Source organism: Melopsittacus undulatus, chromosome 3 (assembly GCF_012275295.1).
Source record: "Melopsittacus undulatus isolate bMelUnd1 chromosome 3, bMelUnd1.mat.Z, whole genome shotgun sequence".
Taxonomy (NCBI): Eukaryota; Metazoa; Chordata; class Aves; order Psittaciformes; family Psittaculidae; genus Melopsittacus; species Melopsittacus undulatus.
In genome coordinates, this window is record NC_047529.1 from 3,183,802 (window position 1) to 3,255,890 (window position 72,089).

The window sequence follows — 72,089 nt, forward strand, 5'->3', positions numbered from 1 at the left end:
GTACTTCTTTGTGCATCCAAAGGTAGTTGATTTATTCACACATGTAATTAGTTATGACTTGTTTGAAATCAGTTTATAAAGCTTTGGTGCTTGATTTTCTACAAATCAATTTATGCAAAGCTTGAGTTGGTTTTTAGGTTTCCTTCACTTGATTTGAGCTGCTCTCGAGTGACTTCCTATGGGCAGAGAAAGTCATTTTGTCTATCTAACACTGATGGAACAGTGGCCATGGAGAGTGCAGAGGCTTTCTTCCAATGGTAAGTTTGTATCTTACTATTTGGTGCATATTATTGAAAGATTCGTACTGGATTTGAGTATGTCTTTTGATTTGTAAATTAAGTGCCTATCGGTAAAAGCCATTGAGTTAAATATATATACTTTTAATGAAGAAAACAAATGCAAGAAAAAGGTAATTTAATGCTAAGGAGAAAAGGGGTTCTGTATTTCCATAGCCAACTAGGGGTTGTAGTTTGGTTTTCAGCACTATGACAAGTTATGTGTGTGTGTTTTAGCATTTGGACTGGGAAGTGCTGCAGTCCCCAGAACAGGAAACCTGAGGCATGGTGGCATGCAAGCACTGCAGTTGTGTGTCCAGATTGAGTCTCAGTAAACCAAACCCTTTCCCAGACTCATCTCTCTTCATTTTTGTGTAAGTTGCTAAGGGGGCTTTTCAGCTGAGGCAATGCCATGTGTGATAGAGAGCCTGTAAGGTTGGGGAAAGAATCCTGGATTCCTGCTTTAAAGACTATAGCTGATTGAATGTATGAAAGAGGGTAAATCTTTGCAGTGTGTGTGTGGAGAAGAAGGGAGGAGGCTCATTGGCTCCTAGTCCTGACTTGATGTGAGTTTTGAAACTGAGGGCAGATCAGTGCTTTCTTTTTCACTCTTATGACATGAATCATGGAAGATTTAGTACAGAGGTGAAAATCATGGAGCTTCTTAGCAAGGCATGTTGGAAGCAGAAAGTGTCTTGGTCAAATTAAGTGTATGCGTTTAGTTTAGAAGGAAGTAGTTTGTGAGAAGAGCTTGTATAGCCTTAAAATACAGCAGGTTATGAGATTGTCCTTGTTCTCCATATTCACGGTGTTGAACTAGGAATATGCTCCTGAGAGCAATGGTCTAACTCTGCAATTAGAGGTGTTAAATAACAGGGTAGAGAAAGGCCTCTTTAAAGCCCATGCGAGCACACCTGAACCTGCCTCAGAGGCCAGGGATGGACTCTGACCTCTTGGGATCCTTTCCAGTTTTATGTTTCTGTGACTTGTGCAAATGGCTTCATCTCTTGTAGCAGAGAACAGAAGTTGGAATGGGGACTGCTTTCAGCAGGAATTGGTTTAGGTGTTCACCCAGTCTTTAATCATTGGATTTACTGAAAGAAAATACAAACCTAGCAGGCACTTTTAAGGCAAGATGTTCCATGTGTATGGGTTAACATTGCCAGACTTCCTGGGTTGACTGAGTGCAGGGATAGAGGGGGTTCCTGGGAGAAAGAGAGCCTTTTGTTCTTAGTATCAGTTACTAGATAACACTTGTGGATGACTGTGGATGGAAGCAGAGACGCAGTTCAAGGTACCAGTTTTTGGACCCAATTCTTGAAACTCTGAATGGCAGAGTCTGAGGCATGCAATCCTATAAATTGCTTGTATGTCTCTGTTTTCCCCTCCTGTTTGAGATGTTTGGTAAGTTGCTATTCTCCATGTAATGAAAATCTGGATGCCTCTGTTCATGGTTGCATATCCTACTTGTAGATCTTATAAGCCTAATGGGAAGCTGACTTTAACATGTCTCATACTCTTATGTCTGAACAGAGTGCCATGTTACAAAGGTATGTTGCTCGGATGAGCTTTCATAAAGTGAAAAAGATGATTAAAACTGAGGAAAATTGGGGCTGTGCATGTTCTGGATAGGTTTTTCTTTTTATGTGTGCTTATCTTTTCCCCCCTTTGTGCCCATAACATCAGTTCTGGAAGCTTTGTTTAAAATGCAGGTGCAGAATATGTCTACAACTGGGTAGTGAATGCACTAAAGTCATGGTCCAGTCTGCTTTTGAAAATCACTTTGTGAAGACTGTTTATGGTCGCTTGTTTTGTCATTCTATCTGTACAAATAGAGTTTAGGCTTCAGGCTGAATGGATTGAGGACTTGTGTATCATACCTTGGTCACTGTTACTTGTAAATCAGTTCAGCATTTAAGATTCAGAAGCTAATTAATGTTAAGTCTAAAGGATGAGGAGGTGGCTTGGTTCTGCTAGCTTGAATGTGTGTCTAAATATTAGAAACCGAGGAGGAGGAGTGGTAAGAAACTTAATTCACTGCACAAAATCATGCTTTTCAAAACTCAATCCTTTGAAGGAAGGGAATAATCACCCTTCCCCCCTTAAAACCCACAAAACTTCATTATATGGAGAAGGGGTTTTTGTTGGTTGCTTGGTTTTTTCTCCTTCTATACTTGAAGAAGAAAGGAACAAGCTGCCTTCCATAGCCTGGGGAAGGACAAGATGGATTTGGCTTGCAGCAAGTTACTCATACCAAGGGCTCAAGGTATCTCTAATGCCAATGATATAATAAATGTACTTAATTTTGCTTTGATATTTGAAAAACAAGCATCAAGACTTCATGTGTTTTGTGGCTTTATTAGGTTTTTATTCCAGGACTAAAATCTTGCTCTCAATGCACTGCTTCAATACAAGAGGAAAAAAAACCTCACAAATATTTTATTTATAAATATAAATCAAAGGATTTGTATTCAAATTGCTGGACTTTGTTTTCTCAATGACAGATTTGTCTGAGGCGCTTCTATTTTCACAAAGATAAATTATAAGGTACAAATCTTATCAGAAAACATCACTGATGTTGGGAAGAGTTTCATCCAAAGTTCTCTGACCATTACTAATGACATAACTGCAGTCTCTTGTGTTTGCTCTTGTTTGTGGAGAAATTCTGCCATGTTTTGACCTCATTCCCATCTTTCAGCCAAAACACTTGGCAAAAGGCACCTAATGCTTTTGGAACTGCACTATGAAGCAGGATCAGCATCTTGATAGGCCGTTCTCCACCAGTACAATATGAATATGCTTTTAAATAGTCAATTTTATGATTATTTCTGTCTGTAACCCAACTGTGACATAATTAAAACGAAGACAATACATGTTGCAATGATTTAGACTTCCAGTTTTTCTTCATCATTGGACCATTCTTCTTTCTTGCCTGTCACTTCATTGTGATCTGGAAAGCTCTTGTGAGGATCAGTCAGGAGAGGTTTGAGAGATGCTGTATAGAACCAGGAAAGCTAATTGCTGTGGTGATTTAATGGTTCCTGTACCAGCATGTTCTTGTGGCTGGGAGTCACAGAACATGTGTATGTTATGTGGGGTAGTAAATGCAGCCCTGCTGCAGATAGCCAGAGGTTCGGAGAAGAAATGCATTTGTATCATGGAATCATGTGCAAGAATCCGAGAGCTGAGAAGCATCCAACATAGAATCCTAGAATGGTTTGGGTTGAAAGGGACCATCCAGTTCCAATCCCATAGGCAGGGACCCCTTCCACTGGAGCAGCTGCTCCAAGCCCCTGTGTCCAACCTGGCCTTGAGCACTGCCAGGGATGGGGCAGCCACAGCTTCTCTGGGCACCCTGTGCCAGCGCCTCTGCACCCTCACAGGGAACAGCTTCTGCCTGAAACCTGATCTAAATTACCCTGTTTGTAAAAGCAGCCCACACTGTCCTAATGTGGAGGTGGGATTGAACCACTCGTGGGTTACATGGGGCTCATGTATTATAGGTTGCTTGGTCCTATAGAAAAGAATGAAGTCATCCAAGTTGTTCACAGTCAAGTAATTAATGTGTGACCCATATCATTGGTTTACCTAACTGATTTTTCTCCCCTGTACTCATAACCATACTTCTCCCAAGCTTTCCCTGTCCATCAGTACATCAGGGGGTATGTGCAGGTGCTGCCTGACCTTTATGAAGATCAGGTTGGATCAATCAGCCCTGCAGCATTTCTCTCTAGTTTAATATTGCCATCTGGAGAATTCTTTTTCCATACCTATATCATCTCATCTGTTGTACAGCAAATCATTCCCCCCTCACAGTTGTTGTTTCTCCCTTATACTTATGCATGTTTAGCTGTGATAGGGAGCACTATTACATTTGTACATGTTAATCTGTCTGTGCTGAGCCATGCCCCTGGGTGGCCTTGTCATAGACAATGAATGTCAGCCTTCCTTGTGGTTAGTGTTTGGGTTGAAATAATTGTGTTTTCCTTTTGGGATACACTTCCTTTCAGCAGACCATGGAATGTCAAGTGGACATTATCATTAGTTTGGCCCTAGTCCTGCAGCAAGTGAAATGTTTGACTGTTTATTGAACAATCCCTTTCCTTTAGGTGAGGAGATAAATTAGATTCTTTTACTATCAGAATATGTTGCAAGATGCTTCTTGCATATTGCAGTGGTGGTGGCTGGGAAAATAAAGCACTTTACTGGTTCATGTTTACAATATATGAATTTAGTTTGGGTATAAATTACCCAGCCTTCTTTGCTTGGGAGGCAATTGAAAATCTCCATGGAGTTCTTATAGCCCCACATTTCAGGGAGGAGGGATATAAAAGAGAACAGTTGTTCTCATAATGTTGGTTATATCCAGGCTTTGTCTGGGTTGAGAGATGAAAAAGGTAAATGAAAGGTGAGGCACTCGTTAGAAAACATAGACTGTCCATGAACCAGGGGCTATGAATTTGGCTTAAGCAACAGGTGAGGGTTCAGGTAATTCTCATTTTATCAATACAGGTTTCCACATCTTTCCCTATTTTATATGTTCAAGACATGTAGTTTCTGCTGTGCCTTGCAGATTCTGGGGATGCTCATAGCAAACACTCCCTACATTTGAGGAGGAGAGTCTATTCTTTTACAAGCAAAAGTATTTAGAGATAAAATGAGGGTTTGGGTTTTTTCTAAGTGTTTCTTATATTTTCCATAGTGAAGTTTCTCATAGCCTCAGGAATGCTGTATATGCAGTTGTTTGCCCTAGAAACCATCCTGGCTACTAAATATATGGATTAAAAGGAAAAAAAAAATCAAGGTTGTGCTGAAATGAATGTAGTTAAAATTCAGAAAGAGATTCCTTAATTAACTTAATAAAATTACTAATGGAAGCATTTTAACTGCTAAATTTAATTTACTTGTCAAGATATCAAGCTACAAAGAGGAGGGAAGAGTGGGAACTCTGCTTTCCATTATGATGTGCTTTATTATAGAATAAATTTGCTTAAAATGAAATATATCACAAAAAGCCATCAATGACATCTTAATTTGGAACAGCCAGTTGAAAAGTAATTAGGCTGTGAAGCAATCAGTTCTAGTAAATCAGTGTTTCCCTTTACATAAACATACGTTTTTACTATTTATAAATAGGAAAGACTTCTAGGTCCTCAAGTAGCAAGGACTTTGATTGTATTTCTGCTGTGTGTGTTTTCTATTTTACATCACAAAACTGTCACAACAAAAGAATTGGGGCTCCATTTGGATGTGATCCAGCAAAATGCTTAAGCAGAGGTTTCAGTTTAACTGTTCTCTTTAAGAACATGTCTCTATGGGGCCTTCCTTGTCCCCTGACAAAGGGTCAGTTACTGTGGCTGAAACTGAGCTCAGAAAATGGAGAAGGAATGAGATGTTTGGTGTGGGTATTTGGTGCAGTGCCTTCATCACTTGATTACATGGAAGCCAGTCCTCTGTTGCGGTCCTCAGACAGCTCAGTGTGGTGGGTTAACCCCAGCCAACAATTCAGCCCTGCACATCCCAGTGGGATGGGGGAGAGAGTTGGAAAAGTGATGAAATTGCAGTGTTGAGATAAAGACAGTTTAATAAGCAAAGTAAAAGTCGTGCATGCAGCAAAGCAAAACAAGGAATTCATTCAGCACTTCCCATCAGCAGGTGGGATATTGGCCATCTCCAGGAAAGCAGGGCTCCATTGTGCATAACAGCGACTTGGGAAAACGAGCATTTCCTTCCTTTCCTGCTTCTGTCAGCTTGATATGCTGGGTCTGATGTCCTGTGGTCTGGAATATCCCTTGGGTCAGTCAGGGTAAGCTGTCCTGACTGTGTTACCTCTCAGTTCCTGGTGCCCCCAACCTCCTCACTGGTGGTGAGGAGCAAAAAAGGCCTTGGCTCTTCTGTAAGTGCTGCTCAACATTAACTTAAACGTCCCTGTAATATCCACACTGCTTTCAGTACAAATCCAAACCAGAGCCCTATGCTAGCTGCTACTTGCTATAGCATCAGTTAAAATTGCCACATGGGTGTTACTATGCCTCCCGTTGTGCTCCAGGCCATGTCTGTGCACTATGGAGCAATGCTGCTCTCTTTAATGGGTTCTACTATTTACATTTCTTCTAAGTTATCTGAAGTACTTTAAACTGTTTTGTATTAATTTCTAATAATAAGTAATATTGCAGTAACTATATGTTTTCATATGGAAAGGGCAGGTCAGCACACCTCCTGTGTTGGTAGTTTAAGCACCTGTATCATAGGATCTGGTAAATATGAGGAACTTCACTCCCCAGATGAGCTGTGTGGATGTAAGCACAGAGCACTACCTCTTATTGTTATCTTTCTGAAAGGTGATGCTGTCTGTGGCAGGGGAGGAAGGAGGAACTCTGCCTCTGCTTCACTACCATAGAACTGTTGGAGAAGGGGTGGCATACTTAGATGCTGTAAGTTTTACCAAGTTATTTAATTTGACATTTTAAAACCATCCCAGAACAATAGAAGCATTAAGTGAAACTTAAAATGGAACAAAAGAAGTCACGTCTCCCATAACGGAGTCATGATACAGATCAGATCCTCATTGCTTTGAACTATTGTTGTGTTTCACTTAGTCAACTCTTCTTACAAGCTTCACAGCCATGCTGTGGTCAAGGTGCCAACAAGAGCTCCATGTCGAGGTGGGAGAACAGCTGCTTCCATTTGGATTTGCTGTTGGGGCAGAGGTCTGTAAATGTTAGAAGTACTCACTTCAGCCAAAACTGTGGGATGCCCTTGCCAAGTGAATTATAATCGGCATTACTTGATATTAGTGAATGGGCTCAGGAGGAATACCCAAAGAAGTCGAGTGAAGCTGGCAGCTTGTTGAAAAGGGAGACCTGTAGTGAAAACTTAATCAAAGTCCTTCTTGCTATTAGCTTCTCTCTCTCTCTGTCAGGGAGTACATGAATTGAAAGGTTTAGTTTGGGTTTGTTCATATGTTAAATGCACAATGTAAATGCAATTTACCTTAGAAATCATGCTGTTGTGTGTTATGGAGGCAGATCTCTGGGCTTTCCCATTCACACAAAGTACAGCCTGTAGTCACACACAGATCTGTTTGTATTTGCAACTGAAGTTACTGAATGTGAACTCTGCTGTCCCTGTCCTTCATGGAGAGAGTATCTGCACAAGACATGCTAGTAGCATAGATTGCAACGCTGTTTAGCAAACAGTCCAGGATTAGAAGTGTGCACAGATCTGTGTGATGTGACTGCATAGATCTTGGGTGCAACAATGTGGAAGCTCTTTAAGCCCAAACTTATTATTCAGAGTATACAATTATAAAGAAAAGTGTTATAGCTGGAGCACAAGGCTCTTGGGAACGTGCTTTTAGTAAATATGCTGTTCATAAAGCAGTGGTTTTGTGAGCAACAAGTTTATTATTAATTCTAATTTCATCTCTTTAAATGAATGCATTTACTGTTAATTTCAAGATGTTCTTAGCTAGAGAGATGAGAAAGTTAAAGGATAGCACAATCTGTTAGTTGTGGTTGTAGGCATTCTTTTGAGAACATCTATCATTTAATGTGCTTTGGCTTTTGTCACTGGAAAAAATCTCTGTGCATCACTGTACCTATGATAGAGCTGCTATAGCTGATCCTGTAATGCTGCCCTACACCTGGTGGTAGTGCAGTGTTCTCCCTTTTACATGTTTTGATCATACAACCATTCATTTTGGAATCACAGGTCACCTAAATGAAGTACACTTAGCTCAAGAAGAGTGATCTGTTTCTGTATTAGTTGCCAGGTGAGATGCGTGGTGGCATCTGCAGCAAGTTTTGACTGTTTGGGACAAAAGTGATGAGTTGCTCCAGCTCATACAGCAGGAAATGATTTAGTAAGTGTAAAGGAGAGGATGTGGAGGCAGGCATGCCATACCTTATTACTGCCTGCTGAAGGGCCTTACTCTATAGAGAAAAAGCCTGCTGAAGGACCTTACTCTATCATGAGAAAAAGCTCCGTTTTCAAACATGAACATAGTGATTGTTTAATACAGAATCTGCTGTTTCTGGATTATGCTCTTTTGAGTTCTCACCTTCTCCTTTACTAAACTTACACCATATGGTTATTTTTTTTGCCTTCCTGGTGCTGTTAAGAGGGCAACAGGCAGCTGAAAGTGTTGTTCTTACTGTGAATGCCTGTCATCTTGCTTCTCTTAGAATCATAGAATCACAGAATAGTTAGGGTTGGAAAGGACCTTAAGATCATCTCATTCCAACCCCTGTGCCTCTTCTTCCCCCACCAGCTTTCATTGTCGCATGAAGTATTAAACAGGGACGAAGAATAAAGAGAAGCAAACTAGGTTATGTTTCGGTGTGAACACTGTGCATCATGACCATGCCTTGTGTGTAAGACTGCTTCAGTTTCCTGTTGACTTGGTGGCATGATATTTAGCAATCTCTCTTATAAGTTTGTTGTTTACAGCAGTTTTATAGTTCTGCTTAGCCTAATGATTACAAGGGAGTCCACCGTGGGGAGTTCAGCCTCTGCTCTTTGGAGGTCTCATTTGAACATGTTTGCAACTATAAGGAATGGCTTGAGGCTGTGCTATTTAACACAGAAGAGAAGAGGAAAAACACCACCACTAACAAAAGAAACCCTCTTCTCATTTGTGTTTGTCCTAATTCTGGATTCTTAATGGCTCTTAAAAGAATGTCCAATAGAGGCGCATATATAGTAAGTAAAGGATGGTGTTTGAGGCACTTACTAGTGGAAGGGGATGAGGCATACTTTCTCTTAAGGGTACTGTATATTTAACACAACCCTTTGCCTTTGCTACTGCTCCTGTTCTTGCCTCCTGTTCATTCTTTGCTCTTTATTGCATTTTTAAGCTCCTGTTGGCTTATACACATCAACTCTTCTTGGAATTATAGTATAGTTTGAGTTGGAAAGGACCTTAAGATCATCCAGTTCCAACCCCCCTGCCATGGGCAGGGATGCCTCACACTAAACCATGGCACCCAAGGCTCTGGCCAATCTGGCCTTGAACACTGCCAGGGATGGAGCATTAACAGCTTCCTTGGGCAACCCATTCCAGTACCTCACCACCCTCACAGTAAAGAACTTCTTCCTTATATCCAATCTAAGCTTCCCCTGTTTAAGTTTTAACCCATTACCCCTTGTCCTGTCACTATAGTCCCTTCACAGAATCCTTGTAACCCCTTCAGACACTGGAAGGCTGCTCTGAGGTCTCCACGCAGCCTTCTCTACTCCAGGATGAGCAGCCCCAACTTTCTCAGCCTGTCTGCATACAGGAGGTGCTCCAGTCCCCTGATCATCCTCGTGGCCTCCTCTGGACTTGCTCCAACAGATCCATGTCCTTTTATGTTTCCTATTTATCTTTCCCTCCATTTTTTTCTTATCCCCTCCTGAAGGAGAGAGATAACGTGCAGCAGAAACACCTTTTGCTACCCACCTTAGGTGATTTGGCTCAAGTGTTTCCATTCCATGATGTACTATATCTTTCTGGATCCTTTGGTTCCGTCATATGGTCTGTTACACAAAAAGAAAAATCCACACATTAGGAGTGGACTTGAATTCAACTCATGGGGTAGCAATCCAGTTTATGTGTAATTTACTGATGTTGGTTCTGTGTGTTGGGTGCTGAATGACCTGCACCCATCTGTGTAGAGCAACCGCTCTATTTCAAGCCAAGCGAGTGTTTGCATGACTCTTGTCTTACATGAGATGTGCTTTGGTCTGAACCTAGTTTCACAACAGAAGTGTACCTGCTTCAGGTGGGTTTTGTAGTAGGTTTACTCATACTTCCTGTTACTTATTGCATGCATGTTTCCCAGCGATGTTACAGAGTCAGCAGTTGAATGGGTGACAATGCAAACTGAACTGTGCTTCTGGGACTTGCCAATCCATTTTGCTTGGGCTGATGCTCGCTTACGGACTGGTACCATGGCCTGCTCTGCTGTTACCTGTGTCATGCTTGGCTCTTGTTTGCTCTGGGGACAGTTATCTTCCTGGCTATGGGTTTGAAAGCCCTCACCATCATTAGATTAAAGCAGGAATTTACACTGCTGCTTCTTGTGCATATACTTCTCTTCTGTAAATTGGAGTATTTTAAACCTATATTAAAGAAGGATACTTTGTCCTTCAGTTTACAGTATCTAAAGCGAAGATATCCTTTACTTTATATCTACAGGGTCTATTTTCTCAAGTTTCACATTAATCTCTGATTTATAGCCTGATAGCTATGTATCTCTTGACTTATTTACACTTTTATCTTTGCTTTGCAGTATCACTGCAGGTTTAACAGAGACAATCTTAATTGGAGCCCTCTGTAGTTTGCATACTGTGAGCTGCCATTCTGATCCCTTGCTGAGGTGCTTATTTAAGTCAAAAGTATGAAAACTACATTAGGTTTTAACACACAATATCATGGATGCATTAATAAAGCCAGATTGTTCTCAGACATATGATAAGAGTTCAGAGTTTTTTGCCATTTAGTGTTGGCTTTGTTGTTACTGTAATTTCCTTCCCACTTCTTCCCATTCTTTCCTTTTCCTTAGCATAGGAAAGCACAGGTTATAGACATTATTAATTTGGATATAATGGAAGAACAGGCCAAGGGTAAGCAGCTGCAAGCCAACTTTTAAATGTAAATTATAGCATGGTACATGATCTTCATGGTATAAATCTCATAGCACTTAATAGGTTTGGGACACTAAAATATCGTGCAGAACACAATCTGTGTTGGGTAGTTTCATTTCCCATTGATCTGGATGTAAATATCTTCCCTTTTGGAGTTGATTCCCCAGAACCTTAGGTTAATGAGGAAAAAATTACCAGGGAACCACAGTCCTTGGTGCTGTTGTTTCCTTTCAACAGAGCGCATTGCCCTCTGTGGTAGGGTACAAGGTCCAAACCAGACATGTATCTGTCGCAGGGTTATAACTAACAGGTTTCTTAGGAATCCCTTTAGGAAGGGAATAAACCTTAAGGGTTTCTCTCCTTATGTACAGAATCACATCCTTACCTTTTGGGCACAATTGAAGACCTCTTTTTTTCCTCAACCAGTATGAATACTTAATACTTTGTAATTTATCCACAGAAGGAGTTATATAAATAGATTTGGACACACAATTCATGTTGAAACTTTCTAACTAAATATAGTTATTGTCATATGTGGTACACTTTCCAGCACGTTTCTAACCAGCTCATTACATCATTGGCTCATGACCTTACCTTTGCTGTAGAAAGGGAAAATGAAATTAAAAAGGGAAATGAGGTTCCACAGGAAGCAAAGCTAGGGGAAAAAAGTAGACTTATTAAAGTGCACATATGCAACATCTCAATTTCAGCTGGCTCACGGTGTGGCGGGTCCCAGTGCTGTTACACAATGGGTCCCATTGACAACCTGTTGGAGCTGCTACTTGGGGGACAAGGCACTACCCGGCCGGAGTGAGTGTGGCAGAAAGATCAGACCCTAACAAAGCAAGCTGTAAGGCAAGCAGATGCTTGTCAACCACCTTTATTTTTTAAGCACTTAGTTGGAAAAGCATCAAATCCTTTCCATTTGCTTAGGAACACTGTTTTGTGTGTTGTTCTTAAGGTATTAAGTAGCTCTTAGAACAGCCGGCTTCATGTCTTCGTGGTACCCAGGACAACACTGATGATAATGACAATAATACTTATGACTTAAATGACATTTTACAAATTCAAAGTGTTGTGCAACAAACATTAATTAGTTCTCACAAGAGCCTTGCTGTGAAGTAGGTAAGTGGTGTTATTCTCCGGTTACACATGGGGAGTCTAAAGCAAAGAGGTAAATCATTCAGGGAGTCAGTAGCACTCAGGCAGGAATGGAAAGTGGGGAGTTTCTGCTTCCCAACTTGTTTTGTGGAGTGCACTGCTTGTATCATAGCTTACAAATGGGCTCCTGGAGTCATAAGAAGTAATTTAGTGCATCACTTGTATTGTGATCTCTGTGCAAAGTTTCCTGAAGGAGACTGGATTGTTTTGTTTGTCGCAGCTTAAGGTATAAGCAGTTGAGAGTTCAAAGGCTTGTGACTACACCTGATAACAAACAAGCTACTGTAATCATACAGGATGGTTTTGATACCTCCTGACTAAAGAAACTAGGGGAGGTTTAGATTGGGCAGTAGGAAAGATGCCTTCCCCAGAAGGGTTGTCAAGCACTGGAACAGGCTGTCTGGGAAAGTAGTGGAGTCACCATCCCTGGAGGTATTTAGAAGATGTGTAGATGTGGCACTTAAGGATGTGGTTTAGTGGTGCCCTTGGCAGTGCTGGCTTAGTGGCTGGACTTGATCTTCAAGGTCTTTTCCAACCTAAGTGATTCTGTGATTCAGGTGGAGCTCACAGGGCTGTGTTTCCCAGGGATTCACAGAAAGGCTACTTGTGTGCTGTAGTCACAATCCCCAGAGTTTTACTTGCAAACCATGCTTTGGTACCTTCTACTGTGCCTGTGCCCAGGGGTATGGTGGGCAGAAGCATCATAGAATGGTTTGGGTTGGAAAGGACCTTCAGATCATTCAGTTCCAACCCCCTGCCATGGGCAGGGATGTGTCACACTAGACCATGCAGAGAAAGCTGATGTGTAGGTGTGAGGAAGTCATCTGCTCATAGGTATGCACAGGTTAAAATGGACTATTTTTTGTAGAGATGCATTATACCAGAACTTCAGAGCAATATACCAGCAATGTCTGCAGATAGCATTGGAAAGGGAAGCAAAATGCAGGGATATCCTACCTGTCCATCAAGATTTCATGGAGACACATCTAAAGACCTGTTTTGATCACCCTATATACCCTGATTGCTACATGTGTATCAAATGGGATACTGGAATATACTACCACTCAAATCCCTCACCTTCCTACCTTCTTAGCTTGTTAACTTCTCTGAGAAGTCATTATGGCTAATGATGGTGGTCTGTGCCCCTGAGTCCTGTGCTCTGGTAACAGCTAAAAACCTGGGAGAGCCTGGGCTCCAGTGTGTGATAGTGTCTGTCTCCATTTATATAATGAGTTTCCCACCATGGAAATTTTGCAGTCTTTAATGTAATCATGTTTAATAAGCCATTTCTAACTGTCTTTCATTGCTGTTGTATCTTAAAATAGGTTTTATTGATCAGCAGAGCGCCCTGATGTAGTATCTCTGAATCTTCTTGGGTGCAGTAAACTGTCTTTCAGTGACCCTGTGGATCAGATATTAACAGCTCAAGTTCTGTGTTTTTCTGGAAGAAAAATGGATTTCTGAGCAGGATATTTTGCACATCTGAAATCCAGAGGCAGAGAAATGAAGTTGAGATCACGCAGAAAAACACCTTTGTCTAACCTGGCAGAGCAGGCTCCTAACCTCGTGGTCACCTGCATGAGCTGTGCAGTGCTAAATGCAAATGTCTTTACAATTAATACTGAAAGATGCTGCCTTCAATTTAGGGAAGAGGAGGAAAAACATCCCTGATCTATGCTGCTTTCAATGTCCCTCTAGCAGTTTTCCCCCCAGGTTTTGTGCAATGGGTATTGGCAGATACTTTAACCATTACTTTCATGTCTTCTGTCATTTGCAGGTGCTTTTAAACTTTGATACCTTGAAAATATATAGTAAATGATTTATGTTTGAATTCCATACTTTGTTTCATTTTCCATCCATTCTCATTAACTCTTTCTGCAAAGCCAGAACAGGAAGCTCAGAACTTCAGGCAGCTCTCTTGAATATAATTGTTATTTTAAACTATTTTAGGGATAATGGATTAAATTAGTGTATGTGTCTATACATATATACATGTGTATATATATGTGTGTGTTATATACATAGACAGTGTATGTGTTTGTATATAAAACCAATACGAGTTTTCCAACTGGGCAAAGGTGTTCTTAAGTTAAGATGTATTTTATGCATTGACAGCTTCTCCTTTTCATTGCTTACTGTGATACAATGATTTTAGGATACTCCCAACCTCCAGGTCAGTTGCAGACGTGTTGTACTTGAATGAGTAGCCAAAAGATAATCAGCAGATGTTATTAAGTTCAAAAATCTCTGAAGAAGTCATTTGTGTGTGTGCATGAGGTAGTTGCAACATGGATTGGTTTGCAATTGTTGGACTCATGGCATTGGAATTACGAAGGTACCTGTGCAGTCTACATCCTTGTTATGAGGTTAAGGAGAGGGGAGAGCTCAACACAAGCAAGGTATCTTAAAAGCAAAAGAAAGCCCCCAGACCCTAAATAGAATCTGTGTGCTTTGCCTAGATACTGCAACACACACATGACAAAGTCACATAATGTTCAGAGACCTCTACAACCCACACTGTTAATCACAATTTATTTGCTTTTCTTCTTGTAAATCAAATCTTTATTGTTTGAATATATTTATAGCATTTAATTTCCTTTTCTTTTAGTGGAGCTATAGGAAAGAAGTGAACAATTTCAGTGCTTTCCGTTCACCTTTCTCTCCGTTATAGCGTGTGCTGTAGCACATGCAAACATGAAGGTGTGTAAAGAAAATCATGTCATTGAATTCTTGATCTTTCATTCACTCAACTTTTGCTTTTCCTTTTCCAGTTACATCCACACACATTCATCCTCTTCTCCTGTCCTCTCTTCCTGTGTCCCTTTATTCTCTTCACTTAAATCTCTGCTGCTTTTTCTTTTTACCTCCTTTTTATCCCCCCTTCCTCTTTCCCAGTCCTGTATTCCTGGAGGTGACAGACTGGCACACTAAGCCAATGTGCCATTTCATTCCTTGGTTTTTATGAATCTCTTAATTTTGTGCTCTGAGTGCAGGTGCTGTTTTCTGATGAGGTGAAGAATTGGTATGAGAGAATTACAGTTAGCAGTGATTAATATCCAGTGAAAAATAAAACGAGAGGGAGTTGAAAAATGCAAATAAAGAACAGGATCACAAAATCAGGGAATGAACTGGGCCATTGATTTTAGTGTATTGCCCTTTTGTTTTCAGAAATTCAGGTCTTAAATCCAAGTTCAGGTTGCAGGTAAAAGTGGATTTGATCTCACCCTGGTCCATTTAGTCCCTATACTATGACCGTGGCACAAGCAGGAGTGGGTATGGGTTTTGGACACAGAAGGTCAAGAAACAGAGTAACATGGCAGTTAGAGGATGGGATGTATAGATAGATCCTCTGCTTGCTGAATGGCATGGGGATTTTTGCTCTGCTCTGTCTTATGACTTTAGTTCACAGCTTCTGTGGGCCCTGCATTTCCTTCTTAACATTTTACGATATTAAAGTAAAATCAGTTCTATTTTGCTCTTGTATGAAGCAGAATTTTATCGACTAAAATAGAGGATGCACAGCGATAAGAATTACTAGGAAGTCAATAGAATGTTCATCTGCAATGGATGAGAGACAGCCACCATTTCACTTAATATTAGTAATTGTTAACATTTCTGGACAGAGTTTCAACACGGAAGCAAATGAGATCAATCTAGCACCTGAATTTCTTCAGTCATTTCAAAATAGGAACAAACCAGTCAATAAGTGAAGAAAACATAGTAACAGTAACCCATCCTTAACCCAAACCCTTGCCCTGGCATCTGGGTCATCTCAGATAGAATTTAAACTGACTTTTGAAGAGGTGGTGTAAGGCTACAACTCCTCATGAAAGAAGAACAGTGTTTCCAAAGACAAAAAGCGGCAGATAACTGCACTGCTTGCTTTTTGTTGCATGGGGGAATTTCAGACAATTCCCTTTCCTTGGCTCCGCAATGTCACACTTGAAAATATTCCGGTTGGTTTTGTTGTTCATCCCATAAAAAATTAATGCTCTTGAAAGTATTATCATGTTTATTGTAAAGAAACCATTTCCTACATTTTAATTAAAAGTTATAATTCACCATCTTTTGACCAAGTTATCTTAAATCTTGATCTTATTGGTAATGGGTCCAGGGCCGGATTCAGAGAGAAATACAATCCTTACTTAATGCAAACAGTAAAAATATCAGCATTTCTAGAGATATGGTTCAGTTCAATTCCTGTGCTGTGCTAAGTCTGCCTTTTAATTAGAAATATTCTCCTACTTATGCAAGAATACTGGGGAAAAAGGGCATTGTCTTCCTCATTATGTATTCCACAGGAATCACAAATGGACAAACCCAGGCACAATATGATGACTGTTTTGTTATTAAAGCACTTTAATAAGGTTAATGCGTCCATATGAATAGTTATCAAAATAAGTTTCTGTAGTTTGGAAGGTAAGCTCTGGTCTAGTAGAGTAATAAAGAATTTCCCTGTGGGGAAATAGGCAACCTTTTAATTTTGGCCTGCAGAGTTCTCCTTTATTTTCCATTTATAAAAAGCCAACCAAATGTACAGTTCAGGATGCTGTCTGAAAGTAATTCTCCTTACGTCCTGGTTAAAAGCTGTCTTATTGTGCTGTATCTGAGGAAAACCAGAAGAACTACTGACTCTATATGCAAAACAATGAGTAAAAAATGAAATACGGACCATAAAGGACAATTTATGCTTTGTTAAAATGTAGACCCAAGCAGTTTTTCCCTGCTACGACTTTTCATAAAGGAGCTGTGAAGCTGCACTGCAAGTCATAAGGTGTCTCGAAGAAAGGGAATCTTCCTGCCCGCATGCAAAGCTGCAGCAAGCAGGGCCTTATCTATATGCATTACTTTGATTTCAAATTATTTTTAGCATGGCTTTTATTGTACTCATTGTTACGTACATAAATCTTTAAAGTAATACGTTTTGTAAGAAATGGTCATAAAAATTTACAGCCAGTAACTTTTCCCCTGTCCCTTACAATGATATTCTACTAAAACCATTAAATGGTTCTCATTAATGCCCTTTAAATGATTGTGTAATGACCCACAATCGCTTGTAAGTGAACAACCATTAAAGAATTACCAGTTCTTAGCATGCTTTTAAGTACAGTTTAAATACATGGGAGGTAACGTATAATATATTAGGAAAAGTATTAAATTTGAAACTGGAAAAACATGATTGCTACAAAAGAAGGAGTAGGTGGGAAGCTTCCCTTGCCCTGACCACAGTCCTTGGAGAACAAGGAGTAATAAGAGCATTCCTTATTGCACACAGCATATTTTGCAGGAATGCATGTGTATTTATTTAGTTTTAGGATCACTTGGGTTTATGAGCCTGATATTGAAATGATCTGTAGGAGTAAAATGACAACAAAGGGATGATTTCCATACAAATATGCTGAAATCCAATTCCTGGGCATACCTGCTAATGGCTATTATTGGGAAGTGTGGCCCACTTTCAAAGGACAGCTTTGCTAGAATCCCAAAGACAAAAATAGAGGAAGTCATTTCAGTGTTCTTGAAATATGAGAAAGGGCCATCTATATACAGAGCTGACCTTGGAAAATCTTGGGAATGTCCATGTCTCCATACAAAGAAATGAGAGTGATTGAAAAGACATCTTTTGATGAAGAGCATTAATTTAATGGGGAATCATAGGTGATTTGCAAGGTCTTGGTGTTGCAATCCCAGTTAGATCCATTGCTGGGATCCTGAGTGTGGTGCTTCAGGATGCTAGGATGGAGGAACTACACTGGCAGCTCTATGGAAAGAGTGGAAGAGGGCATTTTGGAAATGCGCCGTTCTCTATACACAGTGTAGGCCATATGCTAAATTGCCTTTCATGTTTTGTAAATGGCCATTTGGGTTTGTAGAAGTATGTGCAGTCCACATCCAACGTACGTTCTCATTTCAAGGTCTGGCCTTGCTGTTTGGATGGACAGCAATACTTGGCAATGTTCACCAGCTGCCCCATCCACCAAGTTTCCCTTCTGAACTCCAGTTCTTGTGCTGCAGAGGCAGGACATGTACAAATGCACCTAATAGTACTAATACATTTTCTCTTTGGTGATTTCATTCTATTATGCCTACAATAACGATACTCTTTGTTCAGCCTCGTAACCTTAAAATTGTATCTGAAGAAAATGAATTTCTGCTTCTCCAAAGCAAGATTATTAGGATGTGAAACCCTCATTACCCAATGTTTCAGTAGTTTTAGATCCTTTGTAAACCAGCCTTTGTCTGAATCACTCTTACAGGCACCTTTTGCAACCCAAGTGCTTTGCTCCTGGGCAAATGGGCAGGTTTTACTGGAATTCTCAAGGTTTCAGGGTTGCAATGAAGATTTGTACAACATTGAACAGTAATGTCTCCTATTCACTTATTTATGCTATATCTGGAAGTTAAATCTGACTTTGTTAGCAGCCTACCTAGCCTGTTGTTGGCTTTAACTGCTGCTGGTTCAATTCCAGATCAGTTGGTCCAACAGGGGTTTCAATCTGGAGTTCTGACATCCTCATGTCCAAACCACCAGGATACAGGTGTTTGGTTCTGTAAGGATTTTTTGGTTGGTTGTTTTTATCTTCTCCTTCTTTCAGTCCTTGAAAGAAACTCACTGAAACCAGGGTGTGAAATATTTCAGCACTGTGAAATTTCATCTAATCAAAATGTTCTAGCTGGTTATGCCCACTGCTGAGATTATCTGACCACTAGTTTCCAAGGCAGCAGGCAGCCTAAGATCACATTAGACTTCACAGAATGCTTGGATACACAAATTTCAGTAGCAGCAACAAATGCTTTCTGTCATATTATGTTTACTGAGAACTGGATCCTTCCTTCTCCTTACCACTGCAATCTACATATGTCATCTCCTTGTGTGCATAACTGTACCGCATATAGTTGCCATACCAGAAAGATACAAATTAAAAAGATGCCTTCTTAGCATATGAGACCAATAGATTTTTGTAATGCTGGGTTTATGGATGCTTTTTCTTGTGCTGCTTTATTTCCTTTTTAAACTTTGCAAACTGAATTCCACTGGCTGATCCTTATCCGCATCCTCATCCGAACAGATTGCAATCCAGGTATAGTGCAGCCATACATTTAACCCATCTGTCAGTACAGCTGACTTGGATATTTTTAGAACATCAATCACCATGGTAGCTAGGGCTAATATCTTATCCATGCATCTTGCATCGGAGCAGCTAGTTTGTATACATCCAAATAGGTCCTGGGTAAGATGCCAAGATGAAGAGATCTCCAGAAGTTTTCAGAGCAATAATTCTGTGTCACAAACTTCCCTTCAGAGCCCAGGCTGGACCACAGACCAGTCTAGAGTGAGGAATATGCCAGTAAACCTGTAAATTCCTGTGCTTGCATGGGCCAGGATACAGGGGCATGAGTAGGTATCCAGGTCTTCTAACCTTGGGTACTGAGCAACTCACCCATTGCTCTCTCCTGCATGGGGAGGGAATGTTTAAAATAGCCAAGAGAGAATAAAATACGCTTAAAATATGCCATGGGAAAGAAGATGTGTGGAGGGTAATGCAAGAGACAGTTGGATGCTGTTTCTGCAGTGGGAGAAGAGAGTTTTGGTAGGGAATAGATACAGAGCAATATGTATTACCAGGAAGCTGACAGTACTGTTGTTGGAATACCTCACCTGGCGAGTCATGCATGCTGGCACAGGAACACAAAATGATTAGTGTACAGAGAAGCCGTTCTCGTGGAGTGGTGTTGTCTGGCTCTCTCATTTCCCCTTTGCAGCAGGGGGAATGACAAGAGGTGCTGGGCAATGGAGATGTTTATATCCGAGCCAAGACAGCGAGAGGGAGTTCTCAGGCTGTTGGTTTGGGGCACCCTGTGTTTGCCCTCCCAGCCTTTCCCAGGTAATGAATTAATCAGGAGTGCTGCATTGATGGTTTAATCTTTAAATAGACGTGTTTCTCAGCATCATGTATACAGGGCTGCAAAAATGGGCAGTCCGTTTTAGGCCTGTTCTTCTGAGGTATTTGGCTGCCTGAAGGTAACCATCCTGGAGTAGTTTTCTGGACCTTATGTATATAGTAGGTATAAGTGTATAGATGCATGTGAAACATTGGTCACTCTAAGGTGCATGATGCTTTTGTAAATCTAAAACACTTATTATGTCTAAATAGCATGATGCATTTCTGTGCAGAGATATCAGTACTTGTTCTGAATGAATTAGCCTTGCTATGAGAAGCAGCACTTGGGCTAAGACATGTGGTACTAAGGCTAAATTATACTTGGCACTCAAGGCAGCTTGTTCAGAGCTAGCTCTCAAATATCCCTGCATGGCACTACACACTATTGTGTCATTGGACCACCGTGGCTGCTTTAAAGTAATAGTGCTCAGTGTTTCAGATGCAAGCTATGATATTGCAAAGAAGAAAAGGGATGGTTAAGAAAAAAGCTTTGCTTTTAGTCTGGATATGTGGATTTGGTGGGAATATTGATGCTTTGAAATATATATATATTTTATTAGGCCATAGTGAATTGGTACCCGAAGGAAGGAAATGTTATTTGTTTAAGTGTGTCTGTGATGAACACAGTTCTAGTCGTTCAAAAGTCTATGTACTGCATACTGAAAATAGGCTTTTTGCCAAATGGGAATTGAAACGCATATACGTATTACATTATTTGCCTTCGAAGAAATTAATTTTCAGCCAGAAGCAGATAGGATTATTTAATATTTATCTTTAGCTGCAGGAAGATGAATCTATTATATTATTTTGTTATTTTATATGGGGTGTTCTTCCAGCTTTTCCTATAGGAGGTGCTGCTGTACTCTTGTCTACACTACACCAAGGTTAAAGAGCTAGTGCTGCCTGATGATCATCAGCAGAGACCACGATTTTCCTCATGATCACAAGAACGCTGAGGTTTACCTCATCACAAGAGTGTGCACGTGCATGTACCCCAGAAGTGCAGAGGGGTTTGGGTTGCTTTCAAAGTTAATAATAATGGGAAGTTGAAATATCTACAGCATTAAAGTTAAGCAAAGCGAATGGGACGACGTTGTACGTCCAAGTTGACTGATTTAGTGCCGCTGAGAGAATGGGCCAGAGAGTATAAAGTTACAATATCACAAAGCACCACGTAGATGAGAACTGTTAAATATCAATGGAGCATTACCCTGCGCTGTCAGCGAACTTTGGTGTGACCATAGTGAGAGATGCTAAAATGTCATTTCATGGACCACATTATGTGCTGCTTACGAGGAGTATTTCGTCCATGGTTTGTTACATTGCTGATAAATTGTAACTTCCTAGACAAAACTTTGGCTAGCTGATCTCTAATGGCATGTAAAGAGCTTTAAAGAACTGATTTTTGCCCCGTAGAATCATGAGGCCTGTAGCCATGTGGTACCAATTTAAATTACTGTAGCGATGGCGAGTCTCCTTCCTGGAATTAATAAATGCAATTTATAAGGAATGTTAAGTAACGAGTAACAACTGAATATTTTGTGAATTTTAGCCAAACTGATTAAATAATTGGAGTAAATTTGTAAATTACTTGAGAAATGAAGTTTATAGAGGTAGGGAAGAAGCTTCACCAAAGGAAGGGAGCAGCACTTTAGGAGTGTATGTTTGTTCAGGCACGTTGTATGGATAAATTAGAATGAATGGTTTAGCTGTGCTAAAGTTAGTTCTAAACTAGCCTTGTCCCACTAATACAGAAGGTATTTTGAAGGTTAGGTTATTTAAACCAGAATAAAACAGCTTCATGGATAAGTCAGTAGTACCAGGAGTGCAGTGTTGTTGAACTGGAGGATGTGGTAGTAAAGGGGCTTGAGACCCTATGCTCTGGTCTGTGTATGAAGTCCAGCCAATGTGTTTTCTAGGGGGACTGAATTGCTAGAAAGCATGATGGGACCTTGTGAAGAGTTTATGCTACAGATGGATTCTGTATTGCCAGGAGGAAGATGTGAGAGAGTGTCTTGAGTCTAGCACAGTGATGCTCACCTGGAGTGGAGGAAGGTGTAAGGTTTTATGTATGGCATAACCTGGCTCTGCACATCACGATGGGGCGGTGGGGAATGGGGCAAGGGAGGGACTTGCGTGTTCTATACAGCATGAACAGCAAGATAATGGGCAGCACTGACTGAAGCTTTAAATATGATGTGGGGTGGGGTTTTTGTGGAGATTTTGCAGATCCTCTGTTCAGAAAACTATATTCTATTATGAATATTACCTTCATTTCCTGCTGGATTCCTTGGGGCAGAGTCCTGCGCATTGGGGAATTCTGGTTTTCAGTTGTCTGAGCCGGAGCCTGAAAGTTATCTCAAGTCACCACTGTTTTTCCAAGGGAAAACAGGATGCTGTTTCCTGTTAGCCTGTGCCTGCTCCAAGGCAAGTTGCAAAATGAATTGCTTCTCCAGTTGGTCTGGGATATTTCTGAGCACTTGGATGCAAAACCCAATGGCTGAGCTACAGAGCTGGCTGGTGCTTTTGCTGCTCAGCGTGTTCATTTGAGCACATGGAGTTGTTCATTTGGGCAAGTGGTGTTGTGTAAGAAGTGCCAAGCTGCCAGTGTTATGTTGGTATTAGTAACGTGCAGCACATCTTAATGTCCTCAACAAACATGGGTCGTGCTTTCTGGGCCACATCGAGAAGGTAATAAAGGAAGTGAGAAGGAAAAGCGGAAAAATCTGGAGTCAGGGGTTTGTTCCATCTGATTTCTTTCCAGTTCTACAAATGGAATAAAGGAGAGTCAGAAATACCAATGACAAAACATCAAATATTTAAGGTTGCAGGATTTAATAATAGGAATCTTCAGCATGACTCACAGGGCCACATGGTGTGTGCTGCTACCCATTCATAGTCAAACTAATAGTCATGGCTCTGGTAGTGCTTTGAAATACTCCGTTCTTTAACAATTCACCCATTTTGCTATTACTGAAGTGTTTAAAGGTTTTTAGAACCAACTAGAACTAAATATTGAATTTGGATGTCTTTCCAAAACCCTTTCCTGCAAGTAAATGATTTATTATGGGACTTCCATAGACCAATATTATGTTATCAATAAAGAGGAAGTACATTTCGTGCTACAGACTTAAAAACCCCACAGCCCTTGACTTTATGGTAAAACTGAATGGCCCAAATAGAAGTAATCATCAAATATTGGCTATTTCATATTTATATTTGAAAGGCATTTGACTGGAAATTCATTGACATTTACTAAAAACATAGAAATTCAGGTAAAAATTTTACCAAGTGGCAAACCCATGCAGGATCATTTCTCCTAACTTGAATATTGATAAATGAGGGTGGGATTAGTACAGTTATCTGGATTTTTGGAGATGTTTCAAGAGGGTCTCTCTAGTCTTTGATTTTTAACATAAACAGCATAGCAGATAGAGTGAAGGAAAGAAAGTCTTAACAGGATGTGGCTACTCATCTCTCAGCCTGGCTGATTCATATATGTGATTTCACAGCTATTTGGCTATTTCAGACTTGAAATAATCTTCCTGTCACTGTATAACTGACACTGATCAGGGCCTTAAAAATGGTTAAGTAGAGTTGCTATTCGATGTTGTCATTCTAGTGAAACAAACCCTGGAAGAGAGCAAGAGGAATGTCATTTGAACACACATCTGAGGAAAGGAACGGTTCTTTCCTTAGGATAATAAAAATAGGATAATGAATAATAGGATAATGAAAAATTCTTTAAAATTAAAAATAAGGAAAAGAAAGAGGAAGGAAAAGGAACTGTTTGACATCTTGCAGCAACATCAGAGTCGATGTATTTTGCATATGGTTGTAGAGTTAATTTTTGGGGTGCTAGCCAAATGAATGACTTCTGTGACTGACGTACAGCATTTCTCCTTTTTAATAGTGCACTGGAAAGGCAACAAAAATAAATGTTTAGAATAGCTGAAATGTTTTGTTCTACCCAAAAAAATAAGATGGGTTTAATTCTCAGTGTGTTCCTTTTCTTATGGCTTAAGTCGAACATGCTCAGAAATGAAGTTGAAATAACTATAATCAACACATAAAAATAAAATATTTAGACATTTTTCAATTAAAACACCCCAAATAAAACCTGAACCAAGAGTTCAGAATAATTGTGAATGTGTGAAAATATAACCTGAGTCGCTCCAAATTTCATATTATTTTTTATACCTTTGATAGACTTACTGTAAAATCACTGCATTCGATGTGTTTGCATGATGTTAATGATTTCCAGAGAAACAACTGGAAAATCCTTTTGGTCTGACAATTATATCAATTCTAAACAATGATTGAAGCTTTGCTTTCTTAAGGTAGGTGAGAAGAGCTCAACTGAGCTTAACAGAAGGTGCTAAATGTGGAATATAGGGTTCAATATTAGATTCCCACTGAAACATGGTGACTGTTTGGTGAAGGAGGGGAAAACCCTATGGGCACAGCTTGGCAGGATTCAACTTGTCTGTGTTGTGTACCTTGAGATTCATCATTACTGTGTCCCTGGCAAGCTTCTGCTTACAGAAGTCCTCAGAGAGCTGTACTGGCATCTTCTACCTGATGTGTTTCACTGAGGTTCTTAAGTGAAGCAGCCCTCCACATTAACTACTGGTGCTGGCAAAACTGTGTGTGTGTTTGTACCTTCCCAAAGAAGAGCTGCAGTCAAGAAGTGGCCCTGCACTTGAAAACAGTCAGTACTATACTGCATGTGTTTATAATGGTGTTTGTAATAGAAAGAAAATTGGTTTTATGTGAATGTAAGAACAAAGCAAATAACCTGCATGGAGTCATTATATCCAGTAGTTCCAGCTCATTTCTCTGTTTACCAGGCCACCTTTTTGGTGGTTCATCCAGCACACCTCACAGTTACGTCTGTGATCTTCTCCTTTGGCTGCTTCCGTACAATTTCACTATCAGCTCTGAATCTGGGATGGTAATCCACTGCAAGATGTCAGCCTGTACAGTTCACATGTACAACAGCTCTGTGTCACAGCCATACAAATAGTTACATGGCTGTAATAATGACAAAAGCATCCCACCCAAAAGTACTTTAAATCCTTGTGTTCACTCTTGTATATAGAGGTTGACCAGAGCATGGCTTGGAGAGCAGCAAACTAAAATGCTTCTTGTGGGGTTACCTCCACTTCAGCTTTAGGCACATTCACGCATGTAACGTCTCATATGCCTAAGTGAGTGTTTGTGATTAACAGAGATTTAAAACTGCAGTGACAAGCATCAAGATCTGTGGCCAGTAAGTGATAGTGTAGACTTTTCCAAGCTTAAGCACTTTACAGCATTGAGAAAATGATTCTTGCAGTCGCTGCAGTATGGTGCCGAAGGAATTCCCGCACGTGGGAATGCTCCCTGCTGTCCAAGTAGTCTGTCTTCGCTTTCTGCTCAGCTCAGGGTATGCTGCTCAAATCAACTGCCATTCCCAACCAGATTGTAGCTCATTATCTTCACCTCCCCTGATACTAAACTTTGCAATGAGGTGGTAATAAATCTGACCTTAAAAGCTCCATGATTTATTTTTTCTTAGCTTCCCTCAGGATGTGTTTTTCTGGAATCTCTGGATTGTTATAGCACAGGCAGGTCGGGATCTAGAACTAAAAGAAAGGCTGAGCTCAATAAAAGCCTAAGTTAAACATCGGTTATGAGGAATTAGCATGCTCCCAAACATGTACTTTCCTCTGAAAATAGCTTCTTCCAGTTTATATTACACTCTGCTTACTGCTCTTCTGCATGATGGACCTTATTTTTCATCACTGTATCCATCCTGTGAGGAGTTCAGATACCTGTATTGCAATGCAGTGAAAATACAATGCAAACAGGAGTGTGTAAAAGATGTAGTTCTGATTTTTTTGACCACAAGAGATATAGAATAATAAATAACTTTGTGAATCTTAGTTTATAATACCAGTGTAAGTGTATTGTTGCTAGATGGCTGAGTTGTATCCTCAGAAAGCTTTGTTTCCATATGAACATGCTATCAGTGGCAATCGTAATAGATGTTGATTAGTAAGTGTCACTAATGAAGTTTCATTGCTGTATTTATTCAAGTCTGTACTAAAATAGTGCACAATGAGTTTCATGATCAAGATATCCATGGACGAAGTGTTCTGCCAACACCAATATTGGCTTTACTTTATTTGGGAAGCCTTGAAGTCTTAATTCCTTGTTGGGTTTCCCTACCCCAGTGCTCAGACTCTTTTAAAGGGGGATGAAATACAGGATTTTGCTTTTATTCACCATTCCTCAAGGCATGCAATCTATGAATATGTTCAAAAAGGTGTGGTTTTCCTGCTCCCTTCTCTGTTCATCCAGTGTTATGGGCAAAGGGACCTGGGAGGAGAAATGAAGGGAATTTGGGCAGGGAGGGTAACAGGCAACAGAACTGATGCCTAAGATTACATTGAAGATACTTTAAATATGCAGAATAACCACTCTTCTTGCTTTCCCCCCTCAAAATTAAGGAGCTTGAAATGCATCCTTGTGCAGGCTGTGAGCTGTGTGACAGCATGCCATGGAGTCACTCTATAGTGATTCCACAATTAATGTCTGTTAACAAAGGATGGCTGCAATAAAACATAATCCATGGTATCCCCCTTTGTTAACACTGGAATGATGTTCTTCTTTTCTTGTGGGAAATGGAGAATTTCAACTTTTGCACTTCACATATTGCCCCCTCTGTATGATTTGGTGTTTGAGTTATGGCCTTGCAAGAAGGAAAATGCCTCTGTCTTGACCAATATGTGTTAAATTAGGGTATGAATATGGAGACTTGATTTGGTTACTTAATTGATCTGCAGGACTGTCAGATGCCAGATGAGAGCTTGAGGTATAGATAGTGACAAGAAGGATTTTCTTCAAGGTAATAGAATAAAAATGAAGATGCCTCAAAGCCACTGGTGTTCAATGCTTTGTACTGCTCCTGCTGAGGGCTCCCCAGGGCTCACCGGCATCCCTGTGTTCTCTGTTAGGCAGGCCCAGGTCTAAATATCTGGGTTTTGCCTTGGATAACTGTAAAGCAGCAACATTTATTTCATCTAATCTGAACTAAGGTCCGGCAAAGCAGGTTTACCTTTCTTTAGTGTTGTGTTTAACTTGGAACCCTTATTCTGCTCAAGTATTAGTAGCTGTATTTTTGTCCTCAGTAATCATATAACCATGGAATGGTTTGTGTTGGAAGGGACCTTAAAGCTCATCCAGCTCCAACCCCTGCCACAGGCAGGGACCCCTTCCACTGGAGCAGCTGCTCCAAGCCCCTGTGTCCAACCTGGCCTTGAGCACTGCCAGGGATGGGGCAGCCACAGCTTCTCTGGGCACCCTGTGCCAGCGCCTCAGCACCCTCCCAGGGAAGAGCTTCTGCCTAAGAGCTCAGCTCAGTCTCCCCTGTTCTGGCAGGTTCAAGCCATTCCCCTTGGCCTGTCCCTACATCCCTTGTCACAAGCCCCTCTCCAGCTTTCCTGCAGTCCCTTTAGGCACTGGAGCTGCTCTCAGGTCTCCCCTTCAGGAGCCTTCTCTTGTCCAGGCTGCCCCAGCCCAGCTCTCTCAGCCTGGCTCCAGAGCAGAGCTGCTCCAGCCCTCGCAGCATCTCCATGGCCTCCTCTGGCTTCACTCCAACAGCTCCATGTCTGTCTTGTGCTGCTGCCCCAGAGCTGGATCAGGGCTGCAGGGGGGGTCTCCCCAGAGCACAGCAGAGGGGCAGGATCCCATCCCTGAGCTGCTTCTCATGCTCTGGGGGTGCAGCCCAGCACACGGGGGTGTTCTGGGCTCAAGTGCACACTGAAGCTGGGTCATGAGGAGCTTCTCATTGATCAACACCCTAAGTCCTTCTCCTCAGGGCTGCTCCATCCAGTCTGTGCCCAAACCTATGCCAGGATTGCCCTGGCCCACATGCAAGGACCTTGCACTTGACCTTGCTCAGCTTCTGTTCCTTATCCAGGGTGATCCATCTGCTGAATCCATGTCCTTCCAACCTAGAGACAAAGATGTCACACAGGGCAGTGTAAATGCTTTGCACAAATCCAGGTAGATGATAGATGAGACTGTAATAACTCAGTTTCCTGCACGAGTGTGATGTAAAGAGCTGAGGCTTCTATGCTGAGTATTTTGATGGCTGCCTAAGATGTTAGCTGATAGAATCATGGAGTAGTTTGGGTTGGAAAGGACCTTGAGATCATCCTGTTCCAACCCCCTGCCATGGGCAGGGATGCCTCACACTAGACCATGTCACTCAAGACAAGATAGAGAGCTGAAACTGCATTGAAGTTTTGAGGCACTTGATGTTTAGCATTGCAGACTGGCCATGAAGCACTCAACCTGGGCTGGGGAAAAGCCAAGCTGGCCTTGCAAGAAGTGATTATTATTGTATGAAATTTAGTGCCAGGAGGAGTGATATGAATAGAAAGCATATACAGTAGCTTGCTGCATGCTAGCAGGTCTTTTCTGGGCTCCTAAATGTTAACTGGGTAGTAATGTAAGTTATTACACTCATTAAATTAGGCCACAAACAAGTCAACAATGATTCAGCAAAATGGTTTTGTTTGTATAGTGCAAGGAAGTCTGATAGATATCCAGTCAAACATTTATGGCTAAATGGATGAAGATTTTAACATTACAGCCTAATAAAAACCCCATACTGTGTGATTAAATAAGAGGGAAAGCAGTAAAAAAGAGAAAGCATAATGATGGTAACATGTAGGTCAGTTACAATTTAATTGTCATTGCACTTCATTGCTAACATATCAATTCTCTGCTGCTTAGCTGAGCAGAAAACAACAACTTAACATGTACAGTGGGCCCATGCCCACTCGGCAAACCCCCACTTCCATCACCTGCTTTCCCCTACTTCCTTAACAGGCTTCCTGCTTTAATAGGATAATCTTGCTGGAAGCTCCTGCTGATTGTGTCCTCCCTGCGCTCAATGCATCAGTGATCAGTAAATTTACTTCACACTCTACATAGATGCTAAAATTAGGTTGTTTGCATTACAACTTCCAATACTCCCGCAACACGAAACACCTGCTTGCAGATTTATATTGTTTTATTTAATGGCTTAAAATAAAGATAGCTTTACAGTGGCAATACCCTGATGTGCTATATTGGAAGAGCACAATGGCTCTTCATTTTTCTTACTTATCCAATTTATAGTATAGCTCCTTGCCGTATAAGGTATAGCTTCATTAACATTAATTGCAGCTTTAGAAACTCCATGGAAGTGTTTATTCCTGCCAACTTTTCCCACCATTTTATATTTCCAATGCTGCTGAGGAAGAAGAAATCTCTCTGGTTTCAGTCGGTTTGGTTTGGTTTTGTTTTTCATCTGGGTAATTCAGTGAGATCTCAAAGGGATGTTGTCTTTGGCACCTTCTTCAAATGTTAGCTCTCAAGTATTGTCTGTCTAGCCCAGTTACGCTGATCTATAGCAAAGACTTAACGGAGTACATAACCAAACTATTAATTCAGGTGCCTAAGGTGACATATCTTATCTAGCTCTGCAGAACTAACTTTATATCGAATAAGACAGTTCCTATTTGGATAGGGGGGAATTAAAAAGCGGGGGGAGCAGCCTGGCAATACACAGGGAACTCATGCAAAACTGTTCTGGAGATAACGCATTCAAAATCATTGAATCCAGATACTGAGATTATCATTGACTCTTTTTCTTCCTCTCAAAGTTCAAAGGGAGGTAGGGTAAAGCTCCTGTGTAGTGATCTTCAAGATCCATCTGGTTTTCTATGCAAAAGCAGTTGAAAAAGCAATATGAAAATGTGGGACCTGAAAACGAAGGCTATTTTTAACCTGATGCCAGCCCAGGAAACACGTGCCTTTCTGTACTGTAACAGCTAATGAAGTTGAAAAATAACTTCCCTTCTGCTGTTTCATGTATGAAACTCCAGCAGCTCAATATGGTTCATGTAACTGTGGGTGTTGTGAAGTGTGACAGCTTCCACCTGGTTTTAGAGCCACCAAACTCCCAGCCAGAGGATCACACACTGCTGCTGTTATGATTAGAAATGAGATTAATCCTTGCTAGCCTTTCTTGCTCTGAAAGCAATGAAGCCCATCTTTGTAGATTGGGACTAGGTGATCTTAAGGTCCTTTCCTACCCTAACGATTCCATGGTTCTATGATGCTAGGGTGAAATGTCGAGATGCAGAATGAGCTAGTGGGGGAAACTTCCTGCACCACAAGTCCCTGCTGCCTCATGAGGACCAGGGAGCAGTGATCTCCTCGTATACCTTCAGAATGAGAGCAGTAAGAAGGGATTTTTCCAGGCCTGTTGAGACTTCTGTGCATGCCTTGCACAAGAAACTATCATAAGGTTCCGATGAACGTCTGGTCTTTCTCACTTGTCCTTACTGGCCAATTCATTGAATGGCATCCGGTCCTCTGTTGTGCTGGGGAGCTGAGCAGGACATTGGAATGGCACTTCTAGTTTCAATTGCTGATCTAAAACCTTTAACTCACTTAGCTAGTAGAATCCTAGAATAGTTAGGATTGGAAAGGACCTTAAGATCATCCAGTTCCAACCCCCTGCTCTGGGCAGGGAACCCCCCTTAGTAGTACTAAGAAAGCTCATGAGAGCTGGTGCTTTGGTGTAAGTGGTGATTGTGTCATGTACTAAAATCTGTGTCTCGGTGGCTTTAGCAGATTAGCTGGTTGTGCTCTGATTGCAGTTTGGGCTTGGTCTGACTACAAACCGGGCCCTAATCAATATAATCTTGGACCTTCTGATTTATCATCTTTAGAAGTTACTCTGCTCTCACCAGCAGGTAGCTTCACCTGTGGTAATATCATGTGTCTGCCTCTGTATGTGGTAGGTTCACGTGGTGTGTGATGGTTGTAGATACTTTTGGTCCACCTGTAATGGTAATATAGATTGAAACTAAGGTATAAAAGTCATAAACAAAGGTATCCATCTCTGATAGCTAAAAATCTGCCTGTTCTCTTAAGGAAAAGTACCTCTGTTTTGTAAAACCAAACAAAAACTCATCAGGCTCTTCCTGAAGAAAACCTGCCGTGTATCACATTGCTGCAAGTGCTCAGATTGCCAAAACACAAAGTGCTGCTGCAGATGTATTGCTGTGGTTTAGCTTGTTGTCCAAACTAGATAGGGTAAAGCAGATAAACTAGAATAAGCATCTTACCTGAATAAATATCTGAATTTTCAGAATAAGATTAGAGTAAGACTGTAGAATTGGGACTTATTCTGAAGTTCACAAGTGAGTAAGTCAGTGTGGTGTTAAATCGCTTTACGACTTTATGATGTCCTCAGCGTGTCTCTTTGGGCTCTATTTCCAAATCTCTCACAAGATGCTGGTGTGAGCAACTGGATGCGTTTGTTGAACTTCTAAACTCCTGATTTCTTTGGGCCATCCTTTGGCAGAGGCAGGTTTCTGCAGGATGGGAAACTGCACAACAAATGTGTTCCACACAAGTACGTGTTATCGCTGTAGTTTGTGCCCACTTGGGAGCACAGGACTGATTCCTGTGGACACATCCCTAAAGAGGGTTATGGTCCCTTTGCAGTAGCCTTTAAGAGCAGGATCAGCTTTCATAGGTAATAGGCCTCTCCCTGTGAAATAATTTAATAGCAAGTGCACTCCTCTGTGCACCTGAGAGCTCCAGGAGGTTTTCTGCCTTCCAGCAGCAGAGTGGCTCCTATAGCTCCCCATGGTGCAATATGTCTCCACAATCCCCACCCTCACTCAGCATGACCAGCACCTAATAGGCACCATTGAGCCCCATTGCAATAGCATGTATTAGTGGCTTTAGAGTAAACTGCTTGCAAAAATCAGCCTAGATAAAATACCCAGATGTTTATGGTCAAAAGGTGCATTGGGAGCTGGTGAGGCAGCAAAGGCCTATTTGGAGTCTGTGTTTCAAGGCTTAACAAGATTAACGTCTGCATGTATAGGACTGTAAGGGCCCAATTGAACAGTGCTCTTTCCAGACCTGGTTTTTGGCTCATTAAAAGGGAAGTTTTGATTTCTTCTTAGAGGTGTGAAGGCAGTGTAGTTTGGGCTCCGCTTGTCAACTATGCTTCCTATGCAACTGGGAGCATAGCAAAGGGAATATTTGTTGGAAGAAAAAGGGATTCAGTTCACTTTCTAGACCACAACATGACTGCAACACAAATGTTCCAGAAATACAACACTTTGAGGTTTACCTAATCCTCTGGTTTTTAACACTGTTATCCTAGTGAAGGGCCACGAGCTCACCACCCAGTTATAGGTCACCCAAATTATGGATGAAAAGACAATCCAGCAGCAGCCAAAGAACTTCCATGTTTTCTTCCCCTGAGCTTTTGATGCTAAGGTGATGCTTGGGCTGTACAGAAATGAAAGGAATGAAGCTGTAGTTCCTTAGAAACCACACAGAGATGGAGGACACAGCCCTGCTCTGCAGTGGTGTGGTGTGTTCTGATCTCTCAGAAGCTCCCATTTCACTCCCATCACCCAGTAGCATCCATAGTAGTTTAATTCCCTTTGAGCATCTTATGATTCTATCCTACTTTCTCATGCAGCACAGAAATGTGTAGCACAACCTTTTGGATCTAGGGGCAGCAAAAGTCCTGGGGAAATAAAGAAATGCTCATACTGCATGAAAGGCTCCATCCGTGGCAGTGTTCAAGGCCAGGCTGGACAGAGCCTTGGGTGACATGGTTTAGTGTGAGGTGTCCCTGCCCATGGCAGGGGGTTGGAACTGGATGATCTTAAGGTCCTTTCCAACCCAAACTATTCTATGATTCTAGGGGTTTGGTTTCTTTGGTACCTGGCTTCAATTCATGAATCAAACTGAACTGATTTATTTTCTCTTTCTAAGTAGCACTATTTTTTTGCACTTTGTAATTTTACCTCCTGCTATGTTAGGAGTTGGCCATAAGCATCTTTATACCCAGCAGCACAGAAAACCTGTGTGTGCAAGGGTGTTTTCCTTGTAGGCCCCGGTGCTTTCTTGGGGTTGGGAGATGGGTCCTGCTTTTACCACCCAGGCTGCAAGCAGGACACGTGCTTCTCTAACCACCACGGTTTGTTCTGTTCTCTGTCTTGTGACATCATTTTAGGTGGCTTATTAGACTTATGATTGATGACAGCCAAAAGAGGATCTACAGCTACTCACTGACATTCATGCTTGCCTTTTAAATATCAGACGATGTAGCTTCAGATCTCTATTTTACACTCAAGTGCTCTAAGCCCCATGTTAGCGCATCCCTTCCTCCTCCAAATTAACACATTCCTCTAAGTGCACTAACATTTCAGCAGTGGGGTTTTAAGCAAAATCTGGGTTATTTGGCCTTTTCTCTTCTTACACTGCTCACTTCTCAGTCAAACACTCACAATCCTCCTCACTGAAACTGAACTGTAAATACTCCCCTTGCTCTTATGTCCGACCACAGCTATTTCTTTCTCTCTATTTTTTTTCCTCCTTATTAAATTATGTTTACCTGAATACATCAGGTTCATTTCACCTAGGCAGGATGTCCCATTAAGCATGACAAGTAGGAGGTTGTGAGATTAATGCCCTTCTTGAGCCTGAATTAGCGTGTCAGCATCTTTTCAGACCTGGGACCAGAGAACATCGGAAGCATGCCATAATGGACCTTAGCCTTTAACTGAACTGCTCTAATATTATTCCTATAACAAGACTACTTTTAAAGAGGCTCATTATTGGCTTCATTAGATATGTTACTTGCATCAGTGGCTGTAGTTACTCGTATAATATGGAAGAGGTTAACATAGCGTATTTTTTATGTATTATATGGCATATAGCTTGAAGTAGCCAAAAGGTTTATGGCGATGTAATTGGTAGTTAGTGTGAAATTTGTAAGACAAATAGACAATACCTAGGGTAACCCCTATAATCCTCTCCTTTCAGTTTTTTACAGCCACCAAAGGGCCTCATTAAAACAGCAGTCAGCACCTTAGTGAAAAGATACAGTGCTTATAGTGCCCAAATGTGACAGAAAATCTGCATTTTGTAAATCTGACACCTTTGATAGATTATACAGTGTGAAGCCATTGCTTCTAAGCATTATGAGAACGCTTAAGGTTCTCTTCTGAATCCAACCGTGCTATATTCACTGGATATAACAATGTGAAAAAGAGCTGGTTGAATAAAATAAAGCATGTGAGATGGAGAGGAGCCTTTTTTCCTTTGATACAAAGCTCATCTCATGCAATGGAACTAACAGCTATGGTTGATATCCCCAGCTCTGCTTGTACCAAGGGATATGGGCATATAAATATTAGCAAAATACCTGTTTAATATACAGATGCAGAAAGAAACTCTGCCTACATTAACCAGTTTATATGGCTGCTGCTGTAAGGGAAGCCTGTGTAGAGCAATGAGGGTATTAAGCTTTCTTTTCCCTGTTTTAGAGGCTAAATTCTGCTCTCGCTTAAACTTGTGTAAACCCAAGTGGATTCCCTCGCCCTGAGTGAATCCTGTTGTCACTCAGAGCCCCGTAAATCTGGTGTAATGCACTGGCTTACATGGAATTAAATGGACAGGCGGAACAAAACCCAGAATCTGACCCAAAGAGTTTATTATTCTTTCAGCTTATTTATAACAACAGTGAAACAGAAATGAGTCGCATGCACAAAGTCCTGCGGTGGGTGGATGAAAGCTCAGCTATGGCTAACTGTGCTGTAATCACTAGTTTAGATATTTAGTGGCTTAAAAACGTATTTGGTAGAGTGAAGTATCTGAAGCTGAGCAAACATGAGTTGCCGTGGTTGATTAGTTGCAACTGTTTGCTCTAACCACAAAAGGCAACCTCCAAGAGCCAGAGGTCCAAAGGAATCCTTATTATTTTCCCTTCCATTTTAAAGGATGGACTCAAGCATTTGGGGCTGCAAACATTTTAAGGACTTGCCAGCACTAAAACGAGAGCCATCACTTAGCTCCCATTGCTGCCTGTGCGGCGGAGGAAGTTCTCCTGGATTTTGTGCTCAGGGGGATGGAATGTAGGTTATAATGTTTACTTGGGCTCCAAATGTGACAGCTGTTTACCTCTTCATCTGGTAACTGTGAAAGATCTCCTTTTAAATTAGAGCCGCTGTAGACAAAGAGCGGAGCAGGAGTCGCATTCCGATCCTTGGCAAAAATATGGCCCTGATCAAGCTGAAAGAGGCATTTCCAGCTTAGACCTCTGATCATTGAGAAAATGCACCAGTGTATGTTGCTAAAATAGGAATGCAGACAAACAGAGGGGAGGGGTTAGATATGGGAGCCTTTTTATTCCCTTCTGCATCAGGGTTTGTTCCTGTCTGGGGTAAATCTCCTGTTTAAAGGTGCAGAATCAGTCCATGTGGGTAACAAGGACTGCGTTGCCCAAGTGCTCAGTGGTTCAGGGGAGCTTTATTTTGATGTCTTGAAAAACAACAACAAAAAAACCCTGTGCAAAAAGTGAACATGAAAAGAATTTCTGAGTAATGATTTTCACACCTTGGAATTCAAGTTTTTGGGGTTTTCTGTTAAAAAAGAAGTGCAAGTTATGGATGCGTCTGAAGGCAGTAGCAGCGCAGGAGATAAGTGGAGTTACATTGGGCATTAGTTTGGGGCCATAATGATTCTATTCTATGACCCAGGACACTTCAACTTTTCTTCATAGGTAGAATTGTAAAATTGGTGGCAATAGCAGAATTACTCAATGATTTTCTTGTGTCCTTCAAAAAACAACAAAACCTGAACCTCTTTGCCTTCATTATATTGACCCATGAGGCTGTTTTCTTCAATAACCTAGTTCAGATGGAGCATCTTCCTATTTTGTTGTTGTTTTCCCAGGTCTGTTATCACAACTGTTCACTATCCTTTTTGTAAGCACAGAGGTAAAAAGGTAGGAGGATGGAAGTTGTCTCTTCTCATGCTGTGCGGATATGGAGGAACTTTGCGTTCTCTTCTGCACCTGAAGTGTCACCACCAAAGAACTGACTTCTTTTAATTCCATTCCTCATTTCCAAGTTGTCCAGAAATTACCTTTATTTATTCTCAAATAATATAGCTATTAAAATGCATCCCTAAGAAAAATCTCAGAGAGCCACAAAACCTTCTGTCTCTCTCTTGTTTGGTATTTGCAACCAGAAGGCAAGATCTAGGCATGCATTTTGGGTGGGAGGAGGCGGGGCACTGCAGTCAGAGAGGCCACGCTAATCCCAGGTCCAGACCAGCGGGTTGTTGCATCTCCTTCAGCCAGGGAGCTTCTCTCTATTGAATCACAGTTTAATTCTAAACCTGACCATGTATTTGTTTAAAAATGAAGAATCCAGACCCCTTGTGAGTCGCAGTCACTGCTCTAGAGCAGGTGAATACATGTACCTGTGTTTCTTGTGGAGGATGGTGCTGGGAACTCATAAGGGCCTTATTTACTCTTGCACAAGGATGCTCAGCAGCACATAAGGGCAAATTGTCTCAGTCTGGGCATACTAGGAGTGATTCAGTTGCAAGCAGCAAACCAAGGGCTTGCTTTGGTGTAGATAATACTGAAACCCATACCAGCAAAGAGCCTTTCAAATTAACTTTTATACCAAAGTCTAGGTTTTGATCAATACGGTTGCTTGCGCTGCAGAATGAGCATTTATGAGTATCATGCCTGGGTTTTTTAATTCAGTGGATTATTCACATCTGTTAGGTGAGAATCACAGAGTGCTGAAATAATGTATTCTTGTGTTTTAGATCTATCACTGCCAAGGGCTACTGAATAGTAAGTATCAACATCTGTGTTACTTCTTTGAGTTTTCTGATTAAATGTGTCTAAACATTTCAGCTCCTACTGGAAATAAAAATAAGAGTAGTTTCAAGCCAGTTTGATGCAGGATTTGAGGGAAACCTACTAACAGCACATTAGTTTAGGGGACTGCACGTGCAATTAGCCCTAAATAACATTAACCCAGTGTTGTGATTTGTATTATTGAAAGGACGTTGGGCTCTTGAAAGGGTAAATAATGGCGTAAATACAAATAAAGGTACCTGTATTTTGACAGTGATGTTCCCCCTCTCATTCCCGGCATACACAAAAATCATTCAAATGCCTTTTCTTTCCCTGACAAAAATATTCATTAAAAACATTTCACTGGGCTGCCTTTTAATATAGCGCGGGCATTCAACCTGCGCAGGAAGCTTCCTGGAACCACACAAATACTGTGTAATTATCTCGTGGCTCCCTGCTGGCTGCTGCATATTCCAAGCACAAAGTGAGCAGCACATTTCTAGAGCCTGACTTCTGTCTTCATTGTCCCTGCTTGGAATATGAAGCTCCAATTCATTATAGCAGACCTGATCAAACTTGATAGATTTAGCCATTATTCTTGACTGTGTCAACTTTCTACAGCTGCCCCCCCCCCACATCCTTTTTTTCCCCCCTCTTGGGCTCTTTTGTTTTGCCACCCAGGGACTGCATCTTATTCCTAGGCGCTCTGCCTCTCCCTCTGCTTTTCTCTCTTATTCAGTCTCTCTCCTTCCTCTCCCCCCCTCAACCCCCAAACAAACCAAGGTTTCAGCAAATAATGCTGCTTGTGCATCATGTGATGGCAAGAAAATAAGGCTTGCAATTTTTTCTCAATTGTCCTTTATGGTTTTTATTGACTTCCCCCCCCCCAGTTTGTTTCTATATATAAAAAAAGAAAAAAATAAAGAAATTATCCTGCAATATTGACATACAATAGAGAAAAAGCTTCGAAAATCCTTATTTTCTGTTAGTGGTACAATAAATTCAGTGGCGTGAGGATTTTTTTGTGCCTGTTTTATGACAACTTTCAAGGAGTGCTTCAGAGTTCATCTTTTCAAGGATGATTCAGACAAATGCAGCTCATCAAATCTGATAAATCATGACTTTGTTTATTTAAGCTAGAGACAGATCGCCACATTGTCATTGCGAAAGGCGTTAGATCATTCTTTGGGCAAATACAGATGTTAATATGACTGGTTTACCATAGGAGATTGCTTTGTAGTTTTGGAGAGTTGCTATGCAACAATAGAGAAGTACGGCGCAGCTCTGATTTGTAAAGAACTGGGCAAAATACAGAGGTTCTCCTCACTAACCCACCCCAGATCGCTCAAATGGCCTCTAAATGAGTTAACCCATAGGTGAGAAATTAGTGCCTGAATCTGTAATGCTTGGAGGGTCAACTCTTCTTTACTGTTAACGAATATGCTGAATACAGACACGAAGCTTTCACGCTTTGCACTAGATCTGTAGTATTTGTTATATTGGCATGTACATTTCACAGGCATAATTAACGTGGAAAAGCACTTTCTAATTAATTTTGCCTCTTAAATAGCAGTTATGAATTGATAAAACTTTAGAAAGAGATTAGGCTTCTTCCCTTTTGTTCCTCTTCTGGCTGCAGATTAAAAGGTAAAGGGTGTCTTATAATTTCAACAAGTTTACAGGAAGATTTGTATCGAGGTATATTGTTTAGCAGCATTTAAATACTGCTAGGAATTGCTATGGCTGAAATGCAGTGTTATGCTTTTTAAATTAAAAAATCATTATTTTTTAGAGTGGCATTTTCAGTCTCACCAAAAGCTTCTCGGCATCTTAAAATGTAAATTGCAGAGAAGCAACACAAAGGATAAAGAGAAGATTTTGAAGGCAATCACAGTGATCACTTAATTCAGTCTCTGCATATCCACTTGGCATAAGGTAATTAGAGTGCCACATTGCTGTAAAGACAGAAAGCTTAGGGTACCATTCTGACTCACCCAGACGATAATACATGATTAGAAGTCAGTGACAGATCACAACTGCTGAATGACCCACCAAGGTCTTATCAAGGGCAAATCGCATAATTAGCATGCACTTGGCTGGCAGAGGAGTACAGTGCTATTGTTCTGGCACAATCAAATTAGCCCAGCCAATGAGGTCACTGTTCCGTGACCTTAAAGGCATTTTTGTGGTTTATTTTTCTACCATGTAGTGAAAAAATAAAAGAAAAAAAAGGGAAAAAACACAAAAAGAGAGAAAAAGCCCCAAACCCCCACCCTGCATCGAGCTGAAGTTCTTGCGGCCACTGAAAGGATCCGTTAGGAATGCAGTTTTGGAGCACACTCTGCCGACTCCTTAGTCCATCATGTATGGAATAAAGGAGTCGGCTAATGCAGTCTGACCCTGGGGGACACATATGTAATGGAGCCACTTTGACAGAAATTCAAGCATCTAGCGAGGCCTGGAACTCATTTATCCTGAATGCAGGCGCAGCATCCTGCGCGGAACGGGGGAGGGGGAGCCTTGTGGAAGAGCAGAATCTTTCCTTCATTATGATAATTAGCACAATTATCTTGATTTGCTCATTTTAGCTGTATTTTCCCCAAGGTTTGGCCATTTGATTTGGCTCTGTGCTGCTCCTCCTGAACAGGGCTATAAGCTGAGAGCAAGAGTCGATGGGGATGGTAGCCACCAACAAGACTTCAGGCATGCCATCGATGTGCGTTCCATAGCACATCACTAAGACATGCACAAAGAGCTTTCCTTTTCCTTTTCCTTCCTTTTCCTTTTCCTTCCTTTTCCTTTTCCTTCCTTTTCCTTTTCCTTCCTTTTCCTTTTCCTTCCTTTTCCTTTTCCTTCCTTTTCCTTTTCCTTCCTTTTCCTTTTCCTTCCTTTTCCTTTTCCTTCCTTTTCCTTTTCCTTCCTTTTCCTTCCTTTTCCTTTTCCTTCCTTTTCCTTTTCCTTCCTTTTCCTTTTCCTTCCTTTTCCTTTTCCTTCCTTTTCCTTTTCCTTCCTTTTCCTTTTCCTTCCTTTTCCTTTTCCTTCCTTTTCCTTTTCCTTCCTTTTCCTTTTCCTTCCTTTTCCTTTTCCTTCCTTTTCCTTTTCCTTCCTTTTCCTTTTCCTTCCTTTTCCTTTTCCTTCCTTTTCCTTTTCCTTCCTTTTCCTTTTCCTTCCTTTTCCTTTTCCTTCCTTTTCCTTTTCCTTCCTTTTCCTTTTCCTTCCTTTTCCTTTTCCTTCCTTTTCCTTCCTTTTCCTTCCTTTTCCTTCCTTTTCCTTCCTTTTCCTTCCTTTTCCTTCCTTTTCCTTCCTTTTCCTTCCTTTTCCTTCCTTTTCCTTCCTTTTCCTTCCTTTTCCTTCCTTTTCCTTCCTTTTCCTTCCTTTTCCTTCCTTTTCCTTCCTTTTCCTTCCTTTTCCTTCCTTTTCCTTCCTTTTCCTTCCTTTTCCTTCCTTTTCCTTCCTTTTCCTTCCTTTTCCTTCCTTTTCCTTCCTTTTCCTTCCTTTTCCTTCCTTTTCCTTCCTTTTCCTTCCTTTTCCTTCCTTTTCCTTCCTTTTCCTTCCTTTTCCTTCCTTTTCCTTCCTTTTCCTTCCTTTTCCTTCCTTTTCCTTCCTTTTCCTTCCTTTTCCTTTTCCTTCCTTTTCCTTCCTTTTCCTTTTCCTTCCTTTTCCTTTTCCTTCCTTTTCCTTCCTTTTCCTTTTCCTTCCTTTTCCTTTTCCTTTTCCTTCCTTTTCACACCACAGTTCAAAGCACTGAGCTGTTAAGTCTCATATTTTAGTTAACTTTGGAGTTGGTGTGTTTTTCCCTTTGTTCTCTAAATAGGAATACAGCTTTGAATTGATCTGCACACTAGTTAATATGCATGGTATATAGGGAAGCCATGGTAACTTTTAGGAAAAGTGAGAACATAGCATTTATTTGTATTCTTTTTCATTAGTCTGCCCATATTTGGCTGCATATCCCAACCTCTCCAGGATAATTGGATCAAAAAGGTCTGTAATGAATTGTCGCTGTTGTATCTGGGCCTCTGTCTCTTCTTCCCATTACTTCTTTTTTTAGGCTTCTTTAAGGCTGGGTGAAGTTAACTCACGATAGGAGCTCTAAAATGTTTCCTATTTCATGAACGTAAAGATGAGCCTTCATGTTGATTCAAAAAGGAACTGAAAGTGCAACACTGAAATCGCTGCCTCTCTTTTGAAGGGTTTGGATCCAGGTCTTCTTCAGCAATGAGAGGTGTTACATGTAGCTCCTTTCAACCCCCTCCTCCTTAGTACTACATCACTGCATGAATTAATGCTGTTTGTGACCTCACAGCTAGCAGTAATGATGTAGGAAACAGAGAGCTATGACCTTGTTGTCTAGCATACAGGGGAAGAGCTTACAAAGATGGGAGCTACTGTTTGCAATGTATTTGTTTTTCCCTATTACAGTTAGTGTGGAGGGAAAAGCAGGTAATAAAGTGATGCGTGCTTAAATAATACATTTCCAGTGTCCTACTGGCCATGAAACTCACCTTTAAGGCAGTTAAATAATTCCAGGTATAACTTGGCTCTGAATGTACTACTTGGTGCTGGAATGGGTACAGTCTTATACAAGAGCTTTGTGATCCTTCCCTGTTCCGAAATACATTTTTACTGATAAACAAACAAAGGTTCTTTACCAACTTAGGGTGTGTAGACAAAATAAAGGATTTATTAGAGAAGGGAAGTTGAATTAAAGATCAGTGATTCAGGGTCTTCCCAAAGAATTAATTCCAACAATACCTTCCCTTTATTGTCAATACCTCGGCTGAGCCTGCGAAGTGTGTGCCATTGAAACTTTTCCTTGTCTGGCAGAAAGCTTATTTCTAAAGGTCTTGTTGATTGTGCAAACACAGGAACATTTTCTTTCCTTGAGAATTAATATTGACTGTGTATAGAGCGACAGCAGCACTCCATCTAGCCTCAAAATCATATAAACATATATAATTACTCGGAAAATCTAATCCATTGCTGGCTACTTAGTTCCTGCGATAACTTTTGTTTCGCTGCATCAAATGATAAATTATATACAAAGAAGCAATTACGGTTGTTCTTGCATCGGAAGGAGATAGAAATATACACTTTGTAAGTATAGACCTACTTTTCCTAAAAGGCATTTATTTCTCCAGTTTTAAACCCGTGTGTGTTTGTATATGGATGAATGTCAGAGTGGGGATGTTTACCTGTCTGCCCAGAAATGAAATGAAAAACTGTGTCTTTGTATATACCGCATGTGTGGTTGTATGTGTAAGCATCTAATAATTCACAGTCCCATAAGCTCTTGGTGGACATTCCTGCCTCAGTCATTCAGCCCCCACCATGAAAGTCCCCTAACAAACAGGATTAAAATTCACTCCTTTCAACCATCCTAGGCATTTATTCCTTCCTTTTCATTGAGCTACATTTGTCTGATTTAACAAGATAAGATTTGAGTGCTGATGCAGCCCGTTGTTAATGCAGCAGCCGCATCCACCATCCCATCGACACTATGCATCAGAGGGATGCATAAATCAGGTATTCAAAAAAAATTAGATATGCAGCACACCAGTTTTATAGTCCCAGCCTCAGAAATTGAAATGGCCCAGATTAATGTATTATATCTTACACACTGTCCGAGTGAATCAACTTTAATATATTGAACAGATTCGCAGAACAAGACTTTGTTATCTAAGGAGCACTCGGCAGAAGGAATTGACCTGAGGATTTGATTTGGTTCAGGTAGTTCATGTTGTACAGCTGCATTTGAATAGTTTCACATAAATATAAAATTTGTATCAGAACTATTTCCCATCATTCTGGGCTTGTTCCTATTGAAGCTTGGCAGTGGGGCAGTGGTACAGAAACAATGTCCAGCAAAAAGATGGTTTTAACCTTTGCTTCAGCCACGTCAAAACAATATAATGTAATTTGAATGCAATGCTGCTGTTTCCTAGCAGAGGCACTTCCACACATTGCCTTTAACTGGTTTGGGTTTATACTGAAAATGAAAAGCCCACTGAATTTCAGATCTGATGGAAACGCCACAATTTACACCAGTGTGCTCCCAGAGAGCGCGTTCTGTTTGAAGCCATGCAGGGAGCTGGGTTTGCTGTATTCTCCATTGACAACCTATAAAACAACTTTACCTGCATAATCAAGGACAGATGAATGTGAACGTGTGAGTGAGTGGGGGCTGTCCTGGTTGTTTTGAATTGCCATTACTGTCAGAGCAGAGTTGGGATGGCCACTTGCTTATGGAAGACAAGACAAAAACCTGAGTAAGATGAAGCAGAACAAGGTGCCAGAGGTATGTGGGGAAGGGCTGCAAAGTGTGTTTGCAGAGACATTCATTCTGTTTATTCTCTCCAAATTACCTAGTTCCTGGGTAGTCTGGTGGTAGATAATGGCAGATGTACTGTTAAGTGGGTGGGTTTGTAGCTCCTCTTAGTCATTTCCCCCTATACAAAAACCATAATGAGTTTTACTGGGTTAAAAGTCACCTTGAGCCCAAGAAACTCCTTATTCTGCATGTCCACTAGGTACCTTGGAAGGCAATGGGCAGATTTCCTTGGCATTTGTGCTCCTAGAGATGCAAAAGATTCCAAATAGGTTTTTAAAGGAGAGAAGCATCCAACTCTACTGGAAATCAGTAGGAGCAAGGGGCTTTTCAGACATCCCATGCCTAAAATATGCTCAGGGAGGACTAGAGTCTTTTAAGCCTGCCCTGTTAGAGCAGTTTATGTCAGTCTATTTGTGCTGTTTGCAAGATAGATGTTTAAGTAGATAAGGGCAGACTGTGGCTGATCTAACATCACTATATAATAGCATGGACTATAGAAATCTGCTTGGAGGATTGTAACAAGAGTCTGAATCTGGGATAAGGAGACAAAAAGGTGTTGACTTAACCACAGAAAAGCAGTTAGCACTGGAGGGAGAAGCCAACCAAGCCTTGGCTGTTCTTTTGAGCTGGCCAGTGGATTATACTAATGCAATGGTGCAGGGAGCACGAGGGGAAGTTGTGGGGATGGGTGAGGTGTGTTTTGGGTAATTTTGAGGTTATTTGAGGCCATTCTAGGCACTGGACAACTGCAGGTTTTTGGCATTGTCCAGAAGATCCAATCCAACCTGAGTTAAGTAATTTTATTTTCCATAGCAGATTTACAGTAAGGTAACAGGAAAGAGATTGTAATAAGTGTGTTGAAAAGCAGTATAATAACAAATAAGGATGGGTTCATGTTCTTTTTCAACATAAAATGTCCCCCTCTGCTGCCTTCATTCCTGCCCCAGCCACTGTATAAAGTGGTTGTCAGTCTTTCTTAGGCTTGGTCAAACTTTGCCCACCTATACTGATATAAATGAGAGATGGTATTATTAAATTAGCATTTATTGTGCGCTGCCAGAAAGGATGAATCCTGAAGAAAACCTCAGGGTCAAGCAGCCTTGAAAAGAAATCCGGGTTTATCAACCAGTTTACCCTCCTCATGTGTATAACCAGTCACGTGTAATTAACATTAACAGTGCACGGGAATCCAAAGTTGAAATGTTGTCATGTTAAGATATGTTTATATTTATCCTTACTTCTGCAAGATCAGGCCCTTTCCTCAGTGTGTTGCTCTTGAGTGTTGAGACCCCAGGCAAACCTTTCCTTTTCATCAACTGGTCTAAACGTATGCTTAGTTTCCTTAGTGGACAGAGAGGACTTAAGTACGTACTCTGGTGCTTCATTGACCTGAAAGCTGAATCATCCTTTGTTATGCAAAGCTGTGTCCTTTAACTACCCTTTATGTCCTACAGAGAGTTTTCTCTTGAAAATGTTTCTTTTTTTCTTAATTCATACATTCTTTTCCTCCCTAAGAAAATCAGAAATAGTCGCTTTTACAAACTCATTATGAACTTGTAAATCAGGAATGGAAATATCCGATAGAATTCATGCCCCTGTTAAACCATCCAGACAATTAGAAGAACATTTTAAACCCAAGTCACAGTTATTCCAATGCATTAAGTATAACTCTTTAATGTTGCAGAGTCTGGCTTCCATCTGTTCCATCAATTAAACCGTACGTTGATCTATGAAGTTATTAGCATCAGCCCAAGTTCCAAATAGATCTGTTTTGCCATCAAAGGAAATCCTCCATTTAGCAGGAACAATAATGGAATTCTTATTATAGATCCCCAAAATATTTTTTTTCATATTTTATGCATTTTTATTACAGAATTAGTGTAGAGCATCTTGTGCTCTAGCCAAGAGAATTGGGAAGATGTTGGGGTGGTGCTTTATTGTCTGTGCTGCTGCAAGAGGACCTGGACTTTAGTGGATGAACCAGGGTATAGTTGGCAGGATCAGTGTCCCTTAATCCTGGTTAGAGTGGTGGTGGGTGGCCTTGGCTGTTTCTAGCTGTCACCATCAAGTATAGGAGTGAGATATAGAGACTGTTCACAGCACAGGAAGTTCCAGCTAATGAAGAGAGATCCTCATCGACTTTAAAGTGGCCTCATTCACTGGTTATGGAAAGAGATGATAGTGATATAAATAGTACTGCCTTTAAACAAGTTTGAGGCTCCTTTGGAAGTAGATGTTTCTGCTGGTCAGTGAGGAGCAATCCAGGGTTTTAGTGTGGCCATCCAGGGAAATCTGCAGCTGTAATTCCTGTCAGTTATTGGGAGAATTTAGAGGCTGCTTGTGATGTGGAGGAGTGTATTAATTATACACAGTGAACTCTGTGTAACCAAGAGGGTTCTTGTTCTGGTTCAGTCTTGAGGTGCTGCTAGGTATGCACCAGACAGGCGGTCCCTGGGTTTTGAACCATAATCCCATTGGAACTTTATTCACCCAGGAAGGGTAGAAAACATAGGAAAGAGGCACATTATATTCTTACAGATGCGCTTTGCTCATCTGGCAGGCAACCTTTCTCCATCAAGATGAAGCTTCCGCCTGGTTTCTCATTTAATTACAATGTGGGAATGCTACAGCTAGCAAGACGTACAAGGAAGATAAATGTGAATGAGAAGATGGCACAGAATGGAAAGGCAGGGTGCCTTTTGACAAAGTTAGAGGTGGCAGTAGTTTGCCAGTGTCCATTTTGCTTGCTAGGACTCTTGTCAGTGCAGATACATCCACTGAGTTTTGGAGACACTGGATAGTTATGACAATAGACAGATCTCTGGCTGTAGGTAATGGAACAGTTATTGGTGCTGGCACAGTCTTAGAAATTTCCTTTTGACGATAGGCTTGATCTCTTTATAATAGATTGAACTTTAACCGAGTGACTTTCATCCAGGCACCTATTTCTTCCCAGGGCTAGGAAAGGGAAGGAATTGCTCTAAGCATAGGGAAAGGCATGCTGATAATAATATGGCAACTGTCCCTTTCAGGGTTGTCAAACAAGATGGGTGACAAGGTTATCTTTGTTGGATCAGAAAGCAGAAATACCTCGACAAGAAAGAGCATCACAGTGCTTTAAGAACTCCGCAACAGGAAGAAGCAGAACCATTACCAAATAGCCCTTTTCATGGTGTAGTGAATAAGTTGTCCCTTTTTCTTATTAAACACCTTTCCAAGTTGGGGCTCTCTAAGTCTTTCAGGATGAGCTTGTCCTTGGCCATGCTTTTATCTTGCCGAGGTGTTTGTGCTTGACACACACATAAAACCTCATGAAATGACTCCACAGGTCAGTTTTTCGAGCCACATTGTCTGTGTCTTTCCTCACAGGCTCCTTTATGAAAGTTTGAGGTTTCTGTGCAAAGTTAGCTCTTGCCCCTGTTCCAGTATTAGATTCCTGGAATTTCCTTCTCTCAGCTTACTGGGGGAGAATTCCCTCTTTCTCCTTTCTGGTTGTATTCTCCTCAAACACAATAGGTTTCTTAAGGTCTTAGTCCCAAAGCAATGGAACTGGTCAAGAGAGGATTCCTCCGCCTATCAAATCATCCTTTTCTGTTGTAAAACTTGCACAAGTTACCCCCATTTCCAGAGTACTACAACTAGGGGAAATATGTCTTAATATCTGCCATTAGTGCAAATAATCAACTTGATGTCACTTTCTTGGCTTTCATTCTCTGGAATGACGTAGGCAGTCAATAGTTCCCATTAGTTGTGGATACCTTTGATTTACAGCTATGTGACAAATATATATTACCAAAGGTAAGCATCTTGTAAAATAACCTCCAGTGTGTATGACTAACTTCTCTTTCTAAGAGAACAAAACAAAAGCCTCACATTTTGTCACACTTTCATGTTTTGCAGTTGAATCTAGCCTGTGGCACCTTCCTTTCTCCCCTACATGGGAGACTGGCAGCAAAGGGGATGAAAGCGATGAGTATTGAGAAAGTTAGTAGTAGGTTGAAAAGTTCCATAAAGTTATCCCATTCCTGGTATGCTTCAGAGCAGGGCACAGGAATCAAAAGCTCATTTGTGGCATAAGTAATTTAAGGGAAGATACTGATAATCTGCGTTGTTTGAGGTAAAGGAAAGAGTGCAGGAATACCATTGTGGGAGTATGATGTTTTACTCATATTGAATAAAACCTAAGAATTGAGTTAATGGGTTAGAAGCACAGAATCACAGGCTAGTTTAGGTTGGAAAGGACCATAAAACTCATCCAGTTCCACGGGCAGGAACTCCTTCCACTGGAGCAGCTGCTCCAAGCCCCTGTGTCCAACCTGGCCTTGAGCACTGCCAGGGATGGGGCAGCCACAGCTTCTCTGGGCACCCTGTGCCAGCGCCTCAGCACCCTCACAGGGAAGAGCTTCTGCCTAAGAGCTCATCCAAATTCCTTATATGAAATACATGGCAATACAAAGTATCTGTGTGTTACAGGTGGAATATTTATCCAGTCTTCGATATGTCAAGTAAATTGCAGTCAGTGATTCTTGATTGCCCAGTAAAGGTGCTTGTACAGATACGGACTTTTCAGGGGAGCAAATGTACAGCTGAACTTTCCCTTGAATTTCATAGTCTTTGCTTTTTCCGTAAAGAGTTTGTGAACAAATGACTGTATTTGAGAGACAACAGGATGTTGGTGAGGTCTGATCTTTTCCCAGGTTTCTCTTCCCTGAAGAAATAACCTTCCTCTGCAGTGCTGCCCTGTTTTCTTACTCCCTTTCATTCCCAGCAGTTTACATGTCCACATCATCCAAAATACTGCACTTCCCTTATGGTAATATTTCTTTTTTCCAATCTCTTTTTATAAATATATGTATTATCTGGGCTGGAGCTGAATTTCTGCCTTTTTTGCCTGCCTTGCTTCGCAGACACTGTAATTGCTCCTGGTTCCTTGTGACAACACGATTCACAGAGCTGGAATGCTATTGCAGTTTGCTCTGCTTAGTCAGATTTTATTTGGATGTAATTCACAGTTTGAAATGTTTTATTGAATATATATATATATTTATATGTATACATAATGCATATATATATACATATATATATATATATATCTCCCTGGAACACTGCCCTGAAACACTTTAACACTGACCACAAAACAGGGCAAAGCAGGGAGAAAATACCTCAGTGCACATTCCATTTCAAGTTTTAGACTTCCTGCCCTCCTTTGCAATGACATGTAAAGGGAAAGTGTGGGATGATATTCCCAACCTAAAAACTTGTTTAATTTATTCCATGCCCACTGTGGTTTCAGTTTTTTAATCTGTGCTTTTCATTTCATATGCAGAACTTTATCAGTCTGTCTTTAAGAGCACCTCTAGTGGAAAAATCCTAACCTCTTCCTTATCAAGCTTTATTTCTAAGTTCCTTGTGACATTTTAATGGAGGAGATAATTCAGTTAATCCATTTTTTAAAAGTAAAAAATGTGCCTTGGATGTATGGAATGTCAGGACATCTGTTTCTGAGATGTTGCAGTGGTTTCTGCAGTGCTTTTGAAGGATGTCCTTCCAAACAGGTTCCCTTGTAAACTAGGTACCAGTTTTACCCACTGTCAGGAGTCCGCATTAGTTACTTACATAATGTCCTGTGCAACTGGCATAACCTTGCTGCTGAATACAGACTTTCCACTGTCTAGCCTAAATTTACTTCTTAACACTTGGATAGGGTCTATCTGCATTATTCCATACCTAAATTCCTTTAGGAAACTTGACTTCTCTATCATAAAAACCCAACAGACTACATAGTGGAGTTGTTCTGCCTGCTACAAGTGTGGCAGGGCAAGGAGGGACAATGTAATCGCCTCATCAAATGAAACCCCAACATGATATGATGAAGGGAAAAAGAGAAGCTCCAATACAAACTCCTGGACAGTAAAATCAATGAAATTCAGCTGACAGAACACAAGCATCTACATCGTGGCTATTTTGTTGGAGACTTTAAGTTCCTTGTAGTCAATTGTGAAGCATTGCATCACAAAGCAGATTATCTGAAATAGGCTAGGTGAAAAGTGGCCTGGAAAGTACTTAGATCCATAAAACACTGTAAGGTATCTGGTTTAGATGTGGGTTTGCAGAGGATGGGTGCTGCCATAAGGGATATGAATCCTACAGCCTTAGTTAGGATTCATACTAATGGGAAAAGAATTATACTGTGCTGATCATCCTGGTTTGTGAGCTCATTGGTGGGTAGAGAGAAAGTTAGATAATATACTGTGGGGGTAAAGCATGGTTCTGAACAGGGCATTACTGTACTCTGTGGTTCAAGGAGCTGTAAAGGTGGAGGTGCCTGCACACCTTGATCTGGTTGCAACTCGCTCATCATCGCTCTTCTTAACTTTTTTGGATCCTTTCACTGTGGACTTTCAGAGGAGTCAGTGAGATGAGTTTTATACTGATTTAAAAACTGAACGAGTTGGAAACGATATGGGCAGAAAAGAGCTTTTTTGCTATAGGACATAATTTTTCAGGTTAATGCAGGAGATGGTTTGCGCTGGTGACATTATTACTGCAGCACACAAGCAGGTTAGCATGTAAGATTAGCATTCCTGCAAGGAATTCTTACCCAGCTGTCATTCACCCTTCAAGTGAGATGAGGACAGGGCATTTTCAAGTTACAAGGCAAGAAAGGGGAAATCCTGTTACAAGTTCCAGCTATGCTTTGGGGGAAAGCACCATTCATTATTTCTTGATGCTTTTTAGGATTCCATATCATGTCATTCGCTGTTTCATGGATAAGTATTCAAGTATCTATGTACCATTGGTTGTGTCTTCCAAATACCAACTTCTCTTCTGGTAACTAAGTATATCTTTATGTCTCATTTAAGAAGGAATCTCCCCCTGCCATGCCCTGTATGTTTATGAGGGTACCTGGCTTTAGGGTTTTATAGGATGAGCTACTTTTCTGTACCTACTTTATAACAGAGCACTAAATAAATCTCAGGCTCAGTTGTCCAGGTTTTCAGCCTGTCTGACACTGGCACGGTAGGGACTGTATGACGTGATAAAGCATATGCTTTACTGCTGTGCTTAAGCCTCCAAGTTATGAAGGAGTATGTTTGCTTCCTATCAAAGCTACAATATTATGACAAATGTAGTTATGAAACTATTCACTTGTTAAAACTGGAAGTAGAGAGTTTTTGTCTTGCAGTTTAAGGTAACCATAAAATGTTATGATTGTTACTGAATTAGGAACCTAAACTGGGCTATTAGAATTCCTGTTATTTTTAAATCATTTATAATCTCATCAAAGCATAGCATATAATAAGTGGGTGAAGATCAAGCCCCCATGATTTAGGTGGTTTACAGACATAACCAGCATCACAGTGTATCAGATTGCTTCTGGCTTTGTTAGAAATCAGTGAGTTTGCCAGATTAGGAAGTTTGGAATTTGTCTATCCAAGGGATGTTACACAAAAAGAATTGACTCTTAATGAGCAGAGTGTGTGTGTAATGTTAGCTTTCTTACAGCATTTATCAGACTGATACCTGTGCTTCAGCATTTGATAGTCTTGATATCTATTGGGTTTGGATGCATAGTTTAAATTGTTACCAGTATGTTGTTATAGTGCTTTTGTTCCTTAAGCTGTATTTCCTTTGTGGCTAAAACCCAAGGGGATGGAACCATAGATGGAATTAGATACCTATTCTTGACCTGTGGAGAAAAACACACTCTCACTATTCCTCTTTCCCAGTATCGCTTCCCCAGTGGCAAAGCCCCCAGCGTCTCCTCTCTCTTACAATGGTCTGATGTTCACCTTCCCCTTCTTTGCCAGGACCAAGGCCTGTCCTGTGCTCCTCTTCACGTGGCCAAAAGGTATCTCCATTAGAAGTTAAGGCTATACGTAAGCACGATGTACTCATGGCAGCTTTAGTGACCACAGCAAGGTAGTCACAGCCACATTCAGCACTGTCTAAATCTGAGAGCATTGATCCAGACCATTAAATTCTTTCTAATCCTATGCTGAATTCTGTGCCCCAGTAGCAGTGCCAGGAATCCTTGTGAGCCTAAATGTCCCTCAAAACGTTTACAGGTGTTTAATCATGAAGAATGTATTGAGGAACACATTAGAACAACTTGTATATATGGTTGTTACTAAACAAAATCCACTGATTTCTTTGCCTCAAGACATACAGCAATTTGAACAAATAACATCATATCGCAAAGCAGTGTATCATTTCCCTACTTTTCAGCTATGATGAGGTATAGGAGTTTAAGCAAAAAGAATGGGGAAAGAATGGTGATATGTCCAAGAAAATCCTGACATTAATAACACGGAATACGATCAAAAGAATACAGATACCATCAAATATATACACTTGTGATTGGATTGGTGTGAGTGAAGTGAATATTTCACATCCTCCTATTTGCATGTTCAGTCACTTTATGTTCAGAGCTTTTGATAGAAAATAAAGCTGCGGTAAAATTTAATATGAATGTAAATCTGGCTGTGGTAACCTTGCAGGGATTGTGGAGAAAAACAAAGTTTTTAATATAACACTTTCCAAAAGAACATTTCTGACCCAAGAGATTTTGTGCACAAAATCTGCAATTTCATTAAGGGACAGCCATATACTTAATACATTCGGTCTAGCAGAGATTGGTCATAATCATCTTTAAATCCTTGAGTGGTACAAATACAAAGTTTATGGCTAGTATGTACTGGAAGAGAGTTTTCCATCAAGTGTTAATGACAAACCTGCTGCATGTAAAAACTACAAAAGGACAGTGCCTCTTTAACAGGGACCACTATTTGTGCTCCGTGGAGCTTTGCAGTATTAGTAAAGCAGCATGAAAGAGTTGATTTTCATTTTATGTTGTGCTTGTGAGGCATTAACATGATGTTCTAACACTTGTAAATGAATACAGCTCTTGCCTAATCTGTCATTTTAATGCCTTATAGATTTTATTTCACTCTGTGTTGTACCAGATTCTCAATAATAATAATCAACTGCTTTGTTGTTCTCTTGCAGAAATTAAATTTCTGGAGTGAGTGTGCAACTAATAAAAGATGTTGCTTGAGGAAACAAAAAATAAATATGATGAATCATAAAAGTTGTATGTAGGGGGTTGCTCATATATGAAAGACAATTACTGAACCAGTGGTAAATTCATCTGATTCTCATATTGTCAACAGCTTAATAACTCTCACAAAGGGTTTAACCGTAGTAGCTTTGTCTATATTGCTGTCTGTAATCACAAATGTGAACCCTGGAGATGCTGGTGTATATAGGAACTATGTGTGTGGGTACAGGTGTATATACATATATATATATATAGCATTTCAAAAGGCTATTGACGTTATCATGCTGTGTTCTTTTCTTAACCCGAGCAATTCTGCTGCTATGCAGACTTTGCCACTTCTGTAAGCCTAGCCATTTGTGGGCATTTCTAAACATGCCTTCCAGGGATCTTAAATATAGGTTAGCCTTTGGCTTCATAGCAAAAGAAAAGTAGGAGAAAGGAGTGTTATTAAGAATTCATGTCTCTGAGATGCTCCTCTTGGATTCTGTTGGGGTCTCCTTACTCTTTAGGAAACAGAGTTCAGTACACAGTGGTCCGTTTGACTGTAGGTAGGTATATAGATCAGATTTTGGAACAAAACAGCTGTAATAACCAGTACAATTTATTGCCTGATATCCAGTTTACTCCTTGAGGACTTACAAGCAGAGGTGAAAGGTAACTGTACTATCAACTTCACATTTTAAAACCCTTCTTTCTTTAGCTAAGTGGCTGTGAACAGAATAAGGCAACAGGAAACCAAGGCTTTTAACCTTTGTAATAGGTGTATAAAAGCATACACTTACTTTTTGGCGTTATCTGCTTCTAGTGCAGCCTCATCTTTTGGCTTCCACTTGACAATGTGGCCATTAATTTTACTTTCAAGTAGCCAAAGTATTGTAATTTCTTCTATTTGCTGAAGTACAGGCAAACAATGCTACAAACAATCTTTTAGAGGAGTGCAGGGGAGTTGATAAGCATATTTAAGGCTCAATTCCTAAAACAATTTTGCATCCAACAGTTCCCATTAAGCATCAGAATGAAATAACAAAAGTTCCCAAACAGCTCGGTTTCATTTTAGCAGGAACCGCAGGATACCCAGCACTTCTAAACCTTTGTTACTTACCCAAAAGCAAGTTGAGCTCCCCTAAATAACAAGCTACTGCTGAGGAGATGATGTACTTCTGGGACCTGGAGGGTCATGGAACATTTATGTTGCTATTGCCAGATTCTTGTTTAGACCTGAATCCAGAGCTGCTGGCAAAGACAAGGCTGCTCAGGGACAGATCTTCTTTCTGTCCTGTAACAGAGTATGGCTTTGTGTATCTAAGTGACACCATCCCGTAGATACACGTAGATACATATCACTTAGATACGCCTTGTGTATCTGAGTAACACCATCACGTAGCCTTAGCCTGGCTCTTACCCATACTAACAGTAACCCTTTAGATTTTCCTGTTTCTTCATCAGATTTTGCTAGGAAACACAGCTGGAGGAAAATCTGGAGGTTGTCTTCTTTCATGGAAGAGATCATGTTTGATGATGACTTTAAATGTAGATACAAACAGGGAAATAAGTTACAGAAGTGACAGGGTTTTTTATTCAGTTAAATGCCATATGATGCAGTTACATTTATTTCTGCATGTTGGTGCAGACCTGGTGTTGTGTGTAGGTATGCCTGCCGAAGTGTAGGTCAGAGCACCTAAATGAAGACCCCAGCTGAATAAGAGTTGCCAGTGTGAGGGACCCCCTGAGTTTTGCCTATAACTTGCTGACTGCCTTCCAGCAAGTCACTTTTACCCTTCCATTTCAATTTCTCCATTTATAAAATGGGGATAATAATACTTACCTACCCTACAGGGTGTTGTGAGGATTAATTAGTTGTTGGTACAGCTCTTAAAAGATGTAAATAGCCATATAAATGCTGGATGTTATCATTATAATGAGAAGCACACAGCACTGTAAGAAAAGAAATGGTCTCCAAATAGTTTGTATCTGCCATTATGACCCCCCTCAAGAGTAGCTTCTGGGGTTTATTTGATACATCAGCAAGCATCAGACTTCCAAATCCATAGTTTGATGCTCCATTGTAGCTGTTAACAGGTTTTTTTCTTTCTCTTCCCAGTTATTTATTATAGGCAGTGCAAGTCAGAAAAACAAGCCCAGGTAAACATATGTAGTGGTCCTGCTTGAATAAGCACTTACTTTTATGATGTTTATGTTAAATATATAAAGATCATTAGGAGGACAAGGTGACACAGCCAGTTATTTTGATAGCCTCGAGGCACTTCACCACTGACACCTGGTGTTGAATCCCAATTGGAAATGACCCAAGTTGTTGTCAAAGTAGGAAGTTTGTGTACCTAAACCTCAAATTCCAGAAAGCATTTAATAATAGAGATGACAGTGATGATAATCTGCTCTTTGACAGCACTTCCTTAATTATAGTGTGCAATTTAGAACCTAATGTGAAAGGGGGGGAAAACTCAAACCAAAGCAAAAACCAACCAGGAGGGCCCGTCAGGGTTACTCTGACATGCCAGAGTCACTGGTGCCAGCAACCAGAGCTCTAGTAAGTGATCTCAGCAAGTCTAGTAGTGAAGCTCTGTTGCTAGGAATGTTAAAATGCCCACCCAAGAGTAAAAATCCTGTCTCTATAACTCATTGTACAAAGTAGGACTCTCACCATTGTCATCGAAGTCACTGGGTCAGATCTGATTTCTTTTTTTCCCCCTGTATGAAATGGGAAAAAAACCTGCTGTTCATAGATTTCTGTTTAATAGTGTTTGCCAGACAAAGTCGAATTTTCACAGCACAAGTTCTATAGCTTGAGAGTCCTATTCACTCAGCATTTATTTTATAGGTCTTTTATCCACCCTTTCTGGCTTGGAAAAAAAAAGAAAGAAGGGAGAAAAACCAGGGAATTTACCCACTTAAAGTAAGCTTTGCATCAAAACTGTCTTCTGGGGTTTTTTGTAGTGTTAATGAAATCCAAAGAAGACATTAATAATGATCTTCAGACACCGGACTCATAAAATGAATATTAACAGCTAAAAAATGAGAAGTCTTTCCCACTCCAGCAGAAAATATATACTTCTCTTTCAATAAATATGGGTCCTGTCAGGTAATATTTTATAGTGAAGTGTGATCTAGTGGTATGAACATATGTTTGAGAGGTACAACTGTTTGTGTTGTAATTCTCCAGCTTAATTCTCCATGCATTGCATGGAGATCTTTTTGTGTATGGTACCTCATGCAGTTGCTAGAAGGTGTTGAGTTAGTTATGTCTGTAATGATTCTGGAGGAGGAGAAGTTGGATTCCTGGTGGACAATGGGTGAAGTATTGTCTTGGACTATGTAGTAAACCATCAAGTCCTGTTTGTGTAGGTGAACCATGCCTGAACTCTGTATCTCTGCAACCAACCTGGGATATTTATGGATGTTGGGGTTTTATAGTGCTTATGTACTATGGGTTTGTTGTTTATTTTCATCTGTAGGTGAGCAAGGAAATCCAGAATAGGTCCAACTTTGAAATTCCAGTGTGGTCTAAGTACTTCTAAGGTCACTGAAATCAGCTACTTCTATCCAAGTTTGGGTAAAGTCAAGAATTAAGATATTTTGATTTCATGTTCAACCATTTAGATAAATAGGTTTTCATTTGTATATTCTTTAGAGGCACAAACCAAGCCAGAGGGTGTGCAATATTCAGTTCACTTTGTCAGGAAGTGTTCATACCCTTTCCAAACCAACCTATAGAGGCACCACCTCAGTTTGCCATGAAACATAGTGCTGGTAGGTGGGTATTTAAAGGGTTTAGTGAAAGAAATACAGTGAGATTTTCCCCAGATCACCCAAAACTGAGCTTGGAAGCAGCTGTTGTCAACTTCTTGTTGTGTTTAATATGAAGTCTTTCAGGAGAAGAAGGGTCCCTGTGCCGAACAGTTAACTTCTAATGACCCTTCCATGGGATGGAAGAGCACATGCCGCTCGGTGTTGCTATTGCTACAGGAGATGCAGTCCCCTTCACCTCTCTGGTAAAGCTGTGCATGATAAAATGTGTTTTATTTTAGCATTATTGTGTATTTTGCTCTTACATGTGCTTGCTGCCCACATAAATGTCTAATGTTTTTAGTTTAGCTAAGTTATTAGCAGGGATATCTTGTGGCAGGAAGTCCTGTATTATATTTGTTCACTGTAAAAAAACCCTGTTATCTGTTTGGAGTTTGCTGCTGTCTGATTTAATTAATTACATCATTAAATTCTTGAACAAAACAGGCTGAAAAGTTTATTTTCTACATGCTTTTAGGGGTCTTTGCCATGACTTACCAACACATGAGGATTAATAGCCAAAGAGTGCTCAGCTTCATTAAGAGATTCGGTAGAACTTGATAGCACAGAGGATCATGTTACCCGTCTGCTACCATTTCTGCCTGCAAACAGTTTTGGACTCCTATGAAAAGAGAAAGTTGAGTTTTGCAGTGTTCTGAATTATATTCCCCTTGTATTTAAAAAGAAACACCTTGCAAATGGGATTCTGGCTGGTTATTATTATCTCTCTATGTAGATAACTCTCGAATAATAATGTGTACAGGGAGTTCTGATGAAGGATAGGGAGGAAGATGATTGAAGGCAGTTACAGATGGAAGTCACAGATTCCTCTTGTATGGTGACAGTTTCCAAGCTCTCAACAGCAGATTTTTCTCTGGCCTAATATGTAGTTTATCATATTTCTCTCACTTTTTATGACTGATTTATCTTTGCTTTGAGTTCTTTTTCTGAGAATGCTTACAGCACCCAGCAATGAATAAATGTAAATGATTATTTATGGTTTGCAGAAAATGACTCAGTATTTTCTTTAATTCATTATAGTGATGAGAGGATTTCTGTAGTATACAAATATGTTTATTTCAAACCGTTTTGTATGGTGTAGAAACCATTCTATTGGCCACAGTCTCATTTAAAAGAGCCACGGGTATTGTTTTCAGTGGGACATATGGAATCCATGCATTTTGGGGTGTATATTACAACCAGGTCAATTTGGGGGCTTGCAGGGTTTTCTGCTGGGTTTGTTCCATTTAATGGTGTTGTTTTCTTTTTTTGGGGGGGCATGACCTAAAATATAAAACAAAACTTGTGGGAGGCATGCAAATCTAGTGACATATCTATTGAAACTGGAAGGAAAAATGCTTCTTCAGACCCTTGTGAAGCAATATTGCTTAATTAACCCTACTTAAGCCCTACCTTGTGAAAAGGTTAATGGGATTTTTAATGACCTTAAGTGGTCAAGGCCTCAATTTTACATTTCTTCTGAAAGAAAATGGAAAATAGAACAAGAAAGCTGTTCAAACTTCAGCAAATCTGGAAATAAAATAGGTTTACAGCAACAGTTCAGGTCATTTTCCTATTTTATTTGAAATGGTTTACCCGTTCCTTACCTGGGATCCATTGGCATCACTGTGGATGTCTGATGCACAGCCCAGTTGCCACTTACAGGATCTGGGTGTAGACTGCAGCTTTGCTTGCTTGCAGCGTGAAGTGTCCATTGCTCTGCAGCAACCTTGCACACAAAGAGCCAGAATGGAGATGCAGTACATCATACCCTCACCCCAATGCCTTCCCTAGTAATCTGTCTGTGTGGTACAGACCGTAAGCTGTGCATCTCTTTCCCTCTAGAGATAAATATCACTGCTTTTCTTCTTTCTGACTTCACAGGCACCAACTGCCCTTTCTTTGAACAACAGCTAAACTGGTCCATATCCAACTAAATTCTGACCACTATTCATAGAATCACAGAATGGTTTGGGTTAGAAAGGATCTTAGAATCACCTAGTTCCTCCCATAGGCAGGGACACCTCACACTGGTTTTCATCTCTGTTGTCTGCTACTTCTGCTTAAGACCCAAGGAACAGTTTGTACACCCAGTTTGTCTACCTTCCCCAGCTCTACTCTTTACTCTTGGGAAGGTCTTGTGTTGGCCATGCCCCTAGCAGCTTGGGGTCAGCTGCAGCCTGTTACAGAGCATGGGCTCATTCTCTCTGTCTGGTTTTATGTCAGCCTGATCTCACTTGCAGATGTCTTTGCTTTGAAGCTCTGTGAGGACTTTGCTGGTTTGGGTGGCTCTGACCTTGTTGTGTCATACTCGATTCTCCAATATAATCCTGTTCAAAAAGTTACCAACTTATTATTGCCACAAATAAGTGCCTTGTTGTTTAGGTATAATATAAGTGCATCTGTTCTTAAAACATTACTATTACTACTGATAATTGTATTTCCATTCCCATTGTGCTGTCTGTCTGCATGTTTCACAGTGGTTTTCAGACCTCATTAATGAATGAAATCAGAATAATGGCTTTGGTGAAGTGGACAAATAGCATTAATAAATTGAGAGTTTATTTTTTAAGCAAGGTTTCTCCAACTGATCTAATCTGAGCTGCACTGGTAGTGCATATGGAGACAAAGGTGCTCAAGAAAATAGAAATTAAATAGAGTCTTTAGGCTTTATCTGTTTAAGTCTAAAGACTTAAAGATCAACTGATAGGTGATCATTTCTTTTCCCATGATATAAGCCCTAAGTTCTTCCTATATGCTTGCAAGGATGCCCATGATTAATTTACTTTTGCTACTTGTTTTCAGTAAGCAATTTCAGGTAATTTTCACACATTTACTTAAAAAGGCACTTGAGCTACAGGTTGATCATGGATACATATTTTGGGCTATTCTGACTATGAAAGGGCAGTAATTATGCAGCTTATGTGGAATATACCATGCATTGGTAGAGCTATACTAGAATTATGGCTGTTATTCCTCATGAGAAGGCCTCAGAGGGTGATACAGATGTTCTGCCTGGTAGAAAACATATACACCCATACATACATAGTAATCAGTGCATTGTAAGAGTTAATTAATAAGAGAGATATTGCTTGTGAGCAGTCAATACAGCAATGCATTCATCCATAGGGTCAGGAAAGTGCATCCTTTGAGTTTGTCTAACTTAGTATATAGCAGAACACGTTGGGTGCTGCAGATGAAACTATTAATTGCATTAAAAACCTGTTCATAATTAGGTCTGGAATGTAACTGTAATCCCTGGGATCAGTGGGTCCTGACACCTGACAAGTGATGGGAGGGTAAAACCTTTTATAACCCTGATGAATGCTTGTGTGTATCACATCCTTATTACACAGAAGAGCAGACGTTAAAGGTTGGGGAGTGGAACTCAGGTACTGTACAATATGAACTGACTGCAGTGATGTTGTGTTTTATTCCTTTGGGCCCATGTCAGCAGTGACGTGGTTGTTAGGAATTCCCTTGAAACCAAAGAAGTGTTTCAGAATGATGAATTTTGCACTATACTTTTGGGCTTGGCACTGGCAAGAGAGCAAAAGAATTAAGTTTCTTCTCAGAAGTCCATGGCATAAACTTTGGCTATTGCTTCTTTATGGTGTGTGAGCATCTCTCTGAAAGTGTGCATTCTTTATAGCTGGTGATCATATATATGTATACACATACATATGGAAGAGAATACAATTACTTTATGTAATTCAAACTCAGGCAAATTAAAAATGGCCACAATCCCTTGTTCCAAAACCACTCGTTACACCTCCAGGTTTTGAAAATGAAACTCTGTCCTGATAATGCCTTCTTTCTGCATGAAAATAACCAACAGAGAATCTTTCTTTAGTACCTAAGGTATGAGGCAGATATACATATATTCGCATATGTCATTCTCTGTACATGTTGTGTGCATGTATATATTCTCACACTCGTCTAGACATGCAAACACTGTGCACACAGAACACAGCAGTACATGTGGTGCTTCCCGAATGCAGATAAGTACAGGCACAGTTCCTGTAGAATACGTGCATGCTGTATCCATACAGAAAGATACTGTAACCTCAGAGTTTATTAAATCAAAAGGAGCATTTAAAAATTGCTTAACTTAAATGGTGTGTCACTTCAACCTAATTTGTGGGAAGCTGTTAAATAAGTCTTCCTGTCTCCCCAAAAACACCCCAAGGATCAGTTCTCTAATGTACTGCTCTGCCATCAAATCTGTACAAACAAGTATAAATGTTTAAAAAGTAAAGAATCCTAATCAAGAGACGGAAGACATGCGCTGCTTAATAAATCTTGCCTTCAATTTATTTGTCTAGTATTACAAAGGCAGAGGAGATATCAATTAATATAGGCAAAGAGGACCCATAATTTATAATTAACTGGCAAGTGGTTTGTAACAAACAGCAGCACTGAATCTAATAGCCAGTAGAAAAATAACTAGTGTTGATTTGTCCCTCGGCAAATTAATAGAGTGCTTATCAATGACAGGGTTACATAAAACTGCTAAATAAATAATCATCAGTGAGTTAGAGTGAAGCAGATCTTTAACAAGCTTAATCTGAACCTCTTGACATCTGTAGACTATGAAGAGATTAAATACTAAGAAAGGGAAGCTACACTATACACATTGTAAGCATGCTCAGTAGCTGTGCAAGATCATGTTCTTAGGTAATGAGAAATAAGGAAACATTTTTATTACAGAATTACATTGAAAAATGATTTTCATTATAATTAGACTGAAAATTATAAAAGGTATATCAAAGAAATGCTGAATTGGAATTAACCAGATGAGAATGGCACTACATCTCTAAGCAATGAAAACACATCAGCACAGCCGGGTTTGATATATTTTTGGCTCAAGGATTTTTCTTGGGTTTATTACTCACCTTTGTCCATTCCTGGTTTCTGTGTCACTTCTGCTGATATTCCCTGGTAGCTCACTTAAATCATCGCAACAGCTAAGCAGTGCACCTGATTTTCAGAATGTGTCTTATTTATGAGCCTGGAGATATATATATATTGGATATAATTTCTAGACATGTTTTACTTTTATAAAGGCTTTTTGTGCAATAAGTCTATGTATGAAGGTCTCTCCAGCCCTTGCTTAATGAGAATATGAGTCGGTTTAGACCTGGAAAGCACACAGATCTCAGAAGACCCAGCTAGAGCCATGCTGGGGAATCTTAAAAGGCTTTGTCTCCAAGTGGAGATGTACAGCAATATTCTTCCCAAGCAAGGGGAGAGCAGAGGCTGTTTTTCATTGTGCTTGATGCACAGGGATTGGGGATGTAACACAGATCCTGTAGGGTCACCAGTAGCTCCTTGCGAGACAGCTGATAACCAGTTTATGGCTGTGTCTCCTTTGCAGATATTTTGACATTAAAGAGGAAAGGGATGTCCTCTCTAAGACAGCTCTGAATTATACTGGAGCATGAATTCCAGGGAATTAATTACTCCTAGATTTTCCTGGAGTTCTCTGGCCTTCCTCTGGCTCTGAGGAGAAAGGCATTTTAAGCAAGTGAGACAATGTGCGAGCAAAGACAGAGCTGAGTAATTCCGTCAGAAGGCTTTGTTGGAACTTCCAGGAGTTTGATCTGGAGCAGAACCTGACCTGCAGCAAAGAGCTGCAAGTCCTCCTTTTTTGTGTGTGAAAGCAAAGCTGTCCTGACACAGGCAGATAACATCTGGGGAAGAGCATCCTTTTGGGAGCTCACACCTTCTTGTCCATCTCTTTTAATCCCCCTCATCCTAAAGGAGCAGAAGGACTCCTGCTATATTACTACTCATTCAGGGGAAGTTTCTCTTCTAATCTTTTCAAACGTGATAATGAGGCAGTCCAGGTACCAGAGATAAGTAGCTTGATGAGTCTGAATTACCTTAGGTGGTGGTATGAATAGGAACTAATTGTCTGTCTGCAGAGGAGATCTTCCTGGTGAGGAGACTAATTTCATCCTTTTCTAGCTTCATAGGTTTGGGGTATGTATTTGTTTGGATTAGACTGTAGATTTTCTCAAACCTCTTTATTGCTGCTAGCAAAGAACATTATGAGCTAGAGAAATGTTATCTTTACATCCAGCCTCTCTTTTGTCCCTTTTCTAGACTCTTCTCCCTGTAAAGGTTGAGAAAGAGGGAATTCTTAGGACCCCGCAAGGAACAAAGGCATATTTTTCCTGGTGTAACCTCAATTTTCTCTCTCCCCTTCTCCCCTCCCCCCCCCAAAAAATAAGCCTCTTTCAATATCGATAACACAATGTATTTAAAAGTAAAAAACTTCATCTTGCTTTGGGTTTAGCAACATCTTAGCCTAATGCGGAACGGGTCCACCCCTACTTAGCTCAGTGCAAGCCGAGTAGTATCTTTAAGATCACGTGCTGTGTATGCTGCTTGGTTTATGTCTGTGTATCGCTGTGATTTGTCACCCTTTGCTATTTTGTACAGATTGTTCCTAAATTTAGTAAAATCCTCCTCCACCTCCTCCAACTGCAAGGAGTTGCCTGCTGGTGCACAACTGTATAAATCACACTGGGTTAAATTGGGAACTAGTGAGTCCAGAAGAATGGATTTTTCTATTGTGTGATATCATAGCATCGTGCTATTCTAGAGCAAACTGTGCCATATCTGTTTATAGGTCTGTTTATGGATCTCCATTCATCCTACATCAGGTGGGTCTAGAGATTGATACATGTTTGTCTCCTCGATAGCGGTTGTTTCACATCACATCTGGGATGTCCAGATGGTTTCCTGTACAGGAGCAGGGTGTTATTACTATCCACCTCTACCATCTACTCTGTAGAGACTGTTTCTGGCCTCTTAACTGCTTTCTGTTCTAAAGAGCACCTTTCACAGGAGCATACCATGAATCAAAGTATGAGCTTTTGCAAGGCTGGAAGGAGTGTTGTAAGTAGGAGATGTTCTTCTGCTGTGTGTCAGGTTGAGCCGAGACAGACAGTGCACTGGAAAGGAGAGGTTTTCTGTGTGCAGTAACAGGTAGATGGTGATATGGAGCAGAATCTGTGGAAAAGAGGATGTTAACTGTGTGAAAAATACTACTTTGAGTGGGTGAGTGCCTGTGGAGACCTGAGCAAGAATATGAGGTACGTGGTGTACTGTGTTTTCTTATGGCACTCATGCAGTGACTGCTCCAAAATTCAGCTCTTGGAAGTGGGGTTTGGGATATATTTAAAAGTAATTTATATATGTGTGTGTGTGTATGTATATGTGTGTGAATATATATATATATATACTTTTTAAATAAAGAAAATATAGTAACTTTGCACGTTGCTGTCAACACTGTGATAGGATCGCCCATGTCTAAGGTGCTATCAGGGAGGTTTCAAGGCATTCATCAAAATCAAGCTGATGCAAGCATGAATACTCCCAAGAATGAGGCCTTTTATGCTGGAAAAAATGCTGAAGGCTGAAAAGGGGCTAATTTATTTAAATTATCTGTATACATGTCAAGCCCCATAGTTTTTCCAGAGGAAGCTGACAATTGCAAGGTAAAGAAAGCTTTTCTTAAATACAACAACAAAAACCTAAGAGAGAAAGTTACACCAGGAAGCCCGAGCACCTGAGACAATAAGCATCTGTAGGGATGCAGATGTACAAAAATCCAGTTTTCTGCTATGAAGCTTTTAAATGTCAGTAAATGGCAGTTTAGTAGATCATTTGCTAATAATGATTACATTTCTCATTAAAATGTTTCCTTCATTATTCTTCAGGTAGAAATGTGTAATTCAACGATTGTTACATCAATTATACTTAAAAAGCTCATTAAAATACTGAAATATTATCTCTCGTAGCCAGAGTACTTTAAGAGTACTGTACTAATTACAAACGGAATAAACTCTTGTAATATCACCCTTTGAATTGATGCCTTATAAATTCTTAATGCAAAGCTAACATATAAAGTGTAAATCAAATATATAGATCCAATAAAACAAAACCTTTTTAATCTTGTTTTACCTTCAGAAGGGTTCTGATTATTGTAATTAAATAATGCATGATATAATAAAGATCTAGGATGTGTGATTATTTCATTGGCAATTGAATATTGGTGCTTTTTTATTTATGCAAGCAATTTATCATAGACAATATGCATCAAGCATTAAAATATTGATACAATTATACCTATCCTGCTGAACCAATAAAGAAACCTGTGACATGACTCTGCTGATGATACAAGGATGGTTTGAAATCCTTGTTAAATTTTAATATTCTGATGTGCTGGGTTATGCTAATTCTGGTACAGAATAATATCTCATATATCTACTCTTCTGCCTTTTATTTGTGTGAGATTACAAATCCAGCTTCACTTAGCATGGCTAGCAAGCACCGCTTTGCTTGCTGCTCCATTGGTCCCTCCTAGGAAGAAACGTTAAAAGACAGCTTTGATTTTCCCTTTTTAGAGGGGAATATTTTGCTATAAATACAAGTGTTTAATTCTGCTGCTGCTGTTTGCTGTTATTCTAAGAGTTTTGCAAAGGCCTCTGGCCCAAATCAGGAATAACTTGCCTGTAGTCAGTGGATTTAGTAAGACTGGTTTCAAAGCAGATCATTTTCATTATTGTCCCACTTTCTTAAGCCTACTATCGTGGTGTCGAGATGAAACATAAAAGGAACAATCAGCTTCTTTCGGTTGGAACAGCAACTGCCAGGTCAGATGTAAATTGTGAAATTGGGCAGAATTTCCATATCTTTAATCTTCTAAACCTGGTTTCTTTCTAAAGGAACTAAAAAGCTGTACTTAATAGGCCAGTAATTATTTTGCCACTTTCATGCAGGTAAGCTGAGGTGCAGAGGACTACTTAAGGCTGTCTCCTAAGCTAGCCTTGTCAGGCAGTTGAAAGCAAGTGTATACGTAACAGCCCACAGCCAGAGCACTGGGTACCCACCTTCATTTGCCATTTCAGCCAAGTCAGTTGTCATGTAGAGCCTTATATCTCCTTGAACAGGATCACACTGCAGGTGTTTGTGCAAGATGAACCTATCCCACCATTCCCATGGTCTAATTAATTTTTTGAGGGAACATTTCCAGCACGTGCCACGTTTTAACAGCACAAAGAAAACAAAGTGGCCTAAACCAAATAGTCGCATCTGTGCTGGCTTTCAGAAATGCCCTTTGGTTATCACTGTTCTTTCAAGTGAGGAAAGAAATTGCAAGCTTCTGAATAAACAGCAGTAGAAAGATCAAAAAGTGCCAGCAAAGCATAAGGATTGTATAGCTATGGGTGAAACGAAGCCTGTTGCTGAGGGTCAACCTTGAAAATATTCAGGATTTTCAGAGACCTAATAGTGAGTTTTTCACTTCATGAAGTTATAAACCCATCATTTACATGCCTGATTCACCAAATTAATGAGCACAGCCTCAGAAGTGTTGAACACTTGGTCCTCTTTATGCTCAATGAAGGAAGAGAGCATTTAGTATCCTGGAAAATCAGAAGTTCTGGTTTTCCATAGCTCACCAAGAACTTAATCATGGGGTTTTACATTTTCATGAGAGAATTCTTCTGTTTGCTAGATGTACTTGTTTTTCCTCAGTAGATACTGCCTGATCATCACAAGTGTCTCTATGTTATATTTACAGGCTCCTAGCTTAAATTAAAATCAGGCTCTCAGAATGAATAGCCCAATGACCAACAGCTGGTATCAAGGCAACTACTGAAGTTCAGATAAATATAACCTAAATGGGTAAAGAGGAAAGTTTAAATATCAGGGAGCTTTTAAATCCAAAATGGAAAGCTTTCATGGAATAAATAATTGGGGGAAAAAATAAGAGTGAGTTAATGAAGTAGTTTGCTTGCTAATTGGGTTTAAAAAATGCAGTAATTTGTAGGCATATGCTGGTGTTTGTTGTTAATTCCTGTTTCCCTCACTCCCAGCTTACAGCCAGGAACTATGAAGGGACCACATAATCACAGTGCTGTCACATGGCTGACAGAGTCTGAGGACCCCATGCATCTACCCACTTGCAATTTGCTGGCACTTTAAAGCCATTACTATGTGTGCATATTGTCCTTCTATATGTACATATATAGAAGCAACAAAGTCCTAAGACAAATGGGGGGTAATATTTGGTAGATTATTTTCATTCTCATGTCCATGTCCATGCCTTGCTTGAAATTGTTTTGCTCATTGGTCTGGGTTGTCTCTCTACTGCAGTTAATTGGGTGATGGTTGAGAGAAAGGAGTTAGTAACATGTAGCTTTGAACCATTTGTTGTAAAGAAATAAAGATTCTCGGGGCTTATTAGCACTGGGAAATATATTAATGGTTTACGTGTTCAGCCTGTGCTGCAAATGTGCACCTTCCAATGCAGATACTTTTTCTCTATGAAAGTAGCTGATTTAGTCAGAAAGGTGACAGTTAAGACTCGTTGCAGGAGGAATTTTTGCATCTTTGCAGAGTGACTTTTTTTTCCCTGTACTTTACCATAGTGGCTGTCCATCACAGTTGTTATGTATGCAGGCTGAGTGAGCCCGCGGGGGATCCTAGTTATTTACACTCTTTTTCAAGCTTCGAAGCTGTTATAATCATTCGCTGTCAACTTTGTGCTGACACTGAATTTTACTTTGTGGTTTTTTATGCTCAGTTTGGGTCTAAAATACTGGCATCCATACCCTCCACTGTAATTCTATGGGTGACTGAGTTGACCAGCAATATACAGTATTACTAACAGAGCTTTAGAAACCTGCTGCATATGGAGATTTCAGGATTTGTTGATTGTGGACAGTAAACAAAGTCCCCAGGCTTTACGCTTTTATCCAAGTGGTGGCCCTCAGGAATAAGCTGTGTACCGTGTTTCATCTCATTGCATTTTCATCTGTAAAAAAAATGTAAATATTATTTTCCTTTCCTCCAAAGCTGCAGAGTTAAAGCAGCAAAACTTTTTTCCATTGCATTTTTGATTTTCATACTCGCTTGTTTTTTTTCTCCAGGCCTGTGTTTTAAGCAATGCATATTTGTCTGTGATCACCATATGTTTAGCATGAAGCTGCAGATAGTAGCGGAGCTGGTAATGGGCTAATACTTCAGATCCAAATTGAAATAATGTGTTGTGTGAAATGTTGGGAATAAATTATCATGAAAGAGCATGCATTGACAAATATATTGGGTTTTTACACCCTTTTAGGTTTAGAAAGGCAAATTTTCATGCTTGTGTTTAAATGTCTGCAGTACAGTGAATAAACTTCTTTCATGTGTGCACTAAAACCTTTCCCTTATGAACCGGCCTCTTAACCTCAGATGCCATCACACTGACTGATTCCTGCATAGTTAAAGGGGGAGATATTCATGTCCAAGTTACTGGCCCCTGTATGAAATTTCAGGTACTCTGGGGCCCAAAGGGAGCGATTGCACAAAATGATACGACCCTGTTCTTAACTGGACTTGAAATAAAACTGGTCAAGGAGCTTGTGTGCTTGGTCAATGTAATAAAGTAGACAAATAATTACTGAGCAAATCAAACACACTTACACTTCAGATGATTTTGAAATATTATCTATAATCGGGCACTTCTGTGCTAGGAGGAAAGGTTAATAAAGTAATTTAAAAAAGATTGTGTGGAGTATTACAGAAACAGAAGAGGACTGGTGATGATAATTGTTAATCTCCTGAAACACCAGTCCTCTACTGCACCAGGCGTATATTTTAGTACAAGTCTGTATTGTTCATTCCACTTATTACTGTATTATACTGCTTTGTTACCTCTTGTAGGAAATCTTATTTTAGTCTTCTTTAATAACAACTAATGCTGATGGAAATATTGCAGAAGAAAAACTGATTTAAAGTCCTACCTGCTAAGGGTTGAGATGAAAGCATTTACAGGGGATAGATGTTTGGAGGCTGAGTGACTACAGAAACTCTGTTGTGAAACAGCACAATAATGTGGGTAAATACACCTTCCACTACTCTGTTCCTAGCACTGTTGAGTGTGGATGGAGTCTAGCATAGAATACAACAACAAAGAGTGAGGTTTTGCTTTTTGGTAGCTGTGATTAGTTCCTTTGAACCACACTTACAGTTCATGATATTTCAGATAACCAGGATAAGATTATTACTTTTCTTTTAAGGCAAAGAAATGGAGATACCAGCTTAAGCAAATGAATGCTCTGTGTGCAGAAACACCTCATCTTAGTTTCAAGCTGTGTGTTGTCTACCTAATTCCTTTATTCCAAAGCTGTTACAGTCCTTAGGTAGAACCTTACTGAATGCAGCTGAAATTCATACAGCCATCGTGAAGCTGTACTTGGGCTCACAGGGGTTGAGGTTATAGAGACAGTTAAAGGTTATGGAGCAATTGGGAAGTTAGAATCTTGTTACCCTCATCCAGTGTCAATGAATGGAACTGCTGTGCCATTTTCTGGAGATGTCACAGATTGTGATGGCCACAATTGTGTAGGTCTCTCTTTTGGAAAGACAGCGAGTTTTGAGATGAACATTAGTAATTTTGGCAGGAAAATGTTGTTCCCACAGCATAACTTCACCACCACTTGCCAATCCTCGTCATTCATGGCAAGAGAGATAGAAAGAGAGGAGTTGTGTGTGTGTCTGAAAGAGGTCTTTTTCATGAGTTCGGGTTCATCTCTCACTCCTTTAAGTGTAGTTTCTCCCAGGCACTGAAATGTTTCCATGGAGATAAACCCAAAAGCCTTCCTATGGCCAGATACACTTCCAGCTACCCCACCAGTATCTCTGCGCCCACTGCTCATCTTTAACCCAGAATGCCACATTTACCTTTTAAGTGGAGTAGAAGGTAGGTAGTAGTTTGAAATATGGAGTCTACCACAATTCCTGCTATCTCCCATGTCATTTGCCTCCTCTTGGATGGCTGTTTCCAGAAATACAGTGACAGGAGCTTGCAGCTCCTGCAGAATACTTCCCCTGATTTATGGTAGCATGGCTGCTGGTTAGGGTAGCAGGAGAACCAAGATGATGAATATTATGGTAAATATTTATAACAGTGAGTTTATTGTACACGTATTACTATGGCTTGAATTGAAAAAAGTCCACTGCAAGCAGACGTGACTTTGAGAGAGAAACACAGGCCTGTTTTCCATCTCCGGGGGATATAATCCTGAGGATGTCTCAACAAATTGTTTTCTCTAGTGCATAATTTTGGCTGGTAGGAGCTAATGTTGAATAAGGATGTGGCTGTTTCTTGCATCCTCTTAAAAAATTCACCCGAGTGATTCAGTTCTGGTCAAAACAGCTTCTTTTTCTCTCATTTGTAACACAAATATCTGAGTATGGTGTTGAGCTTTGTCATCTGCACAGTTCTATATCAAGATTGGAGTTTCCGTGTAACCTTTGATAGATATATACTGGTAGGGAAGGAAACTGGATAACATCTATATGGGCTTTACATAATTAAGGCCAGAGCACAGCACAATGTAACTTTCTTGTTGCAAATGAGAATCCAGAATTTCACACTCTGAATATCTGAGTTACAATACACTGAACAGGGTAGAAAAGCAATATAGTCATAGTAATTACTTTCATCTGGCAAAATATTTCAGTCAGCAATGACTAGCAATAAAGTCAAATGATCACCTTTAGTATATCTGTTACAAAAGCAAGTCTCCAATCAGAATGGCTTAAAATATCCACTGGAATATAAAGCATCAGTTCTGGAGTCACAGATTGCTTTCCTGTTTTCATGGGCTGTAGTACTCTCCAAACAATTGGCTTGAAATGCAAGGGCTGGTTTCAGACAAAAGGGGGAAAATTACTTCAATTAAAGATGCCTAAATGAAGAGAATATTATCCATCATGTTACTATAAAAATACAATGTAGTTTTGGGGCATTTAGTTGTTATACAAATCACTTATATCCTCCTTAAAAGAGATCTTTTTATTATTTATTTTAATATATAAATATAGTGAATGTGAAACACCATAAATCCAGTAGTAATATCATCTGATAGTAGTTAATCCCTTCTTAGGGATAGCTCTGCCTGGTCCTTTGGAATATAGAAATGTGCTTTTACTGTTAGGCATTTTGTTCAAGCATCAATCAGTTCTTAATGCTTAATTGTCTTCTTTTTTTGCCCCCTCTATAAAAGACCACCAAGTAAAATGAATACTGTCTTCAAAGGTATTTCCTTGGGAGTCTTATTACATTCTTTAGCCAGTTATTTTGTATTCTAAGGTTATGGATCAAGGGCAGTGCCATGCCTGTGGTTTGGACTTGGCTATCTGCTGTGACAGGATGATGCAGACGTACCAGAAGATCCTAATCTGTCAGAGGAAGTCTATTAAGTTCAAGCCCCTAAGCTGTCTCAGCCAAATCAGTGATACCAAACTTACATTTGTTTTTGTGATGACCATTCATTTTGGTCAAATGAAGAAATTGCTAGTGTGGGTTTTGTGGCTTCAGGGGTGAAATCTATGAATGTCACGTATCTTTTAGTGCCTCTGCTCTCTCTGAAACATTATTGAGAATGCTTTTGTATGGGGGGGGAAAAACCCAACACACAACCATTTTTATTGCAGCTGTTTATAAGTCACCTTGATGATAAAAAGTTGGGAAAAAGAAGCATTAGCTTCTATAGAAATAATTCTTTTTGTGGAATAACAGATAAGGTTGGAAAAAAGCTGGACTGTCTGCAGACAACTGTGTAGCAGGAAGAAAAAGCAGGTTTGAAATACATCCGGAAAGGTTTGTTGTGCTTTAGAATGGCAGTAAGCCCTGTTACAGACTGTGGGCTTTGGACTTGTTTGGGAAGCTGTGGACCAGGCTGGTTTTGAGGTCCATTGAGTGCAGGAGATTGCATAAGAAAATGAAGTATTTTCCTGATTTTTTTTTCCTAATTTCATAGATGTAAATGCATTTTTTCAGTTTCTGTGTAAATATCCACCATTATATACCAAGACATGTATCAGATGGTAGACCTTTCTGTGCTGATTTAGCCATAGAATTAAAAATATAGGGTAGATTTGGGCTATTTTGGTGGAGATAAGAACAAATTTCTTTATTTTGTAGCTTTTGCGCTCCAAAACATTTTCTGTTTCAATAGTATTTGTTATTATTCTTTCTTTCTCTCTCTTTTGGCAGGTTGTAAGGTAAAATTTGGTCCCTATTGAAGTCAGATTTTGGCCATACACTTCAGTGGGATCAAGTTTACATTCTGCATATAGTCCCTATTTGACTGCTGCTTGTCTAGTAAACCTTCCACCAAGGAAGATCTGAACTCGTGAATCCAGAGTGAATCCACATGATTTAGTGAATCTAAAGTATTATATTTGGTTATGTTGGGAGTTTTCGTCACTTCAGTAGGGCCATGCTCAAAGTAAAACTTGCAGACCAGGTCAAGCAGTAAGAGGCAACATTGGGTTACCCATCAGTATGCAAAGAGATAGTGTGTGCAATTGTGTAGGTTGGGAAGGAGTTGTATCCCTCTGAAACATTTCTGACCCTTGGCTCAGCTTTTAATTTGTTCCATTTTCCTTCTGGATGTGGCTAGTTAGAAAACCTCAGTCAAAAGCATCGCATAAAGGGTGTGGAAAAGAGGAAAGCAAAATCTGGTGCTTAGAAAACGTGAGTTTGATTATGCCATACTGCACCCTGGCTTTATGAGCTCCGTTCTCCTACTGTTTAGTTAGAATTCTCACCATGGGAGAGTCTTATTTGTAAGTTTATGTGGTTTTCCACTCCTCTTCCCATTCCTTTTGACCCTGCTCCTGTTCTCTCCTCCTCTCTGTTTGCCAGCTACTCTACTTAAGACAGCTAATTCTTCAGGAGGGCCTGTTTCCTCAGGAATGTGAAATGGCATTCAAAATCCTGAGCTAATTCACCAAGTTCCACAACCAAGCAGTAACATCTGGATGCAAAATGTGTGAATGGAAAGCTCCTGCGAGAGGGATTAGGAATAGATATAGAATGGAAAAACCCCAAACTACTCCGGCTTTTTTTGTCACATTTTTAAATGTAGGCCGTGTTTAAATTAATGGGGCTTTTTTAACCTAGGAAATTACACTAGAAAATTAATCTAATGAATGCCTTTCCTGTATAAGGGTAAGATAAACATGATTTTTAGGTTTTTTTATAGCCAAATTATTTTAGAATGTGACACATACATAAAAAGGAAGTGATTTTTTTGTGTACTTGCCTTTATGTAAAAAGGCATAAGGTGTGTCA